This window comes from Macrosteles quadrilineatus, unplaced genomic scaffold, assembly GCF_028750875.1.
Source record: "Macrosteles quadrilineatus isolate MER2022 unplaced genomic scaffold, UCM_ALF_1.0 Scaffold_3__2_contigs__length_128488019, whole genome shotgun sequence".
NCBI classification, from domain to species: domain Eukaryota; kingdom Metazoa; phylum Arthropoda; class Insecta; order Hemiptera; family Cicadellidae; genus Macrosteles; species Macrosteles quadrilineatus.
Window position 1 is genome coordinate 119,713,532 of NW_026542596.1, and position 71,291 is coordinate 119,784,822.

The following is a 71,291-nucleotide window of genomic DNA, read 5'->3' on the forward strand; positions in this document are numbered from 1 at the left end:
TATGGAACAGCAGGCCAAAAATCGATCCCTGAGGAACGTCGTACCTGACGCTCTAGGGTTTGGATGTTGTGCCCTCGTCGGAGACCATCTGATGCCTAGGCTCAAATCCTTCATCAACCAAGTCAGATAACATCTTAAATGCACCAGTGGTGGACGTCTCTTTTCTAAAACCTTACTGCCCATCTGATGTTAAGCTGTTCATCTCCATATAACAGTGTCGGTTGGAATGATATGGCTTCAATGACTTTACCCAGAACAGGCACTATGGAGACCGGCCTGTAACTGGCAAGACCGTCTCGATCACCCTTTTTGTAGACTAATAATTAAATTACCAAACTGATGGCTGTTAGAGCTTGGTGTGTTAATTCTAGAAACTAATAATTACTTACAGTGCAGCCTAAACTGCTCTACCACCTGCTTGATTGTGGCCTAATCAAGAGTTTCAAACCAAAAAACGCTAAATTCAAATAAGAAATATTATTCTTTAAATTTTATAAAGGTGAATTATATATTGTTCCCCCACCAATGACTAATTACTTTTTTGTATTTTTGCAAGGAAACAACAACTAAAGGAGGGTGAAAACACCAAATTGTCATTAGAAAAGAAATTAAAAGATTACGAAAATGTCATGGCAAACAAGAAAGCTGCTCTCGAAAACAGTTTGCAGGAAAGGTATATGTTCTAACTTATTGCTTAGTTGGTATTTCGGTATTTGTTAATTGATTCAGCACAAACTCAAGGGCTAGATATTCATAAATTTAAATAGAAATAATTTTATTTTTGCTGATTTGTTAATTTTGGTTTTCTGATGGCTATTTGAATTACCAATTATCGTATGCTACATAGTTTTTCAGTGCAGAAAACGTTTGTTAAAATAAACTAAGTTAAAAGTTAAAATACTAAGGGTTCAAAGTAAAAATAAGCATACCCATTTTTTTAAGTTATTGCACTGAGGCAAGAAACAATAAACAAGAGTCATGTATCAATATTGATCAATATTGTTATTGAAGGGCATTTCAAAAGAGAAAAATTGGAGTGGTCTGAGGGGTATGGAAAACCTACCAGGGAAGAGGAGGGGTTCAGGGAAAATTTTGAAATATGTATGCGCATTGACCTTATATGCATGGGTCAAAGTAATCCATGAGATGTCTGTGTTTGATAAAAAAATTAGTGCTCAGCTGATGATGACACAGTTGTGTCAAAACATGTTCTGAATTTCACCATACAGTATTTTGAACTATTGACGTAAGTAATATATCTTACAAAAAAGTTTTAACGTTTTTAGAACTCAACTGGAAAAGAAGGTTGCTGACAAAGACAAGAAGATAAAAGAACTGATTGCAGAAATAAATTTATTGCAGCCAAAGAAGACGTTATGCGAAAATAAGGCAAGAAACATAATTTATCCAGCAAAAACAGATTAGCTCAAGTCAATTTTTAAGCTTAAGTTTAAGAGTTTATGAGTACTCTTGGTAGTTTGGTTTCTCACGCCACCCATGCTACTCCAGTGCCCTTAGGTGCAGAGTCCATGGGTTTCAAGGGGCCGAGCTCTCAGAAATGTTTAGGGCAGAGAGGCTCATTTTTATTTAACGGGAATTCCAGCCATGGTCGCTCTATCCCAGGATCCTCTGGGTGGTTATGAGATCACTGACGGATGTACTTGTTGGGTAAATATTGTAGCAATCCAATTGCACCCATTGAAATGATTTTTATTTATAAATATTCTTATGACAAATGACAATACATATTACTACTAGCTGTAACCCGCGGGCTTTGCCCCGTTTAACTTCTTTATTTTCAAGATTACCTCGTTCGCATGGCTCAATCACGTCCTGGTTGAAGTTTGTTCGCTACGCTCACTCCCCTTTAGGTTGGAGCTCGTTCGCTACGCTCACTCACCTTTAGGTTGGAGCTCGTTCGCTGCGCTCACTTGCCTTCAGGTTAGCTCGTTCGCTACGCTAACTCGCCTCCAGGTTGAAGTTCGTTCGCTACGCTCACTCACCTTTTGATTGCAAATTAGCTGTTGTCATAAAAATGTAAAAGAAATAATAGTGCTGCACCCTGTTGGTAATCCTTGTAACTTTAATGCTATTGAACATCATAGAACAGAACCAACTTGTTTAATTGAAACAGCTGTTAAGATTCAATAATTCCATTTCTCATAAGGTTAACATGGGAAACTCCAGAGCCACTGGGGCGGAGCCCGAAAGGATTTTTGAAATAAGAATATGCCTATATGTTAATCGGGAATGTGAGCTATCATCATGCCAAATTTCAGCCCAATCCGACCAGTATTTTTCGCGTTCACTTGTCACAAACATCCAAACTTTCTCATTTATAATATTAAGTAGGATTTGTATTTGAGTTATTAATGCTAAACTAACTATAGACGATTAATTCTGATTTGTCTGCTCATAGAAATTGTCAGATCATAAAAGCAATGTGGAATTAATGAAAAATCTAGTTAGTGGTGCTGATAGAAGAAATGTTCAGATTCAAGAATTTAGGAAAAAAATAAACCGCCTTGAACATATGATCAGGGACAAGTGAGTGCACTAATAAGCCATTAAATAAATTATTTAGTAAATATTTAATTAAATTGTTGCACAATCTTTTTTTATATTATTAATAAACCATTTTTATTGGCCATGCTAAAAACTTTGTATCCAAACCTTTTTAATAACTAAAACCTAACCTTTAAAACATTTTGATAACTAACTGTCATAGAAGATACATCAGCATGGTAAAATGTCTGCAAAACATTGTAACTCTTAAATGTTAAAGGTGTACTTTTTCCTCCACTACTATTGTAGCCGGTTCCCCTTCTACGTGACAAATAGTCTAAGTAGTCGGAAACAATGTGAAAGAAAATTTTCTGTTGGGAGGGGTTCAATTCAGATGTGTTTGCAGAGAAGTGTATTGAAAAATGTGTAAAATAGGTGTACATTTGCAAAATGAGGGCATTTGGCATCCAGTAATGTCAGATCAGGCAAATAGAGAAGAAGGAAATGTAGCTTATCAAGTGACTGTGTGAGAGATCTACTAACTATATCTAACTAAAGGGATGTCTCAAAGACTAACATGGCCAATGGTAAACTCCAATACTCTTAAATACATTGATCTACAATCAACATTTTCCCAACACTTTTACCACATAGGTAGAGAAAAAAACCATTGGTGGATTGATTTCAGACGTCCAGGACAAGTTTTGTACTACATCCTATAGATCATTCACATACAGAGATATAAATGATTGTTTGAATTGTTATTTGCAGCCTTCAATTTCCAACACACGCTATAAAGTCAGTACAAATTTCTATTATTTTTTTACAGATCCAACAGAGAAGAAAAATTACTATCTTATGCTACAAAGTTGACCAAGAAGTGTAATAACAAGTGTTCATCATTTAATAACCAGGTATCAAATAAAATAAAATTATCCTTTATTCCGTTAAAGAACATGTATGGAATCGAGTCAAATAACTTCAACAACTACTAGTACTTACAACCTTAATAGAGGACCTTAATAGAGGAATTAAACATACTCCCTTGTATATTTTTTATTGCTGGTTCAACTGATGGAGTTTTGAATTTATGGTAGGCCTACTTGCGGGTCTAGACCAGAATAACCCAAGCGGCTTCTTTGGTGGGACTTCCCACGATTGCGGCAAAATCGTCAACATCTCCCGGGGCCATGGGACATCATTACCATGATCAAGGCAAATCATAAATTTTAGAAACAGACCCATAAAAATTTTTTACACAAAACGCTCTGGTTCCCTTTTGCTAAGCCATATAGCCTTATGGCAAACCCGGTACTGAATTTAATATTCGTTGAAAGATTTAAAAGTGCTAGTGTCAGTCAATTAAACAACAAACAACACATACATGTTCAAGAATCAAGAATTTATTCACCATTAAATATGCAATACAATAGGTGTTGTCAAAGTATTAACACAAATCAATTGATAATGTCTTGAGTGTCACAGCTCAGGTACTCTTCAGTGGTATAAAATGCCTTAACTTTGAGCCACTTGCTAATAACATTGGTAAATTTCTTAGGTGGCAACATTTTGACAGTGGTTGGCAGTTTATTATAAATTAAAATTTGATGGTAACTATAACTCTTATAATACTTATCAAGTCTAATACTAGGTCTAACAATGTCATCTTTTTGTCTGGTGTTGGGAGAATGATTAGTTCAAAATAGATATGATCTAATCTTCTCAAGTCAATATTTAAATTTCTCCCATTCTTTAAGAGTAGGAACTTGTTCAACAATAATTAATGAATGTACATATTAATTTCAGATCAAAGAGCTACAGAGTTCTGAAAAAACTTTGCGTAACCAAGTGTCCGAATTGGAAAGGGTCTTGGGCCAAAAAACACTAGAGCTGCACCAGCGAGAGAGATTGGTCAAAGAACTGAAAGAACTGATCAGATTGAAAAATGAATGGGAAGTGTCCCTGTGGAAGTGTAGAAAACGGGATGACAATTGTAAACTGTTGTCTGAGGTGGGTATAAGCCAAAGAACTTAAACTTTTGTTTAAGGGTATTAAAAACACTTGTGTTTGTAGTATTTTAAGAGGTGAGTGGTTACGAGTTTGTGTTACTCTGCTGATACATAAGTGTCAAAGATACAATTACAGAACATTGTATCATCAAATGTTATACTTATTGAGGATAATTTAAGTGATACAGTTTGCTAGTATATTATGACAACATTTGGCAAATTTATTTCACACTAAGCTATTTCAGTAGACAAAACCCTTACGGTAATTGAATTCCCTGTAGCAGATAACCTAAGTACTGACCAAACCTAATGTTGTTTCTATTGGGAATAAAACTGACATGTCCAAGGAAATGTTTCAGTAAAAATCCAATCAGGCAAATGAAAACCAGCTTATTCCGTAGGTTTGCTGTGGCAGGAGTATTTTAATATATTCAAATTACTTTAATACAGTAATATGGCAATGGGTTTGGGGTACTGTACTTCATGGTAACATGCAGTACCTCATGGAAATTGTAATCTCTTCTAATGTACTTTTATATGATTAGGAATCAACACCTAGTCTAAAGACGATTGAGGTATTTAATTTACTTGCACTCAAACACATGGAAATAATCAAGCTGGATAGACGGATATCGGGGCTCCAAAATATTCAAAATGAGGATTGGAAAAGTGGAAAAGAAGTCATACAAGCAAACAAAGCAGGTAATACATGACATTGCTATCATTTAGTTTGTTTCCATTTAAATATACCTTATCAGTTTTGTGCTGGGACCATGTGCCTTGATTATTCTTTCAATAGAAACAGTCTCGCTCATGTGCCTAAGAGTCAATTGAATGCAAACCTTTTCTTCTTTTACAAAACTACAGTATTTTTCACTTTTTCAGATTAAATTAAGTGTACACCTGCATGAAGGTGAGGTTTCCTAGCCATTGACTATGACTGTTTATATTCATGAATATTCTTGGCATCAATATTGAAAACACAAATAGTACTGATGTTTTCATAGCGGCCGAGTTCAGAAAAGTAAATTCAGTGCCTAAAAGACTCGCTCAGTTAGTATTCACATTAAAGTATTACTCTTTTGTTCGTGAGTACCGCAGTAGTTTGTCTATAATCCTATACACATTTTGCTAGCTTGTGTAGCAACTTCCAGTCCTTTTCTTATGTTGTCACACTAACTTTAACAACATAGTATATATATTAAAAAAAAATTGTATTTGTACACACGTCTCGTTACTCGTTTATTGTGGTTGGGTCGAGCGAGTAACACGAGGACAGACACTCCATGGAGTTATGTTGGGGGAGGTATTTCTTCTTCTGTTTCATTTCAGTATTTTGCAGGTTTATGTTCAGGCGGATGCTTTGATTATCGTCAAGTTTCCGGTTTGTTGCCGATTCCCAGTTATATCAGTTTCAATGTTGTAGATCAATATGAAAATTTGTATAGCTGGTGTAGTCTATTTTTCGCTTAGGAGCGTGTTCGATACATAAATAATTACTTGCTTGCCTATTTGATAACTTTCTTGTACTTTTGCTACTTTTGGTTTCGTACTTGTTAGCGTTCACAATTCTACAGCCCAAATTGACAGTTCGGAAAACCCACCTTAAGTAAATAAGCTATAATATATCTGATATTTAATAATTTTTAGTATCGGATCGTTAGACCCCCCCTGAGGAAAATGTAATTCAAGATTGTGATAAAATGCAGGTTTTATGTTGTTCTAGAATCTTAGTTTTTGTAACTGTCACAGAAAACTAATACATTTTAAAATATAGCTCATCAATGACAAGAATATTAACAGAAATACAATTGATTTAACTTAAAAAACAACAACTATGATACTAATATTTTTTGATGTTTTAGAAAAAAACTAACAGTTGAAGTCTGGTTTAAAAAGATGAACCTGAGAAGACATTTAGGAACATTTAAATTTCGTCAGAAGCCTTAATAACATTGTCAAAACATTCAAAATTTGATCTGTGAATGGTTTTGAAGTTTTCTGACAGTTATAGTTTAAAATTAAAAGAATAGAAAAACTACAAACTTTTTTTACTTTATTTAAGTAGGTAATAACATTGAAGTAATGATAGTACAGTGCACTCTTTATACATAACACTAAACTGTCTGTAAGGTCAATATACAGACTGTCCCAAAAGTCCCGGACCGGTTTAATATTTTCTAAACGACAACAGATAAATCAATAAGATTTGGTACATCAACACCACACCTAAAAATCTACTTTTTTTAGGAAATATCAATTTTCTGTCACATCATGGGGACGTCCCGCATGGAGTCAGAAGGAAATCTTAAATAGAAGCATAGGTTGACATGTACATCAAATTAAAGGTCTTTACTAGCAGAATATAATGCCGCAAATTTGAACTCAAACGGACAACCAAGTCAAGAATGACAGTGGTTCAAAGATTCATTTAATTTGCATTTGGGGGCACAGCCCTAGGAATCGGAAAAAAATTGTTAACGTAAGCATAGGTCGATATGCACATCAAATTAAAGGTCTTCACTAGTAGATTACAATGCCGTAAATTCAAGTTTTAAAGAACGCCTGAGCAAAAAATGGCAGTCGTTCAAAGATTCAAAATGACAGGTTCAAGAAATCTTTGAACGGCTGCCATTTTTTACAAAGGCGTTCTTTTGAGCTTTAATTTACGGCATTGTAATCTACTAGAAAAGGTCTTTAATTTGATGTGCATGTCAACCTATGCTTCTATTTAAGATTTCCTTCTGACTCCTTGCGGGACGTCCCCATTATATGACAGAAAGTTGATACTTCATTAAAAAAGTAGATTTTTAAGTGTGGTGTTAATGTGCAAAATCTTATTGATTTATCTGTTGTCGTTTGGAAAATATTAAACCGGTCCGGGTCTTTTGGGACAGTCTGTATATTGAATGAAGTCATCGTCAAAATTAAAGACAAACAGCCATCACAATGACCTTTAGCCAATCAATTGAAATCACCATTCTCATGCTCCTAGAGTGATATGACGCAAATGATTCCTTTGTGGTGCAAAGAGGTAAACTGCTTTTTGGGGACATTGAACGATTTTATATGACTTTTCACTATCTTGATAATTATTGGGGTGGCGTCGTCCTGTAATCCAGCTACTAGGAGGTCACGAATTGGGGATATTTATAGGCATGCACTGTGGATGCGATATTCCCTGGTGTGGATTAACGTCCGCACGAGTGAGTACTACGACTACCCGCAGTGCTATCCTGATAATTAGACCAATTCGTATATACCAAGGCAAATAAATGTGGTTCGGATTCCACTATAAACTGTAGGTCCCTTAGTTGCCATTTAGCTGTATGGGCTATTAATTAACAGCTGTGTCTAAGGAATGTCGTCCTTAGTCACTAACAAGACTACAAGATCACGCCACTCATCCTACACTCATCTCCATTCATACTTAGCTTAAAATACCAACTGTGTATGGTCGCCATTTCATAAAAAAGTATTTAAAAGTATATTATAATGTTTGAGGTTATATTTATTTATTTGTATCCTAAGCACGGTATTCATGGAAGATGAAAGGGGTTGTATAGTGACGGTGTTTCTTCTCTTATAAGATAATTTTTGAGCGGAGCGAGCGAAGCTCTTATACGTCGATTCTTATGCATTTCGTAATACGCAAACTCCTCCTAGACGGCTGAATCAATCGTTTTCAAATTTTGCATGATAATAAAGACAATATCGGTGAGTGCCAACATCTATATGGCGTTAAAAAAGTCTCTCAGGAATCCGCCCCACTGGGTCTCAAAGTTTCAATGTAATCCTTATGGAAGCAGTATTTGACACATAAACAAAGACATATGATCAGCTGTTGACTTTTGAATGCAGTAGATAAAGAAATAGCTGATAGCATTATTCCACAGATATTAGAACAGAAACGGTATGGATCATAAATATAATTAAATGACGACACTAGCGTGGGGTCCGTGACGTATGAAGTGGCGAAGGAAGTAGTAAAGGTGGGCAGTCTGGAGTATGGAAACTGTTTATGACGATTAGATTAACGTATCTGCATTCCTAAAATTCTATGGGAAGGGAGGAAAACAGGTCCACGATGTAGGAAGTGGTGAAGGAAGTAGTAAAGGCGAGCAGTCTGGAGTGTTAAAACTGTTTATGAGAATTAGATTAAGGTATCTGCAATCCTAAAATGCTAAGGAAAGGGAGGGAAACTGGTCCGTGATGTAGGAAGTGGTGAAGGACGTAGTAAAGGCAAGTTGTTCGGAGTGTGGGATCTGTTTATGACGATTATATTTAGGTATCTACAATCTTAAAATGCTATGGGAAGAGAGGGAAACAGATCCGCGACGTAGGAAGAGGTGAAAGAAGTAGTAAGGTGAGCAGTGTGGCGTGTGGGAACTGGAAACCGTTTGTAGAAGTTTTAATGTATCTGCAATGCTGAAATGATATGAGAAGGGATGGAAGCATGCCCACGACATAGGGAATGGTGAAAGAAGTAGTAAAGGCTAGCAGTACGGAGTGTGGGAATGTTTGTGGCAATTAGATTAACGTATCTAAAATACTAAAATGCAATGGAAAGTGATGTATACAGGTCCACGACGTAGGAAGTGGCTTAGGAAGTAGTAAAGTCAATGAATACACAAACTATAGTTTGTGTATTCATTGGTAAAGTGTGAGCATCAGCATAGTGTGAGATCCGTCTGTGGCAGTTAGATTAATGTATCCTCAATACTAAAATGCTATGAGAAGGGAAGGAAACAGGCCCCACGACGTAGGATGTGGTGAAGGAAGTAGTAAAGGCTGGCAGTGCAGAGTGGGGGAACCGTTTGGGCAGTTAGATAAATGTATCTGTAATACTTAAATGCTATGAGAAAGGAAGGAAACAGGCCTACGACGTAGTAAATGGTGAAAGAAGTAGTAAGGCTAGCAGTGCAGAGTGTGGTAACTGTCTTTGGCAATTACATTAATGTATCTCTGCAATCCTGCTATGGGAAGAGAGGGAAACAGGTCCACGACGTAGGGTGTGGTGAAGGAAGTAGTAAAGATGAGCAGTGTTGAGTTTGGGAATGGAGTAATGTATCTGCAATGCTAAAATGCTACGGGAAGAGATTGTAGACTGTATGTTAAAACTAGCTGTACCCGCGGGCTTTTCCCCGTTTAACTTCATATGTGAGCTCGTTCGCATGGCTCAATCACGTCCTGGTTGAAGTTCGTTCGCTACGCTCACTCACCTTTAGGTTGGAGCTCGTTCGCTGCGCTCACACGTCCTGGTTGAAGTTCGTTCGCTACGCTCACTCACCTTTACGGTTGGAGCTCGTTCGCTGCGCTCACTTGCCTTCAGGTTAGCTCGTTCGCTACGCTAACTCAACTCCGAGTTGAAGTTCGTTCGCTACGCTCACTCACCTTTTGGTTGCAAATTAGCTGTTGTCATAAATTAAAAAAATAATAGTGCTGCACTCTGTTGGTAATCCTTGTAACTTTAATGCTATTGAATAACACAGAATAGAACCAACTTGTTTAATTGAAACAGCTGTTATGATTCATTAATTCCATTTAAATATGAGTACTCATTAGGTTAACATGGGAAACTCCAGAGCCACTGGGGCGGAGCCCGAGAGTCCGATCAGAATAAAAACCACTTAGTTTTCCTATTTAATGCCTAAAGAATCAGTGTACCAAATTTCAGCCTCCTAGGTAAGTGGGAAGTGGGAGAATTAGTGATGAGTGAGTGAGTGAGTCAGTCAGTCAGTGAGGGCTTAGACTGTATGTTAAAATGATTACGAAGCACGAATCGATAAATATTTTATATACATGCAATCGTTTACAACCGAAATTTACAACTGAGTTGACAACAGCTGATTTTTACTCCATAGAGGCTAAAAACTATTTTTACTCCCTAAATATTAAAAATGCTACTTTAGACCCGCAACGCATGCATTAAAAACTACTGTTTTTATTGCAGTACATGACAAAAACAATTCTTTTATATAATACGTGAAGGCGATTTCTACGAAACACTACTCCTCCGTTAATAATGGATGGATTTTTAAAAACGAGGTGTCAAAATTAAGTATTTGTTGTGTAGTCACCCCCTTTCACCAATTCCTGTAATAAAAGTTCTAGGGATTTGCCCCATAGACCATCAAAATCCCAATGTATTTCTTTTGAAATAACAATTTTGTTTACTTAAACAGACGAATAATTTGTATTAATTACAGCTGTTCTTAGTAAACACATGATACACACAAGAGCGTCGTTTTCAGAGTGAGTTCGTTTTCAGTTTCGATAACTGGAGTGGAGTGAGCGTTCGTTTTCAGAGCGAGTTCGTTTCCAGTTTCGGTAACTGGAGTGAAGTGATTGATTACATTATCTTTCAGTTGACTCTTTTTAAGTCATCGTAAATTGTGACTGTTATTCTTTTTGAAAAAAAAAACAACTCCTGTAATACCGTACTTTGCAATTGCTCGAATTCGGGCAACAGGTGCACTAGTATAATATGAACCCTTGATGACTCCGCTCAATCTTGTGGATGCCTCTGCGAACGCCACCTAGTTTATATGCTCAAACCCCAACCATAACAATGCTTATACATAACAACAACAATGCGTATGACTTAAAACAGTTTTTGTTGAACACTATGATGTTGCTTCTGAACTAAAATAATATTGAAAAGTGAAGTTAAAAGACTGATATTAATTGTGCTATTACAAATTATCCTGTTCAGTTTGTGTGGATACAGATTTTTTTGTTTTTAATTGTACATCTTCTTGTCCAAAAACGTCAAGCTTTCTCACCATTACAAATTGAGATGGGGACACCACCTAGTTAGGAGAAGAGTGTGATGAAGTTAGATGCCTTGTGTAGCTTTTGTTATTGTCTAAAATCAGCTGTGTCATTAGCCAGGACCATTTTATTTCAAGACAAACATTCAAAGGACAGCTGGGTCCAGTTTTGAACCATCAAGAGCTACAGATCGATCTCAGGATCGAACCGGCGCAGTGGAGTGAGTGGAGCAGGCACTCCAGGGCGGCAAGCACTAGGTGGCAGGGGAGGGGGCGGGGCGCCAGTCTAGGATTTATTTTTTTACTATGTTGGCAAGCATGGTTGGAGCAGAAGGAAGGTGAAGGGGAGGGAGGAGGTATGGCCCGAGAGGATTTGGCGCACTGTCTTCCAGTTGTAACAAGGAAGACACGGGCGTTGGGGGACTCCGTTGAAACTTTTAACTATTGCCACAACGATCACTGAGTGCTGCGATCTATCAACATAATTACTATGAGATCGCTGATCAGTCAAATAAGTGAATATTGTAGTGATTTGTGAGGTTATGTTAATAAAGCCGCGCACGCCGGTATTCGAGTTGTTAATTTATTAATATACCAGCACTTATTATGTCTAGATTGCATAAAAACACTAGTTTACAGTTATTATTTTTCAAATAAGTAAACATCACCCTGTCAAGCTCGGACACCGCCCCCCCCACCCTATCTCGGCTTGGGCCATCCCTGCTCCAGGGTGCTCCAAACCTGGCTACGCCACTGAACAGGTGACTATGAATTCTAGGCGAGCGCTATAACAACTCGGCTACCAAGTTACTATCTCTCAAAGTTTAGGTCGTCATAATGGTTGGACACAAAGAGTCTTAAATAATAAAAGCCAAAACCCAAGGAGTACATTTGAAAAAACAAAAAAAAAAACTTGGGGAAGTACTAATTAGCAAGTGATGCGGTTTTGCTTGAATGATGTAGATTATAACTCATTGAAATAGGCTACCTAATCATTAATGAGAAAATTAGTAAAAAATGTATTTAATTTATTTAAATATAAATATACCTATCCATTTAAAAGTTTGACATTGACTAGCTTATTGTTATTTTCATGAGTTCTGTATAAGGCAGTTGCGCAAGGACGTTTCATAGTACGTATCTCTTTGTCCGAGACATTTAGGGCAGCCCACTTTGTGAATCACTCCGTAGTCCATACAGTCCACGCGACCATCACGGTTGCAGTCCTAGAACAGGTCAAAGTTGTAAAATCAGTAGAAGAACTAGCTAATTTTATCCGTTTATCGTGGCACCAAAATAACTCGAAAAGTAAAAATATAGTAGAAATGAAAGATTGAATCATGTATGCTTAAATGTAAATTACAGTATGTGTTAACACTGTATTGTGTTGTTACAAAAAATTATAAAACTAATGTGTCATTTCCAACCCACATAGCTTGTTTCATCACTAGGGCATAAAGTGACTCTTATGTTCTTTAAAACCCTTTTCTAGGAAGAAAAAATGTAGTACATTTTAGTTTTATGGTTAATGGATGTAGAGAAAAAAAAACTACATTTAAAATTACTTCATTAATCTTATGGAGAATAAGTTAACTGTTGCAGTTCATTAGTTTATAGATATAGTTAATCAAAATTGGGTAATTTATTTTTTTGTTCTAATTTATTAACATTTTACACAAAAATAGACTTTATTGCCTTCCCTGTAGCACTAAACCAAAGTAGCCTAATATTTAAGTTGGGAATAAATCTAACCTGTTTAAGGAAATATTTTAGTGGAAATCCGATAAGATAAATGGAAATTTTCTCATTCTGCAGGTTTGCTGTGGCATTGGTGTTTATATGTTATAGTATATACAAACCTGGTTTCTACACTTGCTCATGTATCCTTTCACGGTTGAAGCTGCACACTCAGGGTCCCTAGCACAGCTTTCAAATGCTAAACACAAATTGAATGGTTTTCAGTAAAAGATATAATTTACAAGCAAGAATTCTCAGCTAGGAAACTAATACATTTTAAATAAGTAAATTCCTGGTATAAATAATTAGATTTTTTATCATGATTTTGGTAATTGTACTAATTGTAGCTCTTTATATTTAGTTCAGTGCAATTCAAAATTGAAAATTTTTCGGAGTGAAATTAATATTTAAATCAATTCATGAGTACAATTTAGCATTTACAGATACTTTGAAGAGTGTAAAGTGATTTATATTAAACTTAAAAACTATTAACCTTTTTTAGGTCAATAAAAAATGAACTCACAACACCCATGCCATTTGCAGATACGTATCTGCATTTACTTTTAAAGATTAAAATTTCAATATTATACACAGCAATATATTTTTTTTTTCAATTTATCATTCTTTTAGACTGATTGAAGATATGAAGTTAAACATTTTTTAAAGCAGCAGACAAACCATTAGGCTTTGTAGTTAAATCGTATGAGTTTGTAAGTTTTTAAATTTGTAATTTTTTATGATAAATTAATGAATATATCAAAAAGATAGTTGGCTGTCAAGTTATACTGGTGTACACTACCTTGCGGTTGATGTGGGTTTACGCCATTCAATACAGGCATGCCTGCGTCTATCCAGTAGAGTTTGGTGATACGAAACATCCCACAGTCTCCTTCCTCACAACCCCTGGTGAGGTTACATCCAGACATTATCTCACAGATACACCCCAAACAGAGGTCTGATAAACTCTCACTTATTGGCGGATCTAAAACCAACAGTGGAACATGTGAGTGTCTATTGATCACTAGTTCAATCATAATCAATTACTGCACTTAAGTGATTCTGAGTCACGGGTTTTCAGCGCCTGAACAATTTAAAACAGTTATTTGTTTCTACAAAAAATTATAAGCAATAGTAGAATAACTTACTCTAGTCGGAAGTTGGATTGTTATGATGATAGATGTTTTGAGCTTATATGGCTGTTGGATGGGACAAACTTGGATGGTTAGGAGGTTGAATGTTCCGAACTTGGGATGGTTAGGACGTTGAAGGTTCCGAATTTGGATGGTTAGACGTTAGGACGATAGATGGTCTGAAATTGGATATTCAGGATTCAAAATTGGATATTGGATATTCTACTAATGTTTAGAACATTAGATTGTCAGCACTTGGATGGTTAGGATGTTAGATGGTCCGAAGTTGGATGTTTAGGACATTAGATGTTCTAAACTTGGATAGATAATTAGGATGTCAGATGGTTTACAACAGACCACTGTGTAATATGTTGCATACTTATTATATTCTTGTGCCTTGTAGTTTTTTTTTTTTATGGTAATGAAGTGTTAGATGTGTGGTCCCTCACCGTAAGGTGTTCTCGAGCACCAGTTCAGAGGAAAATAACAAGTTCTAGAGGATAAAAGGAGTACATACAGGTACAGAAGAGTGCAGCAGAACAGACACAGACAGACTGTTTGTCCAGCAAATCCGTCATTACTGAGTGCATAGGAGTTTCAAAGTGAGTCATTGCCAAGACGCTGGGCGCTGGGCAATCTTTCCAGTTTTCCTACTCCTGACCCAACTTCTGACCCGAGGAACAATTATGGCATTCCCCTCAAGTCCCTCGCCACATAGTAAAATGATAATAGTTTCAAATGTAAAAAAACGTTGCCAATGTTGTTAAAATATTTCCATCTTCAAGCAAACTACAACGATAATTAAATTATCTTTCATTAAGATAACATAGGATACAATCTACTGTATTAAGCACTTGAGGTATCTCAGTAACCGAATGTCATTTTGTTGTCGGAATTTTTAAATAAGATTATTTCTTTACATTTTTTTTGTCCCAGATATACGAGAGCTTGGTATGCTTATTGATGACGCCAGAATCAATAGCAAAAAGCAAAAAACTACATATTTTTTGTAACAACTGAAAAATAAGTAGTTTTTTGGTGTAAAGGTAACTAAACTAAGTACTCTTTGCAATTCAAAACTCTTGATGATTAAAATTTTGAATTATCAAGTGTTTACTGTATTAGGTTTAACAGTTTAAATACTTTATTTTGTTTGTCACCTCAATTTCTTTCTTTTGGACACTTGAATCACCAAAGTCCTCTTTTCCTTATCACTTGCCTTGGCTTTCCTGATGGGCTGCTGGGTCAGTGAACTTGGTTAAATGTTGTTTACTGTCATTTTGAGTTTACAAGAATTCCACAAACTAAAAACCTAACAAATTTTCTACTAAGGAATTTATCATAAAATGCTAGTTTTTTTGTTAGACCGTACAGCATTATTATATATCATCAATTTGATAACAATTTGTTAATACCACAACCATCAACAGGAAAAATGATTTGTGATTATTACAACTGTGATTATTGTATGGTAAACAGTAAACACCAATTTGACCTTATGGCTAACTTTTTCATCAACGATAATCTGATAACCCCATAAAATTGTCTTATCTTGTGAGGAAAGGTCAATGAAAAATTATAGATTGTATTTTTTTATTCAATATTGAAAATGCATAAGTTTTCCTTTAAAATAGTAATCATATTTATCCCGCATGAATGCATATCAGTATTTAATCTAGTACAGGGTTAGGCAAAATTATGGATACGCCCGGTTAACTTTTCATTGGTTATGTCAGGAAAAGTAACGTTTATATTGCACATCTTTATATTGTATAATAGTGCACTATTTAGTTAGTATGATCCAAAATGGGGTATTTTTGGCGCAGCTTAAACATCTTGAATGTAAAACCCCATCGATTAACACCTCATGTTAAAGGCCTTTATTTTCATACTTAAAAGAGATAATATTAATGAAAACCAGAAATTTCTATCGCACCCCTGTACAATATGACGGCCTCTTGAAAATACATAGAAAATTATTATGAAGATTAATAATGTTATATTGTGCTTGCGGTTATTATGGCTAAGGCAAGGCTATGTTGTAATGTTACATTAAATAAAAAAAATAGTTGTGCTACGTAATGAATATTTTAGTCGTAATTAAATAGAGTGAATTAACCGTTACAAGGTAACTACATGAAAAACATGCAAATTCCAAAGCTCACAATCCTAAGCAAATACCACAATAGTGTTGGATTTACATGGACACAACAATTCCGGACAACACAGGACAGTCACAAACACTAAACTTGCCTTCAGTTGGTTTGTTTGTGGTTGGAATGTCCTGTGTAGGCCCACATGGAGAGCAACTTGTACTTCTGTGGCAATCGTTTGTCCACGAAATTGAAACCTTAATTAACTTACCTGTAAGAGAAGTGGATAAAACAATAAACAAGTTGAATAACCCAAGCAATTTCAAGTGTATAGGAGCGTATATAGTGTATATAGGAGTGATTTTGACTTAGTGGTCATCTTAGAACATGATTTACGTGACTTCTGACTTTTCATCCTCTTAGAACATGATTTACATAACTTTTCATCCTCATGATTTACATAACTTTTCATCCTCTTAGAAAATGATTTACGTGACTTGTTATCCTCTTAGAACACGATTTGCGTGACTTGTCATCCTCTTAGAACATGATTTAAACATGACTTGTCATCCTCTTAGAACATGATTTACGTGACTTGTCATCCTCTTGGAACATGATTTACGTGACTTGTCATCCTCTTGGAACATGATTTACGGGACTTGTCATCCTCTTAGAACATGATTTACGTGACTTGTGACTCGTTGAATTTGATTTATGTGACATAACAAGGTGAAAATTGAAATTTCCAAAATCCTGTGCAAAACGTATTCTCAGATTTTTTCCTCCGACATCAAAAGTTTTTAAGGCTGGCTTTATTTGCTGCAATGTATGCCTTAAATATCTATAATATTAAAACGAAACAGTGTTTTTTTATTTCACGATTCTGAATCAACCACTCGACGAATTTTCATGATTTTTGTGTTGAAAGAAAGATAATTTTGAGAACTAGGGAATGTCGAAGCCATAATTTTAGTTTAAGGTCCCAGTTTTTTAGAAATTAAGTTTGAATTTTTAAAAAGTCTAGCAGCCGACGCCATGGATAAAACATACTTCCTTAGTAAATTTCTCATCCTTATGGAACAGCTGAAGACAATTTTATTGTTAGTTCATGTACGGTTTATGTAGAGGTCGTGTTTTGTTTACAATTTGTTTCCCGTTATTACAGCCATTTAAAACCACGTTTAACCAAATAATACGAGGCATGTTTTTGAAGTAAGTACCGTTTCTAAACTTCTCCGTTCCAGCGCTGCTATTGGCATTTTGGACATTTGCGCTGTATATGTGCATCTATTGGCAAGCCCTAGCCGGAAATTTGACAACAATCGGCCGTGTTTACACCCGGTATCGAGCATTCAAAATGGTGCCGCCAATTTGAGACTGCCGCCGACTGTGAAGTGCGCGCTGTAATTAGATTTTTATGTTCTAAAGTTGTGAAAGCCATTGAAATTTGTCAATAGCTTAGGGAGGTGTATGGCGAGAACATTTATGAGTGACGGAATGGTACAAAAGTGGGTAAGGGCATCTAAAGACGGCCCCACCAACGTTCATGATGAGCAACGCACTGGGTACTGGGGACAGTGACGCTGCCCAGTGCGTTGCTCATGATGGACGTTGGTGGGGCCGTCTTTAGATGCCCTTCTGTGTTCGCTGGCCCATACCCACTTAAGTACCATTCCGTCACTCATAAATGTTCTCGCCATACACCTCACTAATCTGTCGATAAATTGCAATTGCTTTCACACCTTTAGCTCTTAAAACTCTAATTACAGCGCGCACTTCACAGTCGGCGGCAGTCTCAATTGGTGACACCATTTTGAATGCTCGATACCGGATGTAAACACGGCCGGTTTTTGTCGAATTTCTGGCTAGGGCTTGCCAATAGATGCACATATACAGCGAAAGTGTCCAAAAGGCCAATCGCAGCACTGCAACGGAGAAATTTAAAAACGGTACTTACTTAAAAAACATGCCTCGTACGATCTAATCATAAACAATAACTTGTCCCCTAGTTATATAACCAAGCAGTAAAGCACAAATAAATAAATTAACCCTAAAATAACGGAAACAAAGTTTCATCGACACTAGCGCCTTTGTGTCACTTACATGAACTTGACACGAAAAACGTGCTTCAAAATTTACAATGGGATGAGAAGTCTCTTTGTGTTGGTTAGTCTATGCCGACGCTAAGATTCTAAACTAGCTTTTGGCATAAAATAATTTGCTTAACATAACAGCTGGTAATATTCAGCTTTTGTGTCACAAATTCAGCATTTGGATAATAATTACATGCATAGGGTTGACTTATTTATACTATGTGTAATGCTATGCTTATTGATACGTCCATTTTATGGGTAAGAGGATGGCAGACTATTTAAATATTCATGGTAAAATATAGATGTTCTATTTATTTTTTAGAGCAATCTTTAAAATTTTAAGTTTGTTTTAGTGCAATATAATTTGTTTTAACTAACAGCTGGTTGAATATAAAAGTTGTCTTTCAAACTAACAGGTTAGTTTATTATTCTGGGATGTTGGCATTGAATATAGAAAATAAGTAAGATTCAAGATTCTATAACCACTGATGTATACAAATCGAGGCTCTGCCCCCCGAGTATTCAAAGGAAAAATTATGCAAATTATTTTTCTGTTCGACTTTTTGAGGAAAGAATAGGAAAATAACATTGTGTACATGTTTTAATTCATCTTGGCAGCTTTTTGTTTACAGGAAATGGTTAACTGCTTGAACTTTGCTTGGAATAGAAATGGAAATATTAATATAATTTCAGTTTTAGTTGACTTTTCAATCCCGTACGTAGGACGGGCCAACAGCTCGTTTGGTTTTAAATAAATAATATTTTACCAGATTTATAATATTGGTATATCTGTTTGATAAAATTGAAAAAGCTTATATAGAAAATAGGTGTAGCGGCGTCTCCACCAAACCAACACCAAACAATGTTTGGCAGCTATCACAAATGTCTGTCGAACACTGTTCGGTGTTGGTTTGGTGTTGTTTTGATGAGAAATTGTTGTTGGCTGTAAAAGTTCGCTCCTGCAAGAAAATCTCGTTTCTGGATGTACTAATCCTATGGAGTGATGAAAAACTAGAGTTTAATATTTACAGAAAACCAACCCATAACAATAGGTTTATCACTCAAGATTCTCTTCACCCTCCAGAACAAAAAAGGTCAGCTTTTTTGCAAGCACTACCCATACCAAACAATATAAAGACATCAAGAAAACGTTTAAGAAAAATGCTGAATTTATGGTTTAATTTAAGGCAAAAACAAAAAGTTAAAAAATATTCTTGGAAATAATAAAAGTAAATTAGAAAATAAGACACAATATGGCATTTATCAAATCCAGTGTGACAGTTGTGAGATGAAGTATGTTGGACAAACAAAAAGAACACACAACAGACTTGAAAAATCTGCAAATAGCAAAACATTGTTTAGAAACAGGCCTCACAATTTCAATCGAAAATACTAAATTACAAAAAAAAAAACCCATGAACTAAATTGCTGGGAATCATTATTTATAAATAAAATGGACAGTTTAGTAAATAATGATAATGGTCCAATTCAAAATGTAACATTACTAAATTACAAATTTACAAAGTTATAAGTTAAATTTACTTTATATTTCATTTTTATGCACATAAATTGTTTTGGTAACTTTACCTAAATCTACTTAACAGAATATCTTTTTTTTATTTTTAACTTCCCATATATTAAATTTTTAAAATTTATTATTGTAAATATAAACATAACCTTCAGTTTTGTGATGTTTCTGATGATGCCAGCATAGCTGGCAAAAGGCCTCATAAAATTAAAAATTCATTAAATATTGGTGATGTTTTTATTTTAAATTGGAAACCTAATTAGTTATAAACTAATTAGTCATAATTACCACAGGTATTTAATTACTTACTTATAAACTGGCTCTGAGACAAACATGCGACACAGGAAAGTAGAAAGAAGAGTTTGTAAACAGAAGACATCTCTAGGCTGCGACCTTAGACACACAACAACAGTATACAGTGTGATGGCACCAACACCAACACTGGCACTGGCACTGGCACCGGTGCCGGAACTGGTTCAGTTTCATCGGCCAATGACGTCATCAGGAATACCAACAGTCAAGGTCATGATTGTTGCATCCAACCAAATTTAACAAAGGGCACTTTTCCCTATAGGAAAATTCATTATTAAAATTGATTTAGTTTTTTTATTGAAAGAGAAATAATGTTGAGAAAAAATTTTTGATAAGGGTTTTGTGAAAATTCAGAATTTAAAGGTTGGTGTGGGTTATTTGCAGTTATTTAGTTGCTGAAACTAACAATTTAAATTTACTCACACAGAATCAATCTGAACTTATTTTTAAGAATAACTTTTTCAATTAGAGTTAAGTTAATTGAAAAAGATTTCAATTTATCGAGGAAAATTAGTCTGATTTGAGAATATTTATGAATTTTAAGGTTGGCAGGTTATTGGTAGTGGTAGTTGTTATGCTATATTATTGCTCTTCTGTGCTATATTGTTGAACTTGGTTTAATTTTTTTTTAGTTAGTATATCTAATTATTCTTTTTATTATTTGTTGACTATAGTGTGGTTCCGCCCCAATAGGTATGAGGGATTTTTCTGTGCTGTTAGAATTTATTTTACTGTTGATGATTTATGAGACAAAAAATGTTAGATATTAACAATTTTTATGTAATCAATACGCATTTTATTTTCTAAGTCGCTTCAGTAATCATTGTTCCTAAGGCTCAAACTTATTTTAATTCATGAGTTTTCCTCAAATTCTATCCAGCCCTTATGGTTTATACATAAGTGAAAACACCTCTGTACACCTAAGAGTACTTTATGGGTTTAATTTCAAGTACACAAAACATCCAGTTCAATTTCATGACTACATTTATTGTAATTAGTACACCCAACTGAATGGCTCACAACTCTAGAATGTCCACCACAATGTCTGTGTTGTCGCCAGTTTTCTCAATACTAATCTCGCTACGGTATTCCGTGACGTGTTTTTCCTCTTTGGCCACACTTTTCCCCTCCAGTTCGGCTCTCTTTTTAGCCGCAAAGTCTTGCAGTTGCATTTTCTCGTTGAGTCTGCGCATTTCCTTGACGTATTGTCCCTCCTCGTCAGTCACCATACACTTCAGCAGCCCCTTCCTCCTCATTCTGTTCCATAAGTTCAAGTTTCCCTTGTTTTGGCATCCGAAGGGTCCGAGAGTATGAATGGCTGCATAATCTACACAGTCCACTTTCCCATCTCCATTGCAGTCCTGGGAAATAATATCAGTGTTACAATGATGGATGATCAATGGTAATTATTTAAATCTAATTGTGTGTATCTTATTCATGACCACATGACCACATTTGGCCTTAGGCTTGTGAGAAAGGTGCGGTCACACAGGGCACAGTGCCTTGGGGTCCCTGTTCTTGGTGTAGAATACAATGTTGTAAAAATTCTGTAAATGTTATTTCAATTATGAAAAATAAAATAATGGGGTATAAATGCTAATATAATACATAACTTATAATACAGGGTGATTCTAAACTATTGTTACACTTTTGAAACTATATAAATGAGAAACTATTCAACCCATCATCACGGGGTGAGAATCAATTGAAAGAGGAGATTCTAAAGTTTTGTTTGACACCACATTGGTAAACATAGTTGCAATGTTAGCATCTACAGACATTTTTAGATTTTAACTAGGGTTTAAATTAGTTACACAGTTTAAAATCTAGGAAAATCGCAACTTAAAAAAGTATGTCCACAATAAGGTGATTTAATAAAAGAAATTGGACAAGTTTATGCCTAAAAAATAGAAATGCTCTATGTGCCCCGCTCTGGCTGCACAGAACACTTATTCGATGATTGAAGTCATCCCAAACTCTAAAAAACTTATTAGTTTTTGAAGGTTCCTCACAGCTTACAATAATGACGGACAGCAATAACTGAGTGGTAAATTATAGAACTAATTGACCCCTAGTTGTATTACTTAAAATGTTTGACAACGTTGAGTATATATTTTGAGAGGTTAAAGTGTATAATTCATTAAAAATCGTAGTTAAAAACTAAAAATGTCTGTACAGGCTAATTTTGCAACTATGTTTACCAAAGTAGTGTCAAACAAAACTTTAGAATCTCCTCTTTCAATTGATTCTCACCCCGTGATGATAGGCTGTATTTGTTTTCATTTATAGAGTTTCAAAAGTGTAACAATTATATATAATCACCCTCTATACCAAAAATTACTTAATGCCATTTCGCTACCTAGTCTTCTTAAGTCCACGGCTCCACTAGCCGTTATTTGTTGCGTGACAAAGTGTGGTTGGTAGCTATCAAACAAATTTAGCTCCAATAGCAACAGTCTGCAGCGCGATTCATACTACAATGCGCTGCAGAACAAAACCTCACACGGAAACGGAACCTGTCTTATTTTTATGGTACACTTTGCTGCCACCAGGTTGTTCCACTAGCTGGAGAGGGCAGTACCGCGTCAAGTCTCAGTCAAGAGCCAACCAGCATATAGGCGCAAGGCACATTGACGCTATATGTTGAAAGTAAAGGCGAAGACAATTTCAAAATTTTTTAGACAGAAAGTTTTGAGACATTCGATACGGTAATAATAAAAAAAAACTTCTCTGAATTCTTTTAGCGAATTTTCCATAAAGGGAATAAGCTATTACCGTAGGTCTCATGGTAAGACCTAGACCCGGGACCGATTTACTTTTTCGTTTTGAGGTCCCCAGAGACCAAAAACACCATCCGTTCAAATTCATATATATATATATATATATGTGTCCGTTAGCGCGATAACTTGAGCAAAAATGATCCGATTTTGATGAAATTTGGTACAAACGTGTAAACCTACGTTTATTCGAACGAGTTCGCGAACCAGCATAATCGGACCATGGGAACAGTGGTTTATGGGGGTTTTATGGGGTAAAAATGGGGTTTTCCCATTTTTTACCCTAAAAACAAAACATTTTGCAATTTCTTTCACTACTATTTTGTAGAGCTTAAAAAAAGAAATAATTTAGTATATTGAAGCGCTCTTGTATGCCTAACAGTCACGGAGAAAATAAAAAAAAAGTGTAATTTAAAATTCCCATGTTATATTCTTATGGAGAAAATTAAAACTGTTGTAGTTTACTTGTTTATGGATATATATTGATAAAATTTGGCAAATTTATTTATTTCATCCTATACTATTGACATATGGTCAAAAAACACTTTTTACCTTCCCCGTAGCAGCAAACCTAAGCACTTGTTAAATCTAATGTTATTTAAATTGGGAATAAATATGTCTTATTTATGGAAATATTTTAGTAAAAATGTAATCAGACAAGTTGAAATTCGCTTAGTCTGCAGGTTTGCTGCGGCGGGGGTATTTTAGTTTGGTATGTACCAAATGGAACATCTCTTCAGAGTGTCTGATGCTTATTATTGGATGGATCCACCATTTTATCTTATATAATCACAGTACTTTTTTGTTGTCCTAAGACGCTAGGCACAAGCCCGAAATTGTTTTTCACATTACTTCAGGCTAGACCTAGGGATTGCGGAATTACCACTAGATAAAATCCATTGGTGACTTGGCAGGATTTGAACCCGGGACCTCAGGGACTGAAATCCCGCACTCAAACCACTAGACCAGCTCGCTCCCCCACTCTGAGTACACTACAAATATTAATCTGCAGAATTATAGATCCAGGGTTATGTCTACCTCCACACTTAATCTGCTAGTGAAGCTACGGCGCATGCGATGACGCTGCAGATGTTGATTCATACTCTGTTGCTTGTGTTAATGTAGAGCCACCCAAACGTCTATCCAAAATATACGGAAACCAGTGGAGCCACAGCCTTATTGTAAACTCAGTTAAGCGGCTGTCGAACTGGGGAACAATACGTGGCTCAGGACATGGACCATGGACCCAACCCTTGGCTCAGCATAGGTTGTCCAGAATTGTAGTAGCTGAGTACCAGCAGTTTTGCGCTCCCTTCAAACATTGCCTTAGCCACATACAGCAATTTTTGTACCTCTGCCGCATAAATCGCTTGTTTCGTATTATTTTTTGAACATTTTTTCATATCCCAATAAGCAATTCTATTGTGTTGTTTTTTTATTTGTAATTCCCAAGTTTTAGGGTATAGTTTGTACAGTTGTTTGCACTAAATACTGATTGTTATAACTTAGAAAAAATATGCATGTGAACTGTTGCTTCAAAAAATTACTAATTTAAACTAACAAAGCTAATTTGAGGAATGAACAAAGACACACAATCACTGCACTCAACCCAACAATCATCTGTTCGGGCTTTAAGTGATTTACCAAACAGGGCAAATAAAATATTCTTAAGATAGCTATACTCACATGAGGGTATTTTTGAAAATATTTTTTCATAGTTTCTGTTGCACACATCAAATCAAGGGAGCATGTTCTCCAATCATTCTCCATAGCAGCATCTCCTTTAAAATTAAACAAATTGGATGGATAAATCTTTTGTTTAGTTCCTTTTGTAAAAGTTAACTTTTACAGTTGAACCTCGTTTGTACGAACCTCGATAAAACAAATTCCTCCATAAGACGAATTTGTTTGTGACATGGGCTAGGACTGATTAACCTCTATACAACGAATATTCTTAGCACAAAACCTCTACAAGACGAACGTGACCTCTATAAGACGAATTTATCATAATCTTAACCTCCATAGTACGTAGTTTTCAAAACAAACAGAAGCTTGTCTCAACATGAAACCCCCACCCATCCCTCCTCCTTCCTCAGTCATTGTTTGGAGAAACCTTGGAGCGAGGAGAAACCTCTATAAGAAGAATAACAGCAGCATTAAACCTCGATAAAACGACCCTCTTTATTAAGAATACCTCCATAGTACGAATTTTTCCCGTACCCCTTGAAATTTGTCTTATAGAGGTTCAACTCTACTTCAAATATCATATGGATGTACAAATATTAAAAATACATCTAACTTCTTTCTTAGTTTGATAATATTTAAATCCCGAAATGACCAAATAAGTGTCTGTGTAATCATAATTTGCCAAGAATATATTTATTTTAAAACCAAACAACTAATTGTTTTCGGTTTAAGATGTGTAGCGGCCAAACGGAAATGTAGCTCTTTCAATGTATGTCTTGGTATGGCACAGTTATACTCTGCCATGGGGGTATATTTTTTTCATTGCTGCATACAGAAAGTTACTATTTTTTATAACAGCTGATATCAAAGAAAGTAATTGGTTACCAAGCTCTAATTTAGCTTTTGAGCTACAGCATCTAATACTACCTAAATCCAAATTCACGTTGTTTGCATCTGCCCAAAACGGAAAACTTATGTGGAATGGGCCACAATCTCCTCTTGAGAATCCGTCATCAGATGAAAAAAAGATATGTCTGGGCAAAACACATTCTCTGGTCATATCACAGTCAGTGGCAAAGTAACACAGGCAGTCCAAGCATTTCATCGATATGTCAATAACTTCTCCTTTGCCTAGAATTAAAAAAATGAGAAAAGTTAACTCTACCTTTGAAAGACGGGCCATCTGGGCGTTTGTAGTCTAAAGCATCTTCCCAAAACTCATAGGAAATTCCAAACGGATTGAAATTTGGTAAGCTGCAGCCAATGAAGCGGCAAAGACAGTCCAAGCAATGTGTGGAAAGGTGCCATTTACCATTTATTAGCCCTGGAGTGCAATTGTGAATCAGAAAACCGCTTGGAAAGTGATTATTTTAATTTCCACTATACCTAAAGCTAGTTAAGGTGTCAAGTGGATGGTGTATTGGAGGGATGAGGGAAATGCTTCCAACAACACTGAGAGTTTCAACACTCACTCGGTAGTGTAATTCAATTGATCCAAAGAAATTAATATTTAGGATGACCATGCAAGAATAAATCGACAGTATTGGGGAGAGGTTCTTGCACGAATGGTCATCCCGCTCCCTATTGTAATTAGCACAGATATTTTAATTTTAAATTAATGTGCTGTATAAAAAAAAAATGAATTACAAACAATTTTTAACCAGCTTTGTGTTTTAGTGTTTTATATCTGTGTTACAAACCTTATCATCGTTAAAAAAAAAAAAAAAAAAACAATCATTAGATAAATGATAAGGTAAGGATGATAATAATAGTTCTAGAGGAGGCAGCAAGAAACTATTTACCAGGAACTAGGAATACCCATCCTATCTGTCAATGACAGCACAGACTATAGGGTAGTTGTACCCACATAATATCCAATATTTGATCCACATACGATCAAAGTTATTGAATGTTATAGGCCCTAATTGATATGCTAACCACTGGACATTTTATCCTTGCAGAGTACTGAGACTTCTTAGCCTAAGTTACTCTCATATTGACCTCAACTATTCAAAATGTTCTTTTTGTAATTTGTTGTAATAAATTCTTGATTCTTGATTCAAAATGTTACACTCAAATGTTATACGTTTTATTAATGTTACATGAGTTGTAACAATTATATCCTTAATTACAGAAATGAAATAAGTTTACTTCTCCTTGAAACAAAATCTACCTTATAGGCTTGTATGGTTTTCACACAATATTTTGGTAAGTCCATGAAGCTATACAATTTTAACTAGCTCTAATACCAAGTTGGTATTTAAAACCCATTAATTCATATAAGTAGTATCATTTAATCATTCAAACAAAAACTATAAATAAATAAAACAAACTCACCAGTGTCATCAGTCCCACTTATTTTATGTTTCAAGGTTTTACTTTCTTCGCTGCTTTCATAATTTTCTTCATCTTCTGAATTTGTTTCTTCTTCAACTTTATTTTCAGAAGCAATTTCTGAAAAACAAACATAATCTAGATGAGTGTTTTACCTTTGACTTTGGATATTACACTGGACTAGACACTAGATATTACACTAGACTTTTCATCATATTAAAATCTGAACTGGAATTTATGTCTCTTTAGTGTTAACAATTTTTATCTCTGGTTCTAGGTTAGATTTCATGATCTGCCCTGTACTGTATTATATACCAAAAGGACGAGCTATTATTTATAATTAGATCATTTTATTTGGTAAACAGTTTTAAATTAGCTTAAATGACGAGAAAAAATATTAATGACAGCCAACTTGACTGGCTACACATTATCACATATCTTTTGAACACAAATGTACAGGTGTTAAAATGTAAGCCATTGGTGTTAACAGATTATTGGTCCTAATTTTTTGCGAAGGTATTGAATAAATTACAAATTTGTCTTACCATTGTTAAGATCCTCATCTTGTTGGATATTTTCAACCTTAGATGTTGGTGATGAAAAATCAGCACTATCTTCATTCGGGATTTTTGTTGCAGAATCCATTGTAGGACTCAATTCACTTATTCCTTCAACATTTGAATCAACAGAATTGTCCTTACTCAAGGTTTCTGTAGCAGAATCCTTTGCAGGACTCAATGTTCTTGCCTCTTTAACATCTGGATCAACAGTGTCTTCCTTTTTCAAGGTTTCTGTCGTAGAATCCTTTGTTGGACTCAATTCAATTGTTCCTTTAACATTTGAATCTACAGTGTCATCATTGGTTTGTGTAGCAGCATCCTTTGTAGGACTCAATTCACTTGTTCCTTTAACATTTGAATCACCTACATCGTTCTTATTCAAGGTTTGTGTAGCAGAATCCTTTGTAGGACTCAATTCACTTGTTCCTTTAACATTTGAATCACCTACATCGTTCTTATTCAAGGTTTGTGTAGCAGAATCCTTTGTAGGACTCAATGTTCTTGCATTAACATCTGAATCAACAGTGCCATCCTCATTTAAGGTTTGTGTGGTAGCATCCTTTGTAGGACTCAATTCACTTGTTCCTTTACCAATCGAATCACTTACATCGTTCTTATTCAAGGTTTGTGTAGCAGAATCCTTTTTAGGACTCAATTCATTTGTTTCATATGAATCAACAGTGTCATCCTTTTTTAAGGTTTCTGTAGGAGAATCCTTTGTAGGACTCAATTCACTTGTTCCTTTAACAATCGAATCACCTACATCGTTCTTATTCAAGGTTTGTGTAGCAGAATCCTTTTTAGGACTCAATTCATTTGTTTCATATGAATCGACAGTGTCATCCTTTTTTAAGGTTTCTGTAGGAGAATCCTTTATAGGACTCAAATTACTTTTCCCATCTTTAACAATTGAATTGACAGTGTTGTCCTCATTCAAGGTTTTTGTAGTAGAATCCTTTTCAGGAATCAAATTGCTTTTCTCTTTGGCGTCTGAATCAAGAGTGCTGACCTTATTCATGATTTCTGGAGTAGAACTCTTTGCAGGACTCGATTCATTGTTCTCTTTATTTTCTGAATCAATAATTAACATTTAATTAATAAAGCAATAGTAAAAATTTTAAAATGCAACTAAAAACTGCTTTAAAATTGATGTGAATCTTTGTCATTAACATAAGACAATACTGTCCTTCAAAATAGCTGTTCTTTAATTAAATTTCTCATCCCGCTATGGTTTGCAAACCGTACAAACCCTAGTCTTGTTACTGTGTTTAATATAAATCTTTTTGTTAGATAGCACCATCAATTGATAGCCAATGACAAAATGACATAGGTTAGAAACTATTCTTATTTATTATGGTGTTATCCCTAGTGGAAGTGATCAATATATATCAATACAAAAATTGTATATTGATACGTATTGATACGTATGTGTATTTGGGCCAATACACATCAATACACATCAATACATATCAATACAAGTAAATATAGGATCCGAGTCATTAGCTTAATTGAAAATAATTTGTAGCTTGTTAAAAAACAATTTTAATTTGTTTCAACACATTGAATCACATCTACTATGCACTAAAAATAAAATAAAAATGAAAAAGTAAAAAAATAATTGTCAAAAAGCTCTAGGTGTTCCCGAGATTTGAACCTGGGACTCCAGCATGGTAGCCGGATGTCTAAGCCATTACGCCACGGACGCTTCATGTCTGACTAAGTAATGATAGCCACTTTGAATGCGAGAAGCTGTGTTAGGCCTCATAATTAAACTTTGAAAAGATTTTTCAATGGCATTTGTGTCATTTCAATCATGTACCTATATGCTTTAACATGTTTCAAAACTGTTTTATTACCAGTTCAAACTGTTTTCTTGCTACTTGGGTGATGTGAATAGTGTCAATACAATTGATTTTTATTGATTTCTAGAAATAAGGAATTCAACTCAATAATGAATTTGTGAGTAATTTTTATCCCTAATAACCCATTAGGAAAGAAATTGTTAAAAGTTGTCGAAAGTTGTATTACAATTGTTGTATAACAATTTTAAAACATTTTGATTTAAACTTCATATTACAACAATGTTGATATAAGATTGAAACAATTTTAAAAATGCTTAACAATAAGTTTTTTGCAGTTGAAAAAAATAAGTTTCAATACAAGCTGTAACTGTTTTACAACAATTTTAAAATTGTTTTACAATCAGTTTTTTGAAGTTTAAGAAAATTAGTTTTAATACAAGTTGTAAACTGTTTTATAACAATTTTAAAATTATTTAGCAATCAGTTTTTGGCAGTTTAAAAAATAAGATTTAATACAAGTTGTAACTGTTTTACAACAATTTTAAAATGATATATTTTTAAATTATATTGAGTTTTAGGTACCTCAGCTAACGTCTATGACCTAAAACTAAAGTTTTTCCTTTTTTCAAAAAATAACATTTTTATTACTGTTTATTTAACCACTTTACATTGATATTTTGTATAATCCATAATGCTCATTTGTGATACATTTGAGAGATATTTTGAATTTTATTTACCCGTATTGATGTCTATTGATTTATATTTACATCTAACATATTTAAAAAATATTCTCTATTGATATCAATGAACGATTTGTTTGCTCTAATGATCTATATTGATATATTTTATGTTTATAGATGTCTAGTGATATGTATTGACTAAGTTTTCAGTGATGTCTATTTGTTTGTATTTACTTGTAATGATATCCATGAACATCTATTGATATCACTAAGCATCTAGTGATATCAATAGATTTTTTCTATTGATTTCTATTGATGTCTTCCACTAGGGATGTATTGGCTAACTTCACAAACTCTTTAAAAATATGATGTTTGTGGCAGCCATAATATTATGTAATGTTCAGGAATCAGGAACCAACTCATAATTTTTTTATCAACACTACAAAAAGTTACCACTCTTTGAAAAATAATAGCTGAAAAGTAGTACACGTTTATGAAATCAAACTAAGGATTTTAATATCATACAATGTGCATTGTAGTTTTATTACATTTTATTGAATAAAATTAAGTATGTAGTTTAAGAAAATAGAGTAACTTGATAGAGAGAACATTTTTTTTATGTAGACCAGCAGCATTTTATAAGGCAATTAGAGGGTGAATTGTTAAACCCCTTTAATCTTTGAAGATAAGCTTGGGATTGAATATGTCATCCTCACAACCCAGTTGAAGAAGCTAATAAATGAGTTTTGTATAGTTATGCATGCAAGCTGGTAACATTTCATTTAATTTTGGACACACATATTAAAATATTTGTTTTATTTACTGTTGGGTGAACTGCTCAGACACAATTTTTATTCTAACTTTATAAGTTCTTGTCATGATAACGTCTGGTCATGGACATATGAAATTACTTGTCAAATATTTGGTTACATTACTCAATAACATTTTGATCACACATAACGATAGATATTTATTATGACTAATTCTTCTGTTGGCGTGATATGAATTATACAGTTTTAACTTTCTTACCAACGTGTTCGCTTCCAATTGGTTGTTTTGTATCCAAAGTAATTGTGAAAGTTGAGGACTTGCCGTTTTCGCCCAAATTTTCTGGACCATTTGAAGGATCAGAGGGAAAACTCACCATCTCTTCCTGCTTCGTTTCTGCCACTATTATACAATGTTTCTTAATCATCTACTACAATATTTGTACTTAATGTGTGATGTGTTGCAATATGTAAAAAATACATAACGTTTTTAAAGGAGAAAATAAGATACATATGTTTGTTATAATTTAGGTGTTCACATAATATGGCTGCTGATATATTAAATTATAAGTCAATTAAGTATTTACTATATATTATTACTATATATTTAATTATAGTAAATAAAGCACAGCTACGACTACCCTAAAATAATGATAATATTAAAATGATAATAATTATATGAAAAAATATATAATAATAATTTCAGGGTGCTCGGTTGTGCTCTATTTACTTCTATAATTTAATATTTTTGCTAGTTAAAGTAAAATCTCATTTTAATTTTGGTGCTAACATTTAAATTTTAAATTAAGTATTGTTTTGATATAGTTTGAATGGATTATGCTACTTAGTAATTCACAGTATATAGATCTAAAATGATTTTTTTTCGAATATACTAAGTCTTCCTAATTACCCTAATTAGGTCTTTGATGATTCATCTAAATGTAAGTAGAGTAACTATAAATTTAAATGTTTATTTTCCTACTTTTACCATTACATATAAAACCTACTAATCTATGCATGGTATCCTTATAATCATTAACAAAATATCAACAACCATATTAACTGTATAACTGTAACTATTATATTAACTAAATCTTGCTGACCGTACTTACCAACTAAAGCAACAACCAGAAGCAAAATAGTTGTTGACTTCAACATGTTGGAAATTGTGTTGAGCCTTTGTCAGTCTGTGGAAGTATAAAATTGTAAAATTAATTTTTATTACTTAACAGTTTTTATACGTTCAATAATAAATAACCTAAGCATCGTTTTGACAGTATACACTCATAATTTAGTAAATGTGCAATTTAATATCATGTAGTCATAACATTTTATAACATTATACTTAAGAACTAGGATGGTTTAACAATATTTTCAGGTCGTGGTAATCTGAGTATAGTTATTTGTGCAACTAGTGAGCAAAGTGAGCAATTGCCTCACTCGAGAGAAATCCTTACTCACGAGTCGTAGGCGAGTGAGTAATGGTTTCTCGAGTGAGGCGATTGCACTTTGCACTCGAGTTGCACATTATATTTTTCCTACAGTTACCATAAAACAAATAAATTGGTAAAGAAACGTGCCTTCACATTGCAAATCTGGAGTGAGACAAAGTAATTAGAGTGAGACAATGTTAACATTGTCTCGCTGATGAGCGAATTGGCCACTTTCATGCAGTGAGAGAACATGTACGTTGTTAGGTAACTGTAGGAAAAAGTTATTAAAAGATAATATCAATGTTGCTGTCCCAATTTTTCATCAATGAGGAATTTCAGGTTGTAAAACCATATCAAATCATTATTTAAACATTTTAAATAAGTTTTTGTTATTCAATAAAAGAACACTCAGATGGTGGAATTATCATCCAGACTCACTCAAAAGCTTGATACTGTCATCAAAGTGCTAAACAAAAAAATAAAACTATTTTACCGTGTACTCTTTAATATAATCTGTTTAAAAAACTTATACTCACATAAGTAGGAGATATATTGATCAGCTTAATAAAATTTCAAGTCAAGTTAAGAGTCAAAGTAGAGTTTCTCACAGGTACAAACATTCACTAATACTAATATTAATGTACAAGTAATGTAAACCGAGCAATCACATCTGTTCACCACCTGTGCATGTAGATCAATTAACACATTTCTGTAGGTTATACTCATCATGTAGAAAAATATCACTCCAAACTCAAAAACTTTCCTAAAATCATCTTTAAAAACTATTACTAGTGTCATAAGTTTACTCACAATATTAAAAATTTAGAAACAAAAGATTGTAAAGCCTAAAAATATTGAATTACTAATTGCCTTTTTAGTGTTTTAACTTATTTTAAGTAAATTTTACAGGAAGGAAATTTAGGCAATTTTAGATTGGTTTTAGCACTAATACGAATAGGTTACCACTGATTGAGAACCACTGATTGAGATATTGTTCGGTACAAGTTTAAAAGGAATTGATAATGTAACTCTTGTTTACGCTTAAATTACACATTTGTACAAATATTTCTGGAGATGCACAGTTACAAAATTACACAGTACACTCATAAAAAGAGTGGGGGATGATTTCAATAGTAGAATTTAAATATATATTTAAAAAATAAACTATTAAAATATTTGATTCTTCATACTGTGACTCAAATTATGAAAAATTGTTTAATTAATCATGTTTCACCATAAGTTACTCACGTATTGACATCCTTCAACCTAGTGAACCTCGATTGTAAACTACGTGTTTACGTAAAACAAATAAAATTAAACACAGAAAACCAAGGAATAACCAAACTCCTTCAATACTTTCCAGGCATTTTACTGCGAACAAAAGTCAAGCTATTGCATCAACTCTTTACAGGCGTTGCACAATAATATCTTGCAGATTAAATTTTAACACAAACGAAAATATTATCACGTTTAATATAATATTAGGAGTTTTGTTTCTCTAAAACTTTTCAAAATAATTGACCTCTTTGAAAAAAAGATGGTTCTATATTTTTGTAAATGCCAGAAAACATAATTATGCCAATGCTAGTCAGTAATTAGTAATTTCCTTACGGCTTTTAAAATGCTAGAAACCATCTTGCCGTTAATAAATAGTTTATGTATAGTCAAGCCTACGTATATAAGACTAGTTAAATAATGTTATAGTTCCATTTTAAAGTCTTATCTTCTTAAAATTATTTGAACAGCTTTGTAAAAGAACACCACGAAGAGAAACCCCTCTCGCTTGTATAGTTTGCGTTCTGAATATTATCCAAACATACAAGTAAACAAAATTAAAGCGGGTTTTACCATCCTTTTCGATTTATAATATTCCACTTTATAAGTCATATCACTTGGATATTCATACGGGATATACAACTTCCTGAGCTGCATTTTTTTACGTCAGTGACATTTCACGAGAGGTCAACGAGAGAAATAAATGTTTAATGGTGGTGCCGGGAATTGAACTCGCCCCTCCCGCACCGAAGTCCGAGACTCTAGGCTAACAACAGAAGTACACACCACTTCCATCTTGTTTTATTGGTTACCTTTCAAGTCATCAGGTATCCGTCTACCATCTCTCGGTGTCCGGGAGAGTGCACCATGTTAATAATATGCAGGGTAAGCAGGAAAATTCGAACGTCTCTTGACTGCGCATAAAAACTTGCACCGTGTTTAAGACTGACCCCCGACCCTTGCAAATGCAGTGATTTCTCCCCGACTTGGAGTTTAAGTTGATATTAAACTCCGTGGAATGTACTTTTGGTATTTAAAATGCAGTCTAAGATAAATGTGTAGATATTCACTCTCCATTTGCATTATATTTTGTAACTCATTCCTGCATCACATGTTTTATACATACTTAAAACTTGTGCTTTTGGGTTTCAATTCCATGTTTCACGATGTTTTATTTTGTTTATTAGAGATCTTGGGGGAGTTTGTTTTGGCATTACAGTGTTATTCGAAACAATTAACCTATAATGCAACTTTTATAAAAACTATGTTGGTTGAAGATGAAAATAGGGGTTTAAATGTGATACAACCTTAACAACAATCAGTGTATTTAATCACTAGGGTCTGAAATGACTCTTTTGGACACGAGCTATTGGCCATTGACTCTTTTAACAATCGAGGTAGGTACATAGGGGTAAAAATACAACTTAATTAACTCAATTAAAACACTATAATATCGTGCATTGTTTACCTTTTGAATTTACTAAGAAATAAAGATTGTGTGTGTTGCTGTTGTGTACGAACAACTGTTACTGTTATAGAAAGCAACAAGTATCACTCTGCCAACACAATTGAAATTCGCAAAATTTATCTAAATATCAATAACGGATAATATTGGTGTTATTGTAGTGAAAATACAGTGTGACATGACAGTAAACCCCAAACATTTTGATAATGCAATATTTCTATCGAATGGGACTATTTTTCTTCAACAAATTTGCGGATGAATAAAAAATATACAGTTGATGTCCTTAAATCCAGCTAATTATTTTTAGCCTTTTTAACACCTTCTTCTGTATCCATACAACTTTATACTTTTATACTTTTCGATGAAATGGCGAGTATATCTGTACTTATAATTTGAGCGGGTTAAAACATCCTGTATACTGTATAAATTAAAATCTAAAGAATTAGATTTAAATTGATCTTCATATAATCAAGTTGGTTCATATAAACCAGTCTTCAAGATGATTGAATTCCATCATGCATTAGCTACATTATTTCCATTTTTCCGAAACTCACTAACTACGAGACGTTAACTGATGTGTCAGTGGGGATGAAACCTTCAACCTCAGAAAAAAATATACGAACTCCAACCTCATCTCCAGTTCTAAAACAAGCTCAACTGAAAACCACACAGAGATTGCTTTGAACCGAGGAAAATGAGTAATCCTCTGCATAAAAACTGAATCTAATCTCCTAGTGATCTTTTGCCCTCAACATTTTGACCCTGTTCTTCTCAATCAGCTTTGTTCGCCGGTCAGATTATTATAATGTGTGTCTTGGGGAAGTAAGCCAAAGGTCAAGATTGACCTTACAACCCGGTGACCACTTTCTCATGGGTTTGAGACCATCTTCGTCGGTTATTTGGACACATCATGTTTGAGAAGGAGTTGTAAAACCAGGCTAATTTAAATGTTCGACCAGTCATCGAGAAAATTGCCTAGTTATGGCCCTTATCAACAAGTTTGTATAAAAGCATTAACACATTTCCACGTGAGCCAATTATGTTAATTTTTTTCAGTAAATCTGGAATAAAAAATTAATTATGTTTTTGTGAAATGCGTTTATGGTTTAAAACATTTTTTATCTTGGTTTATGGTTTTAAATGCCATGTTGAGTATATTAAACAAATTATTTTATTATAAAACACGAGTTGTAGTTATATATCTGTGTTATGTATCTTTACTACTTTTTAAACTTGTATGGAAATTCGCAAAGGGAACCAAAACATCTTTTGATAAGCAAATAAAAGAAATTCATGCAGATAAAAATCTGTGTCTAGTTGCAGAACAAAACAAAACATATAGATATAAAACATCTTTTTAAAATACCACGTTTTTAAACAAACTAAGAAGTAGAAAATAATTTATAAATATGTGGAGAGAATAAATACTTGTAAGATTTAACACGAAAAACGTTGGGCGCTTTCAATAGCTAATTTACGATTATCTTAACCTTTTGAATTGTTATTATCTATTGCATGCGCCCCACGTTTTTCGTGTTACAAGTATTTATTCTCTCCACATATTTATAAATTATTTTCTACTTTTTAGTGCGTTTAAAAATGTATTTAAAAAATTATATTTATATTTTTTTGAATTTTTAGTCTTTAATGTGTAAATATGTTTTATATGGCAAGTTAATACAAACCTAACCCCTTTTAAATGTAATCAGATCTTGTTGCTAATATTCTTATAATCATTAAATGATATTGACACTTAATTGACACGTCTAAGGATGACACTTTAGGATCTCTCGGGAGCAGAACCTATACCTCTTAACCTCCGCTTTTTTAACAAACTGTCAAATTAAAGTATTTACGGCTGACTCCAATTGATATATTATTTACATTCTTCCAAAATGTAAACATTTAAACTTTGGAAGCCCATGGGACGTAGCCCAAGGGAAATATGATAATTAAATGATTTAATGTTGCATTGTCATCCATTTGTGAGCTATGTTTCAGGTTTCAAGTATCTAGCTCATCGGGAAGTTAGTTTAAAATCGATTGAAACATTTGAGCTAATAAAAGGGATGAAACCAATGTTATTAACCTGACTTAATCCTAATATTTCGTATGCGTCTTTTAAGGTCAGTAATATTTAAATTATTTTTCAATAATTTAGGGGAAAACGATACAACCTTTATAAACTCAAAGAATCAGTAAAATCAACTACGTTGAGGCAATGTGTATGTTTTTCTAAACAAATTTTACAAAAGTAAATCCACACAGTCAACATAAGATTAGCAAACGAACATTGAGGAAATACGGTTAGTTATTCTAAATTAACGTTGATTCCTAAAAGAAAACAAAATTAAACTCTAAGAACAAAGCTGACTTTTTGTAACGATTGTGTTTCAAATAAGTGAATATGTAGTAACCATAGTGCAGAGAGATTATGGTGAGCTCCGTCACAAATGGAGGGAGAGTGAATTAGTCTCACAAAACAACGACACTCGTGGATGTTTATGTTTGTTTTATTTAACAAAAAGGACATTATGTTAATGCTAGAGTCAGCTTTCTAATCACTTTCCCAGAGCAGACATTGGCTTGGAGCTGCAAAGGTCAAAGTCACGTGGTGAATGCGGTATCGTTATGATACTTAGTCATTGGAAGTGACTGAATAAGTTTTTATAGGACATTTTTAAATATTTATTTCCCTGCTAAACGAACGTTTGCTTGCAATTTCCTTAGTATTTGTGGGGGATTAGACATTGGTAGGAGAGGACCAAGTAAACTAAACAGTATTTGATCAGAACTATTTTCTTAATGACCAGTAATATTCTGTCTTTGCTGAATAGTTGCAACTGAATAGTTTTAACTTTTATTTTGAAGTTTGCTAGTGTACTGGCATAGCCACCTGGTGGCTGTGGTACTGGTCACGGCTTGATACAGGTCTTTTGTTTAGTATACGTACTTTTTCCTTGTTATTTTTTAAAACCAGCATGGCTACTTGGTGACCCTTATTTCCAGTGTTATTTTTTAAATCTGCAAATGAGTTTTGTAGGGAAATACGAGTTTTCCTGAGGTGGCTTTCGCCATTACTTCAGATCTAAAATTACCTAATTTCAAAATTTAGACTAAATCCTTCAGCTGGATTTCGAGATAAATTTAACACACAAACTGGCAATCAGACACAGTTCGTTCGAGATTTGTTTATTATCATCTTCTTTAATGATTCTCATTTAAATGGTGCATAAAATAAGGATATAGGTAGTAATGTAGTCTGAAATATTTTACTCGTTTTCCCTTAAATAATCTTGAGTTGTTTATAAAGTAAAAGAAGAATGAGCTAACCAATGAACCATCATGAACCAGTGATAGTTAACCATAAACGAACATTATTCAAATCAACTAAAGTCAAAGGTATTTCATATTCGTACGAAAGGAAAGTTTGCACTTATCATGTTAAAGGATCAACCAACCATAACCGTAACGCAAACGAGTAGTGTTCCTTGGCAAGCGAGAGGAAGACTTGACAACTAGTTGACAAAGTTGACAGGCCTCACAAGCAACTGACATTTACTTGATATACGGCTTTATCGTCTTATGAAAAAGTTGTCCTTCTTGCGGAAACATTTCCATGTCAATGAGATGGCTTTTGAAGACGACTCTCCGTTTCTGTCCGAGCGTGGTTGTAAAATGACTTTTGAGATGGTTTTGTGATGATACTTGTATCATATATGGCACAATTTTACGTTTTATAATGTAAAAAATAGCTGCTTCAACAAACTTTTGCTGAGGCATAAATTTGAAATACTTGTTGCATAAGAAATAACCCGGCTGAACCAAAATGAAATTGCAGAAAAGAGAGAGAAATAAATCATTGTTAGAATTTTTTTCTAGTGTAGATAAGTTTTTACTGAGGAATCGTAAGAAAGGGTGAATTTTTGATTTAACATCAAACTATTTTCTTTCGTACTAATAAGTTGATTCGCTGGAGGTCTGTATAGAAATATATTTGCCGGTTCCAAAATTCTGAGAAATTTCTAAGCAAAGATGGTTTTCTAAGCAAGTATCACTCTGTGTGTATGTATGTGTTATTGCAAATATAAATTATTCATAATGATATGTCCTTAGTTTCTAGAAATTTGAAGTTTCTGACTCTAAACAGTTTTGGAATTTGTGTGTGCTATTATTATTATATCACAATCGTTTTTATTTTCATATCCAGTGTTAAAAATTGTATCTAAAAAAATTTAGTTTGCATCAAAATCCAGGGTTTTTACCCCTGAAGTTTGGTATTTAGGTACTAATCCTAGGTATCTCTAGGGGTTTTTTTTTTAATTTTTTTAGAAATTTTGATTTTTAATGGGGATTTCCCATAAAAACCCATAAAAACCGGAAAAATCAGATTTTCTCAAAAATCACCCAAACGATTTTGATAAAAATTGAGTATGTTATAGTCCTTTAGATTCTGAACAAAATGGTACAAATCCCATTTCCGTAAAAATTACGGTTCAAAAGTTATTTTAACTTACGTTATTTTCCCAAAAAATATCCCATAAAATTACAAAAATCGGATTTAAAAAAATCCGGATTTGATTAAAATTAACGTGTTATGGTCCTAATAATTCTAAATAAAATAATGCAACTCCCATTACTGTAACAATTACGGTTCAAAAGTTATTGCAACTTTTGTGATTTTTTCCTACAAAATTATCATAGTTACTCCCCCCGCTTACCCATGATTAAGGTTGTTGACAAGCTTATGGGAGAAAGTATGTGTCACATTGCTGATACCGTTTATTTAAACTATGTAGAAAGTCGTAGGACTGATTTTGAAAACAATGTAAAAAATAGTCAAGCAGTTCACACTCAAGTGCGAGATATGCTGTATCCATAATACTTTTCACGCTTTACATTACAAAACTGTCATTTTTCAAACGCCAACTCTCAGATACATGGAGTTCTACCATAACAGTAATATAAAACATAACATTGCAATGTTGTAACTTTCCCTCGTCTTGTCCATTCCATTTCACTTTCCTCTTCGCCGTATCATGCGATACACTCTACAATGGTCCACGCCCTTCAACGAGTGTTTAGCCACCGAAATTCACCTACTTAATTTTAGGATACCGAAATTTCGGTGTAAATAAGCGAGTAGATAACCATAAGGTTCGGCCATTGCTTTCTACCTCGAGGCGACGACAATGTTGGATATCGGTGTAAACGAGGTTGAAAAACCGATCAACCCGTTACAGGATACGTGTACCTCTGACATAAAACACAAGTAAAACAGCAATGAATTGATTGTACTTTAGTTTGGTCACAGAAATTTCCTCAATTGTATTAAATAGTAGGCCCGTATGATTTTAAATTTCATTGACATTTTGTCGAAGCAGGTTTTTAGCTTCATTGGGGTGAAAAAAAAACAATTTCAGAAAAAAAACTATCTTATGTCTAAGAAACTAATTATTTTGGAGTTTGGCCCTCGCTTTGCCGTCCAGAGGTTGTCGGTTCAATCCAGAGTCAATTAGATATTTACATGATTCATTGTCCCTGGATAGTTGCAGTACTAATAAGATCTTCACGATGGTGTGACAATGATCGGAGTTTTGTCATAGGAAGTAGTTTGCATAATGCAATCAATGATAGGTATTTGTTTTTGTAGAGTTAACATAAATTTGTTTACTTTGGTTTGTGAGAAATGTTTTTTTAATTTATCATATTGACTTTTTGTTGTAAATTTTTTAATGTGAATTAGTTAAATATAGGATAAGTTTTAGAGTGGGCCAAGTGGTTACTAAATTAGCCTGGACAAATAAATAATATTTAATTTCATTTTTGCATTTTGAAGCTACCAACTTTGCATTAATCATTCATTGGGTTTCTGAGTTATGGTCCTGTCCGAAAAATCAAGTGGATCTACGTCAATAAGCTACGTTAAGCATCGTATATTACATGAATTAGCAATTATTATTCAATGATTCAAAATACTTCAATTAAAATGAGAACCTGTGTACTGTTGGCTAAATGCTAAATATGTAAATAGATGCTGTACAATAATTCTACCATTTATTACTACTGTATACTATTACTGCATCGCATCGACACATCCAATCGGAAGTGCATGTTCGAAATCTGATCACAAAGGCAGAAAGTAATAGTAAGTTTGAACAAATATTGTTACACAAGCAATACACACCGAGATAATATTTTATTGTATTCACACAACTAGTTACCTCAACGAAGATAGCAAAACGAACCAAAGAGGATCCATACTCTGATCAGAAGCTATTTCCTGTGTTGTATCAACATAGACAGTTTATACGGACAGAAAGTGTAGAAAATTCACGTGACATTGACATGGGTCTTCCCGCTTTTCCCGCGCTGGAGGGAACACGTCAGCCGTCAGCTGATCCACGGAGTACCAAACTCCTAATGATGCTCGGGGATCATGAGATTTTAATGTGGCTCTCTGCTGACTCCGACAAAACAGCAGTGAAAGCAAAGTTGACTGCGATCTGGAGATGTAAGAAATACGAATTATTTAGTTTTTCAATTTACATTTGTTTAGGCGAAGTTTTTACACTTTTTAATAATTTAGTTTGAAATTGAGATAACATGTGGAACAGTCTTAAAATTGAGTTACTTCAAAATTTAAACAATGAGAAAAGTGAGGGCTTAGTACTACAACCCCTCCAATCTATAAAACAGGATGGAATAACACAAGGAAAATTGTTTTAGTAAATATTCCATTTGCCAATGATTCCATTTTGTAGATGGATTTTTTTTGTAAACAAATACAACTTTTATTGGAGTGTTTCAATATATCAAAATGTTAATGAACAACGGGGGTTTACATACTATAAAATTGAATAGTAACCCTTTAGACAGCACTGCACAGTTTTAGACGGTTTAATTAAATTCAAATTGAATAAATAAATATAAGGGCAATACCTTTTCAATTTATATGACAAACTCCATTGAATGCCTGATGTAAAACGACCCTCGCACGAAAGAAAACATTACCAAACAAATTACTCGAATAGTTTCTAAATCCATCAAACATATCCAAAGGCAGTCTCTTTGGTCAATGGACAATAAGTTGCATTGTTAACAACAAAGTGAAATTGCAGCTGCATTGAGCGATTATAGAGAAACTTCAATACAAAGTCACCTTAGGTGCAAGGGTCTTCTCATTTGCCCTTTGACCTCATCTTGACCCCTAGAAGATATATAAAGGTCACCATATAGACAGAGAGAGAACATCGAGTAGAGACGAACAAGTTAATTCAGAATTTCGCTCTGACCTAAAATGATCCACAGAATTCTGTGGTGCACATAGTTCAGACGCAGACAAAAAAGAAACAGGAATGATGGACTTCAAATATAGTTTGGATTGGTGGTAGTTGGTAAATTATAAGTTGGGTATGATCTGTCTGACTGTAAATGTGTAATGTTTCTGTCCAAGCCATCTTCTATCAAATAGACGGTAAGCCAAGACATTTAGCAATTGTTTAATAATCCAATTGCGTGTAATATGTGCAGTGCTATGTTTACACGTTTGTTGTTACTGTTATTACAATGGCATTAGGCCAACCGGTGTGACTTTGGATGACGAAAACAATGCCGGGATCTAGAATTTGACTCATAATTCATTGGTACGGCCCATATACATTCATACTCTACATAGACAAAACTGAAACTGAATTCCAGAGCCTAAATCATTGACAAAGTTCTAAACCTGAAATCTGTAAAATTACCTCTGTAGAATGTCATTAAATGTACCCAAAACGTCCTAGCTCTGTCATAACATTGACTTTACCGAGTATAGTTTACTCTGAATTGAATCCAATTATTCAAGGTAAATTACGCTCCACTGCAGCTAGTGAATGTACACGTAATAACCACATCAAAGTTACTACTTCCTATACCTCATCAGTGGTAACATCACTTGAGCGATGTTATACCTCGTCAATTAGAGTCAGTACTACTTAGAGTAGAAAGGATGGGCGGGAATTGTGGGAAGTTTACCCGCGTTTTGAAAAGGAGTTCCGAAGGTCAACTCCATAAGGGGACATGAAAGTCGGTAGCACAATTGAACGCTTGAGTTTATCATTGATGGTTTCACCGGGGCAATATATTACCCTGGGTCGCATCGGTACAGCCTCCAGCTACTTTCTAGCCAATCGAATTATGCGACACCTGACTTGGGCAAACAGCGTAAGCAACTTACCCTGAACTTTTGAAATTGGTTTTTGTTTAATTTACCATAATGAGGGTCTGCACTTAATGAGTTTATGATTGAGTTTCACTATGGATAACCGCTATGGACGTTATATTGGATCGTAACCTAGCTGGATTGAATTTTTAATTGTTAAATTCCATTAAAGGACGAGGTATGGTTTAGTTTAGTTTGTAATTGTGCAGCAAATATGGACTTTTAAATTGGTAGTTAATTATTTTCACTGCGTTGTAATTTTACTTTATACTGTTGATTTTATGTGTTGTACAGTTTTAATAGTATATGTTGTAGTACGTGGTTTCGTCGTAAACGTTGAAGTATGGCCCTCAACAAACGTAAAATTTGATTTAAGGCATGATCAGTCACGTGATCTCCCAAATATTCCTGAATTTCAATGATTAAACACACGTTTGTAAATCGTAGTTTTTCGTAAGGATTCCTATTTGAGCCCCCAGCTCTTTAGAGTTTAGGGTATAGAGAACAGTCCAGCATAAGGAAGTCTTTTTAGATTTGTATGTACTTCTAAAATGTTTGAAATGTCTAAATTATTGTTTGGGTTATTATTTAAAGCTTCAAGCTAGTGGGTAAACTAAAAGGTGATTATATTCTGTTTTACGGAACCTGTCTACTTGGGACAGCTGAGGAGTGTTACTGAGTGAGGTTTTATGGTCCGGGCCTGTCAAATAGATCGAGAGTCAGCAGACATGTTTTATCATACAGACTATACCACTATCTCCTCTTAGTGTCCTATTGCAACCAATCAATTCATTTATTCATTCCCAAACTAAAAACCTCTAAAGTTTTCTCTCAACAAAACCTAGACAAACAAAAGAAGACGACTTTAAACCCCCGATTAACATCCAAGGTCGAAGTGAAAGTGCAAATAAATACTGAGCAAAGGTTAATTCACTTTCTTTTGTCACAAAAACTGCGTAGATGGAAATCCTAATCTCTCTCAATAGAATCACAGATCACGTTTGACGGTGTTTTGAGGCGATAATTTGGATTTCGGATTGTTTGGGAGGGGGGGGGGGGGTTACCCGGTCGTGAGTGTTATGGGGTCACCTCCTCCATCCGAAATTTGAAAACACATACCACCGACCCCTCTGACCCCAGGTAATGGTCAGTGTTCACGGATTAAATTATCTTGCATCGCCACTTTCCTAATCACGAACGAGGCCTTCCCTGCATAATTTGTAAATTAACGGCGCGTTTATTAATGACACCACCTGCTCTTAAAACATTAATGCAGTGGTAAAGAGAAAGGTGCTTATTTGTATTTACTAATACTTTAGCACACCGGTGACGTTCAATTTGACTGATAAACAATTGTTTAAGTGCGAATAGATTAATCCAAGTAAAGATTCAAGCGTAGTTAGAATCAATCTTTAGAAGTTCGTAACCAATCTTTACTCTTAAAAGGTTTCAAAAGATCCTATATCACAACTACTACTGTACGTGATTATTCTAGTTAATTATAAATCCACATACTATACAAACTGGATTATGCGATTTCTAGAAATTATCAGTAATTATTAAAGTAATTACAAGTAATGTCTCCAGTTCGATTAGTAATGCATAGATTCGCAGCATTTACAAAATATTCATTATAACTTCCAACTTTTATTTTTTATTTTATTTGGGTGTTTGGTCGCAAATTTTCATGTCTGATTTTTTGTTATTGTTTAATTGTACTAAAAATTAGAGGTACAAATATATAAGAAAAATTGTTTTATTTTGAATATTAAGCGAGATATGGAGCTTGAAAGTAGTAAATTTTTAATCTTTGGTACCAGTTTACAGGGAGAATGGGTAATGCGATTCTCACCAAAATTTGCATTCAGGTGTGGAAAAATAAGATAATAATCACTAGCTATTTAAAATAAAAAAATTAAAAAAAAAATTATTTTTTATTTTTTATAAATTTTTAAAAAAATTAAAAAAAATTTTTAAAAAAATTTAAAAATAGCTCTTTGTTTTTGGGAAAAATGTATCTGTATGTTGTAATAAAAAAAAATGTGATATGTTAACTCGTTTGGGCTGTGAATTCGTACCTTTGATGCCTTGCGCTGTCGGAGCACTACTCGTTGAGAGTTTGTACACTAACACCGGGGCTTTAGAATACTTTAACATCACGTAATTATTAACATCCTTTAACATTGAAAGAATACGTTTATCGTTGTATTCTAAAGCCCCGGTGTTAGTGTACACACTCTCAACGAGTAGTGCTCCGACAGCGCAAGGCATCAAAGGTACGAATTCACAGCCCAAACGAGTTAACATATCACATTTTTTTTTATTACAACATACAGATACATTTTTCCCAAAAACAAAGAGCTATTTTTAAATTTTTTTAAATTTTTTTAAAATTTTTTAAAAAATTTATAAAAAATAAAAAATAAATTTTTTTTTAAATTTTTTAATTTTAAATAGCTAGTGATTATTATCTTATTTTTCCACACCTGAATGCAAATTTTGGTGAGAATCGCATTACCCATTCTCCCTGTGAACTGGTACCAAAGATTAAAAATTTACTACTTTCAAGCTCCATATCTCGCTTAATATTCAAAGTAAATAATTTTTTCTTATATATTTGTATCTCTAATTTTTAGTACAATTGAACAATAACAAAAAATAAGACATCAAATTTTTGACCAAACACCCTTAAGTAAAAGTTGTCTTATGCATGCATGTACTTTCCTACAAAATTTGATTAATTTGATTACTTACTTACCTTTTATCCAATAATATCCTTGGAATGTAAGTTGGAGCAAAAACAAGTTATAGGGTAAACCCAGCCAACTAAATAATAGTGTTTTTTTTTGCAAAGCTAAGTCCAGCTATTCGTTGATCTGTTCTGCAGCATTACTGTAATAGGTAATAACGGTGAAGTTTCTTTGAAAAATGATACAACCCCGATTATAAACTATAAAACTATAAAACCCCGATTAGAAACTTCTCGATAAAAAAACCTCATTTAATACACTAAAGCATAACGAATCCAAGACCGAATTGTAATCTTAATACGAAACTTTTCATCTAAGACGAATCTATCTTCTATATAGGCTACATAATAAAATAATGGGTTTCTCTGTAACATACCTTTTTCACCAGACCTACTTAATACATTTTTACGATTGAAGTGTTATTTATAATCTAGCGCAGGGACGAATGGCAACTAAAAAGGTACATAAGGTCTTCGCCCACTAGCCTTTAATTTATTTCTAGTGGGTGTTTTTAAAGGTCCAGTACTGTCGAATAACTTTATAACGGTTTTGAATTTTACTTTTAATTTAACAGCCGATTCTTTGAATTTGTATTTTTAACCATAGTCAGATTAAAGCATAAACAAGAGTCGAAACAGTTGATGAAAATGGATTTTAAATAGCTTACTTTTATTGATAATTGTAAAAGTAAATAAAGCACCCTGACGATGCCGTATTAACGGTGAAACATGTAGGTTTTTTTAACCTCACATAAGCAACATTTGGATTACTTGACGTGGTAATTATACAAAAATATTATAGTGATAATCGTAACCTTAATGATGTATGTAAATAGCCATTTATGTAGTAGATCTAGGTTTGACAAATTTCATTTATAGTAAATTAGTTAGTACCTAGGCATATAGTTTTATTCAACCGATATACAAACATAATCCACAGAATGCGTAAGTTATTCATATATTTTTTTGCCTCAGAATCGAGTATTAAACCATATTTAAATGCACTATTTGCACACGGGCCCCCTACTTATTGTTTTACATGACAAACAGTTTCATATTTTTTCCGAAGGTTGATTCAAGATCAACATAGATGAAGTGAGGTTTATTTGCAAGGCGGATGCACACACCAATCGCAACATCTGTTGAAGGTGAACATACGACTGTGTTGTATTCAAATGTTGGACTATCAGGAGAGGCTCACGAACTCTGTGATTTAGACCCAATTGTGAGGTTATTCGTACAAACGCGGCACGAACTTACTTCAGGGGAGAGGGTACCAAGGTTAAGGCTGAGGTTACTCAGATTCTCACGTGAATATCTTTCCTCTACGAACTGTCAGTTTAAATATGTTGCTCTAGCAAATATGTCTATCGTGGCGAATAAACTTTGATTTCCACGATACTAACGTATTTTCCGTAGATTTTAAAAGATTTGTAAAAATACGTCCATGGGGGAGTGTTGGAGTTAAGGTTACACTACAAATTTTACGTTACTAATCCTATCTTTCCTGTTGCAAAAGCTTGATGATTATAAAATTATGTATTGTGAAGAAATTTAAGGTCAAAGATACTCCGTTCACATGATGCTATCTTTTTTAGAAGAAAATCCCGATTTTAGAAGTTTATAAAAAAGTATGACTAAGGTATAATTCGAACTAATAGATCTCTAACTTGAAAAATGTTCATGTTTTTTTTGGTTAAAAATGAATTTAACGATAAAGTTAGTTACAAATAATATACATGTTTGAAAAAATTAATATCACACAAACATTTTAAATAATTGATTGTATATTTTAATTCAACTTCATTATTAAGGGTAAATACTGTAATAATTAAAATGTTATCTCTGTCTTAAATAATTAAGTAGATTTTACATTTACCATCTCCCACCATTCTGACAAATTAATCCCTAAGATAAGAAATCAATATCAAAATATGAAAGGATCGACATTTTTGAAAGTGAAACAGCTGTGTAATATCATTTTGACCAGGACAAATATAGTTAGTGATAAGATGATGCAGTGATCAGTTTTGGGCAGGTCTAAGACGTATTTATCTTCTGACCTTTGACTTCTGTCCAGTTTGTAAAATTAGCCCCGCTTCCAGACACGGATCTCATATTAGAGAGTCATCGTATATTTGAGGAGAAACGTGATTTGTAATTTGTCAATTAATAGTTATCGCATCAATTATTAGGTTGCTGATTATTGGTGATTGGCAATTAGGTACTCTAAACGTTAAATGAAAACAGCACAGATTGAGTATTTTAAAGTTTGCCTACCTTACGGTGAGAAAACAGTTTCTTTGTTCTCATGGTTAATACATTTGTTTGCTTATAGTTTTAAGCACTCTTTGACGGTCCTTATAAACGGACTTCAACGGGTTCAATATAAACAATTTCCCAAATAGCAAAAAGTGATTGTTCAATGTTTTAATCGTGGGCAAATTTAAGAAAAGAAAACTTAAGTGAATTATTTTAACCTGAGAATTGTTCGTATTCTAATTTAAGATTGATGTCAAGCTAATGCAAGACGTTACACCATTTAGGGGAAAAACTATTTGCGATAAGTATCAATTTTGCTCTATTATCACACAAGAAGTTGTATATGCTATACCACAGTGCTTACAAATTACAGCTTATTGAAACAACAAAAATATATAATATTTTGGTTAAAAATTTTGATTTGTAACGTAAAAAACTGGACAACAGAAAACACACACACACACGCACACGCACACACGCACACAAACATAGTAAGGAAAATAAACGATTGTTAGAAAAAAACATATCGGAGAATTAAGGTAAATCTTTTAATTATTCAATTCTACTAATAAAGAAAATTCCTACGATTCACCTATTTATATTATGTCAACACGTACAGCCCTACATAAAAATATCGTATGCATATGTTAAAGAGGAATAATGTGAGAGAGAAAATAGTTTCTCCAAAAATAGTAATCATAAATGGCGCCGAAATCCCCCTAGTTTCCTAGATAACAGGTGCCCTTGACAGGTGGCTGGCCCACCTATTCCAACGTTCCACAATAGTTAGTTCCAAGTCCTATTCCAAGTCAGGTTAGTTCCGTTCATCTGCTCCGACCAGTTCTGTCCACCTTTGACCCCAGAAACCCACGAACCCACAGCACAATTTGTAGTAATTTTCAGAAACATATATGCCATTAGAAACTTTGACTTCTTCTGCAATTTGTATATATAAATATTTTATTTTAACTGAAAAATATTCGTATTTTAAAACTGATTAAAGAAACTAAGCTACATTGTTAATCAAACGTATCGCAATAAATATTTTTTATCTCTGTGGATCAATTACAATTCTAATCGCCTGTCATCATACAGGTGACACCCGCCTATACACATTATAGGACACAGCTATACACATAAAGGGCACAGCTATAGGTTCAGTGAGTTATGTTTCCTCGTCTGTGCTAATTGTTTCTTGTGCAAAATTTCCTCTTTACAAAATATTTTACCCAATAATATCTATTTACAGACTATTTAGCAAGTTCTTTTACTCAAATAGTGCATAAAATTATCCAAATCACTCGAAAACTTTCAGCACATTTAAACTTGATCAGATATGAAACAGACATCGAACCATGCTCCAAACCTAGAATGGTTAGGTTATTCAAAGTATCCAAAAGCGTAAGATTTAGTAACGTAAATTTAATAGACTAATATACAACAAAGAGATAATAGACAAAATACAAAACAATGCAAATATCTGAAGTGACGAACTAGTAAATGATAGAACGATGAACATTTTGTGAGTGTTAAAAGAAGTAACTTATTACCTTCTTCATCTCTCTGTACTTTTAATTTACGTGTTATATGATTACGATTATCATATTAGATTTCAATGAAAATTTTGTTCCGATTTCAAATTGATAATCTTTAAACGATTAAAATATCACATTAGATACTATTTTAACAATAGCTTATTTCTAAATAGTGCATTAGACGAATATACACAACCTTTTCTAGCGAATCATTTTGGTGAAATACCAGACAAATCATAAAATCTCGATACATGCACGTATTTCAACACATTTAATTTCCAAATTTCACACCTATCAGAATCTTCTAGATACATAATCAACTCGCAAAGCTGGAGTTAAAATCTGAAGTTATTTATTTAGTAATTATTTATAACGAAACGTAATCAGGGGGACAGGCCAAACTTGGCGGGCTCGTTTGTGGGGCCGTGACAAACCGCTTCCGACTGGGGAAACCTTATTCAAATTTGGTTTTCAAATTGCTGACCAGTCACATGGAGCCATTCTTTCTTTGACCCCATAAAATTATTGGGGAAAGCACAAAAACGTGACGGTCCCAAAACAGCTCATCCCAATCCTCCTTTGCAGTCTTACTTGCAAAGTCTCCTCTTGCAGGTTTACTTTGAGATTGGTAGAATACAATAAGATTTATAATTTTGACACTGACCTATTAAATATTTTAACATCTTTGGAGTGTGTACCTTTTAATGGAATGTGTTTTTTTTGGAGGTGTACCTTTTAATTACCTGAAACTATTAGTTGTAAAATACATTTCTGTAACATAGTAAACATTGATAAATATGAGTAAAAATTAATGTAGGTGATGACGTTTTATATTTTCTGTATTTTACAAAAAGACTACTTTATTTTGTAGTTTACCAGTTGGTTTTGGTGTTTTTGGAAAGATACATTTTGATTACTTATCACGATATTAATCAGAAAAAAACCAGCATTTTTGTAACCACTCAAAATCTTACAAGAAAACTAGTTTCTAGAATAAGATTAAATTCTATCAAATTTTCAACTGTATTCTTTGTAGGAAATAAAAGTCAACATTCTCTTTACATAAAATAATATTATTTATCGAAACAAACAATCAAGTGATTTACACGTGTTATTGTCCACCATTCAAAAATGTCCGCTGAGAATCAAATTTGAAACAAAACCTGGACATCACCTTTTGATATGTCCATCTGCAGAAAAAAATCTCGGTCTTCAATCCATCAACACAGAAGATAACGAGTTGCTTCTTTTGGAGTATGCTTTGATAAACTACAGTAGTTTAGCACTAATATAGCTAAATTATGTGCAACTCTTGAAATTTCAAATATAGTTCACGTCCCGAAACAGTGATGTGACTTTGGGGCTGAGTTATATATATGACCTTCACTAGCCTTACCAAGTGAGTTTGCCCAACTCCACAACTCATGAAACACCTCTACCTTCGAATACCCTTCTGTATTTAATTGTTTTAAGTACACTGATTACTTTGCAAACATTTTAATCACAGCTGGTGGGTAACTGGTACCGTACATTTTACATTATACTGCTTCAGATGGCTTGCAAGCGTGCGAGAGCATTACCTCGCATCTTGATCATTCCGACAACATAAACCAAACTCTTTATCGCGACCTCTGCAGCTCGTAACGACTGTACAATGCATATATATACGGCACAGGTGTGGCTGGTACAGTTAGATACTGTTCAGCTAAGACCTTCTTGTGTATCCAGGCCAACTATGTACACGAGAAAATGTTTCTTTAGGTAAATGACGCTTTTAAGTTGTTGGAAAAGTTTGTAGAGATAGTTGGGTACTTTCGTGTTATGCAGACCACACCTAATAATTAACCTAACATAATGGTGGTTAGGTTAGGTTAGAGAAGATGTTGAGAAGATTTAGTTATTTAAAGTATTTAAAATCTTATTTGAAAAACGATCTATCTATATGGTCGGTATAATATGTAAGTAGGTAATGATAGTTGAGTTGGGGAATTTCAATGCTTAAATTAGGGGACCTTTCCATAATACGACTACAACTGTATAATTTGTATATACAAATACGCAAATGAAGCTACAGGTTATGTCTAAGATATAACCTAACTCAAACTGATCCAACCTAACTTTAAACAGGATTTATTGACAATCATAATTAGTTTAACAAGGTAAATTTTTTAAAATTCTAGACCTTTACCAACCTAAACTGTAAAATTGGACCAATCATCTTAAGTGCTTGTGTAAACAGATATATTATAATTTATCCTACCTTGAAAAAATCTACTTCCCTAAATGTTTTTGAACGATAAGAGATTCCCACAGCCCACGGAATTTAATACCTTATTCATAAGAATTTTCATTATTATTGAAATCAAATTGGAAAAGGTTCGGATCCTTCAAAACATAAATTAGCTCTTATTTTATAAATTTAAAATTTGACATCAACGTTTTTACACATTAACCCATTGGAGACTGAGTGTTTGAAGCTATCCCATTTGAAGCTAATAAATCCAAGAAAACCCCACTTTGCAGTCATCTATATGGTTCCAGTTAACATAAAAATGTAGAAACGCTGTTGACAACACAAATGCCATAGAACACATAATTGTTTTCATCAAAGAACAAATTTTACAGAAATACAAATTGTTGCATGTCATATCGATGAGAAATGCGTTTCCCCTTTCTCGCGAATCCTGTTGAATACAGCAATGCTCAAACAGGAAAACAATGGTTAGCTAAAGTTCAACAATGCGTTAAATCCACTTCCGGATTTTAGAGTCTGTAACTTCCGAGACATTACCTACGATTACTAATCAGCTGGTTTTGCGAGGGAACGTCTTAAACCGTCTGGAACTCGTAAAACAATCCATTCTCTTCGCAATATTTTGTCGATGAAGTGCTAATAGATTACTAAATTTTGAGTTTTTCAAATCGCTTCTCATAGAGAGTATAGGCACGTTATATTGTATAGGTAGATAATAGATATTAAACCTATAACGTGATTATAATACCTTTTATTGGTTAAAGATACACGAGACCGATTTGCTTTTTAATTTTGATGACACCAGATTTTGATGAAATTCAGTATAAACTTGTAACCCTACGTTTATTCGAATGAGTTAGGTTAGAGATTACCCTAAGCCATCGAGGTTAAGTTAAATATAAGATGCCATATTGCATAATACTGTCCGTCGAAAATACAGTATAACCACAATAACAGTCTTCAACGCTTGTTGTGTCAAAAAACCTTTGGAAATTGCAAATTAATGTAAACAAAAAACACCACTAGAAAACTCAACCTTCAACGACTAAAATATACAGATACTTACTAATTGGCACTGGTTTTTATCCAGAACCACTTCAATTACGTTCAATTGACCATTGCACTTGTCGTGCAAAGTTCGTTGTACTTCGGAGAAAAATTCATCATCATCATCATTAGATTCCTTATTGTTTCATAGAATGTGGCTGGTGGATGTTTGCACGTCTGGGACTGGAGTCTTGACTTCCTCTTGTACCTTGCACTTCTGCTGATGCGGTAAAATAGCCATTGACAAATGGAGGGGCAGATGACCTGTCGAGCGGGATGCTTCCACGAGCGATGACCACTAACCTTTATGATCCATGGATGCGGCGACTAACGGAGTCATCACTGCAAAGCTACGTTTGTTCGTCATAACTATTACTAGTATTAAGTTACAGTACCAGTATTGGGGAGCGGGCTGGTACAGTCAGAGTGTAGGACCTCGGTCCTCGGGGTCCTGGGTTAAAATCCTGCCAATCACCAATGGGTTTTCATCTTAAGTATTAATCGACCCTCTAGCTGGTCTAGAGTAATGCGTAAAACGATTCTCTCCTAGCCTATCGTCATGAGAAGGTGGAACAGAAAAAGTATTACTAATATATATTACCAGTTTTACCAATTGAGTTGGGAATGTAAACTCAACTGTACTGGGAATGTACTGGGCGTAAAGTTATTTTTTGTAACTCCTTAAGTAAGATTTTTTTGTTGTCAAATAACAATTGTTGGAAAAATATGTACAATCCATGCACAAAATGTCTTTTTTGACCTCAATAAAATTGACAGCCTCGTGCTTTAACATTTTTCTCTCGTAAAGTACAGCTTTGCTTACTAGTTGCTCAAATAATAACCTATAATATTCCTATTCATATTTTTAAACACATTCCTTTACAAATAAGAAAATATATCTCATATCTCTTGATTTTATAAATTTAAACATTAATAATAAAATAAATAAATATTAATGTACAACTTGCCGGTGAGTCTATGCAATATAACACGTGAATTAGGGAAATGAAAATCAATAATGGATTATTTAACAAGAAATATTTTAAAAGAATAAAAAAATATTTGGTTTACAGGCTAATTCTAACAAATCTGGCTTAAAGATATATCATGCAGACACAAATTAATTTTACATCAATACATTGTTGTATACCAATCAGACAAATGTGAACTAAAAAAAATTATTTAACAAGAAACAAATTATTTAACACCGTTCCCTTATTGCATAGACTACAAACCTATGAATGAGCTCCCCTACTGTTGCCATATACAGAGTGTCTAAATAAAATGGGTTAACACATGATTTTATATTACTTTACCATTTATGTTCTGAATATTTCGAAACTTTGCAAAAATTATAAATTAGGGTTAACAAATATTCTGTAAACATTCCAGCTTCCTAACATTTAGGAACAAAACGGTGTCACATTAAACATTTTACCAAAGTCAGTTTGTAAGTGATTCATTTTGATACAGCTCGATTTTATTAATTTTTCCATAGCTTACCAATTTGCTTAGTTTAAAAATTACATTCTTGAGTCATTACAAGAATTTGTAATGTGCCAACATTTTACAAAGGCTAAAAAGCTTAAAATGTTCACAAAATATTGTTTAAACCTATTTGGTAAGTTGTTTAAAAAATTTCGGTGCACGGACGTGCGAGTAATATGCAATTAAACGTTTAACCTCTTCGTGGGACACTGTGAACGTTATCAACGCAGACTGGCTGTTATCACTCGGGTGAAAGTGGCGGGAGTCTGAGGAGCCGCGCAGGACGCAGGATCTGTCAGTTGTGGTCCATCCTGCGGCCAGACAGGAGCTACTTTAGTGTGAACAGACTGTACAGTGCGCGAGTGCCGAGTCGTACAACTTGCCGGTGAGTCTATGCAATATCAATTCAGTAATATTGTGTATTTTAAAATTGGTAACTTTTTATCTAAAAAATATCTAAATGTTTTTCGTACTAAGATTTTTTAACATTGTAACCATTGGTAATATAAAATATTAATATAGACTAGCTGTTACCCACGGGCTTCACCCCGTTTGACAAGTATTCAAAAAAATATTGATTGGTTAGTTTAAGCTGAAATAAACAAAACAGAATACAGTAAAACAAACAAATAATCACACCTGATTTTAACAAGGTAATAAATTGAAAGAATAACAAACAAATAAGTACAACTGAGGTATTTTTAACATTAGGTATATGAAAAGTTACCTTTGGAAAGTAATTGCGACCTAAAGGACAATTTGGATAGTTTTGCGAAAGGTTTCTCGTCAGGACGAACATTTTAAGTATATGGTTTATGGGGGTTGGACTTGTAATTTTCTCAAAAGTTCAAGGGTACTTTGGGATTTCTATATGGATATCATTGTGAACCCTTTTGGGAAATAAATAAAAATAAAAATAGAATAATAATGCACTATAGTTTTAAGATAATCAAGTTCTTTTACTAACTGTGAATGTTTTACCAAGCAATGTTTTATATAATAATTTCCATCATATGTTTTGTGTTTTGATATTTTAAATTGCAATCCTAGGGGTGTTGAACGAGGATAAGAATGTAATATTGTTATAGACATTAACCAAAATCCTTCGAGTAAATAGAAATAAATAAATATACCCATATGTTTGTCTTTAACATATCAAATACTCATCGGATCAAAAGTGACGTTCAGTTGATTATAATAATAAAATAATTGACAGCTCGGCCACTTACGAAATATTTTTATATTTCGTTACAAATCCATACATAACAATCTTTATACTTGGTCAAACTAAAAACTTCACTAGTTGTAGTTTTGTTGAGGAAAGATTTTTTTATACATGGCTTGTATACTTCGTTTTAAAAAAATACTGTATTTTGTATATGAACTGTGAAAATAAAAGTGAAGGGTTTGTACGAAATGAAGCCATTATGTCGGTGAATATGAATGAAGTATTAACACGTGTACCCGTAACTTGATGTAAATCAGGTATTTTGTAGAAAACTGATGAATTTTAAACGGATTTTTGGTTTAAATTGCCTGCTAATTTACTTGAAATTTATCTTTAAACATTATAAATGTCTGATTTACCTTTAAACGGGTGTTCATAACACAAAACTGGAAAAGGACCAATTATATGAAAAAAATCCTAAGCCTTGCCACACATACTCAATACTTCTAAATAAGTCTTTTATACTAACTAAAACCGTGGATTCAGAAAAGGAATGTGTGTGGAGTAACCTAAGTTAAAAAATAATATTTACTAAACAAATGTATAAGCCTACATAAAATATTTTTATATTTATATGAAATGCAGCAACCTATTTCTTAGTATTCTAAAATGTTTAGAAACACTTTTGACAAATAAATAAGAAGAAATATATTAGTTTTGTGTCTCTAGTCTAAGCCTGTGAGAAATATCTGTAAGAACCTTATGGGAACCGTTTAAACTTATAGTAAAAAAAAATCGCAAGAGGGTTTAATATATATATATATATATTTAAATATGTATACATAACAACGTGTTTTTTAAAAGTTTCAAAACTTAGATAGGTCACAATCTCATTCACATTACTCATTAAATAGTTTTACACAATAAAAATGCTCGGAACAGTTTTGTTATTTTTCTCCATTTTAGCCTAAGATTTTTATAGACTTGCCTAAAATATTAAATAACCAACAATACACTATATAATACTATGGCAATGTGCTAACAAACTTTATTTCGTACTCTAAATAAAATACTTAATACTTAAGTACAATGCAATGTCAAATATTTTTAAAATTCGATTTATGTTATATTTATAAAGACAACTGTTTAATTTTGTACATTAAAAAAATATATATTCCTTTTACTTTATTTGGCTTTTATGATGCAAACAATCTTACAAGGTATATGAAAAACCTAGGAATGAATTAGCAAATTTTGTTCCTTCTTAAAACAGTTTAAACACACAATATAAATATTGGTCTAAAATACATTTGTAAAAAATCACAAGCGTAAAGACAGACAAACCAAGCTTTTTAAACAAATATTTTATGATTTGTATTTATAATTTTGACGCAAAAAACAATTACACAAAATCTTTCAAGGGAGGTTAGTTTATACCCTGTATAACTAATTAAGTATTTATGCACTAATATAAATTTACATAACATGTAAAATTGTTATCCTAGATATATTTTATGAACTAAGTTTATAAACTTAGCAGATTTTACACATTGTATTAGTCACAAAACTTATCCCACTGGTCAGTCCCCAGCAGCTTCGGTGTTGACAAAGTTTTACTACCAGACAGGAATGTGTCCCAGGCAGGTTCCGGGCTATTTTGAGGTTCAGAAGTCAAAACTGAGTCAGATGTCAGTCAACTGTTGGAACTGTTAAACTTATTAAGTAATAAGTAATTTTTATATGCCTTTATATCTATACTAGTGTACCTGTTGCTTGAATTAGAGAAATTGCGAAGTATTACAGGCGTTATTTTAAAACAAATAACAGTCATAATTTCCGATGACTTTATAAGATTCGACTCAAAGATTGTGGAACTACTCACGATGTACATAACAGTTCGATATAATCAACATTTCCTTTAAATATATTACCATTTTTCAAAAGCTGTTTTTTAGCGTTTTCTACAAATATTTCCCACTTATAGCCGCATTAGGTTGTCCATGATAACGATTATAAATTCTAACAAAAACATTATTTCTATTTTTACTACTTGGTGTCGTGGTGTTCTACGACTTTCCTATGTTTCCATAGTTTGCAAATCGGCTCTTTCAATGATTGCTCAATAAATGCAACACAGTTATAATTTAGTTTTCTTTTTAGTATATCAAATTGTCCAGACTTTCTCGCTTTTTTCCATTGTAATATTTACGCCATCCAAAATTTAAATAGTAAATATTTAATTTCAACCAAATCAGTAAATGTTTGTAGCCACTGGGGCAGAGCCCAAGGGACTTTTTCAAAAATATAAGGCCAGTTTGCAAATCTACACTCTTAGAGAAACATTTTAGTATATAATTTGTGGGGTTTGATCTTAAAACAAAAAAGCTTATTGTTCACAAAGTTTCATGTAGCGTATTAATAATATAGAAGATGATAGATCTGGTGACTGTAGACACCTGCTTTGTAGTAAAAAAAATATAAATAAATTTGAGTTACAAAAACCCTGCGAGATTAATATTTTAAGTATTTATTACCTGTGACCGTGGAAATTTCTCTAAAATCACAAGGCTGATCATGAAACCATTTTGACAAGACAAATTATCTAAACAATCTCTTTTAAAGCCTTTTTGTTTTCGCCAAGACCATCACGATAACCCACACAACTTCTAGTGTAGAACAACAATTAACTAGCCTACAACCTTATTCCGATGGCCACAGAAAATTCCATACACCATTTAGTAAATGTGTAATAGCTCATTCTGACCAAGGACCTTTAATAGAGGTTTTCGTCCTCAATGGAACCACCCTTTGATTATCTACATACATCTTCAAAGTGTAAAACAAATAACAGAACATCAGTAGAAGGTGTTATACACTTGACTGCACATGTTCTGATGTGTCAATTACTTCGGATATATTCAATGGGTCGTTGAGTGGTGATACAAGTGTAGTTCTGGAGTACTGGAGTGTTAGAGTACTGGAGTCTACTGTCTGGAGTCACTGACCGAACAACTCACGCACACTGACACACACACACACACGCACACATGCGGGCACACGCCAAAAGAATCTCTGATCGTTTAGCAATTTGCAATCAATGTTTTCCTGCTTGGTTTATTACTAGATTAATTCAATTTAGCTTAATTCAATATAGGGAATTTTAATAATGAATTTCGTCTAAATTGATTAAGTGGTGATCACGATGTTTGGTTTAATTTATTTGCGGAACATAATTAATAAACTAGTGACTATCGCGTATATCTTCTGGATATGTCTATTGGTTTATCTAGTTTAATTTGTCGTCACACGATTTAATTATACTCGTAGTTTAAGTAAATATTTAGTGTGTTGATCTAGTGTGGATATTCTCGATGGATCTTAGTGTTATAAAAATACTTGAAGGGTTTTTAATGAAAAATTAGACTGAAAGCATAAAAGATAGTCAAATAACACTTAACTTAATAACTCAATACCATAGCTATTAACTATACGTTTTTTTCTCAGTATCCTAGATCATTCCTACTAGACCACAAAATTCCAAGTCCTATGATCAAACCACGTGACTCAAAATATATATGTTTGTATATTTCATCGATTACCAAAACTATGGAGCACACTTACACGAATCGTCAAATTCGCTAAAGATTTTTATCTAAAAACTACAATTATAATTTTCACCTAACTAACGATACCTATACTTATACTTACAGAAGAGTTAACCGATAGCACCAATTTACTTTCAACGTACCAGATTGTGGTTATTAATGTGCGGTATAACAAGTTTGCGGAAAACGCAGGTTGGTTTGAACTTTGACCTCCAGTCAGTTCAACCACGGGTCATGTGGTAAAGATTACAGACATCATCTCCGCTAGGTCTAGGTCTAGGTCTAGGTCTAAGAGCGCGAGTCATGCACGAATCATGTAATCATCGTAGGTTTGCTGCAAACATCTGATAACCAACTGATTCGCTAGGTTATTGCATAGAAATTACCGCTAAGTAAGCTCTTGGTTTGTGTGCGGAAAGCATTTAATTTGTTATTTTTGTAGGCTACCTTCTCATTAAAATCTGATGATCGGAATAGAGAATAATAGAGTAATCTGTCTCAATATAAGTTCTATCTTAGTTTGAGTGAAAAATTAAATGATACTGCTGTCTTTCTTAGGATCAGTGGTAATAATAAAACATTAAATAGATAATTTAACGCGAAATTTAGTAATATTGTACTTATTCACTAGGAAATAAAGTGAAGTTTTTTCGGGCCGAGTTTAATACAACCTCTGGTAATTTACTTTCTTTTAAAATTCTAAACAATAAAAATCCACATATACTTACGGGATTAAATTGTTTGAGTTTGTAAAGAAAACCAAACAACTTAAGAAAAAGACAGTTACTTGAGTGCGTCACTATAAGCAACGGCGCTTGTAGGCAATTCAGGTACACACTACGACTGTTGTACAGTGCAGCAGCTTGTGACATTGAATCATCACGGTATTTGGTATATTGTTCGGGCTACTTTTCGTAATAATAGTTTTTTTTTTTTATAGCTGGGATGTATCATGCAGCACTAAAATATTGAATTATTAACCACAGCTTTAAGAGATTTAATCAGATTATCGGATTAATGGCTATGAGAGAATGTACACGATTTGTTTATTGCTCTCGTAATAACTTGCAGTTTTCGTGATCCAAGACATTTTTTTAAAGATTCGGCAGTGACAATTTGATATTACGCGAGAGTTCTGATAGTGAAAAGTCTAATAATGATAAGAGAAAGGGGTAGAATGAGAAGGGGGCTTTTCGATTACTTAGTTTTTCCTTAATTTCCACTCAACATTTATTTACAGGGTAGCCTAAATCTCTTTTTTTATACTATTAAAGAACAATAACATTTCCCTACTTAACGATTTTCTGTGTCATAAAGCAGCTTTCAGCACAAAACAAAACACGAGTAAAGTGCGAGACTACGTTCCTATGAGGTAACACTTATACCACTTTTCAAATACCTTCAACCACCAATGGATTCTATCAATGTGATAACGCCAAGAACCACTAGGACTAACCTGAAGTAATTTTAACAGTTTCAGAGTAAAGATTAGCGTAAATGTTTATCGTACAGTGTAGCGAAACAATCCTAAAGCATATACCAGCGTACTAAAATCAAATCGCCACACTCAACAGAACACAACACAGGGTCACATACTCCAGTAACGACACTAGCGACACCTCGTTTGACCTTAACTCCCTCATTAACACTGTCGTGGGCAGAGGAAAGTATGAACATTTTAAAATCGCCAACTTTCTCAATCAGATAGCGATGAGGATCCACGCCTTTCCCAGGGTCGGGGTCGCTAGGTGCACGCTGGCACGATCGCATCGAGGTCGCTGCATGTATCGACACATGCTTCCAACTATGGGAAGCATACAGGGTGTGTCAATGTCGCCGTCGCTTTTCTCCCATCACTCGTCGTCGTGTCGTCCTCGGATTTATCGGAAACGACTTTCCAGTTTCTCTGCGTGGGTCGGGGAAAGGTTATAGATGTGCGAATTTGTGTTTGAAACGTGCACAATATGTGTGAACCTGCACAATATCTAGATTTGTGTCCGCTTAAAATAGAATCGTGTGGTTATAAATTTTTGTTATTTGAATATTTTGCAACCAATAAATGCTGAAAATTGGAGCAGATGTATGCTTTCGACAAAAATGTATATGGAGTAGAATATGGTTTCGTAACATCAATAGTGAAATTTTTTTACATAACGATCATGTCTGAAAAGTATAAGCAGCACATAGAATTCAACAATTCATTAGCTTTTGACAAAATTGCTTTCAAAACGTTAGCTTGTTTTGTGACATTAATCCCTTATTTCCAAAACCGTTCGTGGGTGTTTGTTTTAAAACACATAAATAAAATATTCCACTTAACACAGCTAAGATTACGTTCACTGTCATCATCATCATCATCATCATCATCATCATCATCATCATCATCATCATCATCATTATTGACTGATATCTAACCGGGCTTAAAACCAGAAAGTAAAATAAAAACCTAACCTACCAACAAACACTTAATTCATCTAATTTTCTACATTTTTACAACCATTCAACACGAATCATGTTTCAATCCTCCAATTAGGTGTCTAACCAGTTTTTCCAGTGGAAGAAAATTTAATAACTTCATACAGCAATGTTTTGATATGATTTGATATGATTTTAAAGAGGGATAAACAACTATTAAACACAAACACTGCCGACGTATTAGTCGTTCATATGTTACGAGAAATACCACATACATACTTTTTCATGTAATTACGATGTTCATTTCGCATTTTCCGCGGTAAAAAGCGGCAATTTGCGCGCGCCGCTCCGTAACGGAGGGAAAACATTACAACATTTCAACTAAGAATCCTTGCAGACGCAACAGCATTGCGCTAGCCTTGGCAATCATGGCGTTGCCTTCGTCTGCTTTATATTTCAGAAGATTTAAACCCTCAAACTTGAAGTCTGTAATGAAAAGCTGTCTTGTAAACAATGATTTTGTATGTAGAAAAATATATTTTGATATTTTGTTTACAGAATTCGTTAAAATGATTTTACCTTATAAAATGCCACCGGTGTAAAAATATGTTATTGCCGTGTTTTACAACATCAAAAACTTAGCTAGCGACGTTCTGTATTACAAATTGTCTTAGCGCATGCAAGCATTGTAAGGCAATACATTGTAAAATGTTTTGCTATCTTTACCATCAAGGTTTGCTATCTTCACGTCTGTTGTTCAGTTGTAAGATCTGCAAGAGGTCGTCACTTTCAGCAGCTGCGTAAGAGATAACGACTGCCTCTCTGCGGAGTTGAAGGAAGAGGTTAAAAACCACTGAGCTTCCTGTGGTTCATGGTTCAGTTCTTACCCTTACCTTGGCGTGGCGAGGAAGGGGGTACAAAAAATATAAAAGTGAAAGATTGGAAAATTGTGATTGAAACTCATAATATAGCGCCAGAGCACTTAAATAGGCTCGTAAACATGGGCCTTTTAATACATTTAGTTTCCAAATTTTTTTACCTAAAAATTTATTCATGCACTTTAACAGGTAAACAACTTTTGGGTATGCAATTAATATTCCTCTTGGTTTGGCAATTATTTGTTAAATTGTTTCCCAAAGAGCTTCAGAAACCTAGTTAATACAAACACAATAGTCACACATCTGTTACCAACAGTTAATTCAGTTTCAGGCAATGCATTCATGTATCATTAATTATAGTTATTAAACGTAGTAAACAAGAGAAACCGCGAGACCGGGTGTCAATTAATGGTTGTTAGATGTCCGAGGGACGAGACGACCGCTGCGGGCGTGGCTACTGTAGGCGAACTAGTGTAGAGGGAGTATGGTGTGGATTTGCAACGACTGCACACAGGTTTCTATGGAATTGTAACTACTACAGACAGATTTATGTAGATTTGCAGCTTCTGCAGACAGATTTCTGTAGTTATTTCACTTGTATACAGATTTCTGTAGATTTTTAACTACTGCAGACGAATTTATGTATATTTGCATCCGCTGCAAACAGATGTCTGTCGGTTTACAACTTCTGCACACAGATTTCTGTAGGATTACAACTACTGCATACAGATTTCTGTAGATTTACAACTACTGCACACAAACTTCTGTAGGATTACAACTACTGCACCCATATTTCTGTAGATTTACAACTACTGCACACAGATTTCTGTATACTTACAACTACTGCAGATAGACTTCTGCAGACGAACTACAGCAACAGACTGCTGTTTACTTCACAAACTATTATAATTGTAACGTTCACAAACTAAGTACTGCGGATCCTATTCGGAGAAACGTCTACCGACTGTTATTATATCCTAGAAGTTATTATAACACCATACTTTCAGGGAATGAGGAACACATGATATATAGAAGGAGTAATCACCTCTTACAAATTGGATGGATCGATTTCTATCCAAACTTTCTTTCTGGAACGAATTTATAACAAAATTGATTGCGTGTCTGTTGTTTAATTATGACCAACTGTAGCTGTCTGTTGGATGGATTATTTTTAGACAGAAGGCTTGTTAATTAGGCTTGTATTGTTATTTAAAGCTTAGTAACGAGCTTTATTATTTGTAGTGCATTTATACCACGCATCGTATTTGTTAATATTTTGATTGGTATTTAAAATCTTACAAAGTATCTAAGGAATAATCGGTGTTGTCTAAGTAAAATAAACAACACATCTGAAAATCATTTTTTTCCTCTTGGTGTGTAAATTACTTAAAAAAAAACATTAAAACATTCATTGACAGCACAAAAAACACGAACACGTTTTTGATCTAACAAGCACTACAAGACATTCATAAAACATTGCCTGCGAAGTCACTGTTCCCATACAGAACACGATGCCCACCTGGAAAAGAATGTGAAATAATTGAAGTCAGAAGCGATTTATCAAGTGGCAACGGTACTTTGTTGACAGACAATAAACCGATTGCATTGAATGGACAAAGCCGCGGGGGTCAGAGCAAAGAAACCAGTTGAGCAGCTTCCGTGGGATTGTCACAGTGAAATGCACCGAAGATAAGGGCAAGCTTGATAAGGAGAGGGCACAGTATCGTCCATTGTGGATGTAGAAAGGGTTGTAAAGTGATTGAACTTGAAGATCGCGTGGGCCAGCTTTCTCTCAATGGCAGATGGTGTTGACTAGATAGTACGGGTAGTTCAGTACGGTTGGATTATTCTCTCTTCAGCATTTATGGTATCAATTACCAATTATTGAGATGGGGACGCCATCTAGGTGCGTATTTTAACCCAAATATGAGTGAAGACTGGAAGAATTGGTTGAGTGTATAATCTTTGACTATTAATTCAACTTCAGGATCCAATAGTCAATGGTAGAATGGAAGGTGAGACAATCTGTGTAGCTCATCGATCTCTATTAAATAGATATCGATGGTGTAGCTTTGTTATTGACTAAGATCAGCTGTTTAATTAGCCATGATCATTTATTTAAAGCCCAGTGATTAGGGACATCTGGGTCCAACTTTCGGACCATCAAAAAACTACTAACCTTTCTCATGACGGATCTGGCAACTTTTTGATTTTATGTGAGCAATATAAGCCATTAACATTGTTGAAGAATATTGTAGGTAAATACCTAATGGAAGACTGTTAGAGGTAAAATGTTAGAAAACACTTCTATGATACAATGTTAGACTTGCTTCTTAGCTATACTATTAAATTAAAGAAATTAAATTGGGTCCATTACCTATTTCGCATGGAATCAAACCAACAACCCTTATATTTGACATAAATTGAATTATAACCTAAAATTAAACATTCTTAAAACCCTGCTATGGGTTTTTTACATAGATTATTATTATTCTAAGCGTTGGTCTGTGACTCTTACAAGTTTTAAAACAGTTTTCGATTGCATCCGTGATAGCTGCAACAAACAATCTCTGCACTCTTACTCTTCTACACCTTCTGAAATCCTGATTGTCTGAAACTCTGGCCAATTGGTGATCAAGCGACCCCGGGCGGCCCAATGGACCCGGCGACACCCGTGACGACCCAAGTGCCGTTTACGGGATATGAATACAGGGGAAAGCCCGGGCATAACACAAGGTCGGAACCACCAAATGGAGCAGAACAGAGTCACTTTCTGTGGCGAACACTCAAGACTCCCTGGATCATCGAAAGTTGAGATTATTCTATTGTCGTATATTGTTGGTGCGTACGACAAGTTGATTGGAGCTTTTCCTTATAACATAATCTGCATTTTTGTTTTTTAATATATTTCCCTTTGAGGCGCTATTCCTAATCACACTATCTCGAAAATTCGAATTAAAGTTCGGAAATAGTTTTTGTTATTCTTATACATTAGTACGAACTGACATGAAATCGAGAATATAATCCGCAGTCATGCCAAAATGAGAACATCTCCCCGCGGTCGTAGACACGTTGTCAACGTATTCATAGTGATCTCCGAAATCCGCGATAATAATTTATTGGAGCAATCCGCTTACAGTGCTCCCACTAATTTGAACGGGAGCCAGTCCCAGCTAGTTACGAATAGGTATTCTACTTATTTGAATTTCTTGTTTAAAGATTTTGTATTAAAAACATATTAGATATAAAAATACTTGAACATAATTCGAAAAAACACTATTCATAGCATTTTGAAACATCTTACAATATACATTATGAAGTGATTCGTTATCAGAAATAAAAGTAAATTTGAACATATCAATGGACAAAAAAGTGAAATATAAATTTTCACTTATGAAATCGTGCTGATTTCACAGAACATTATGTTATTATTTTTTTACAATACAACGTGTAACATCAATATTATTTTATTCGCAGAACTATAACACAGTACAATGACGGTTCCCGTTTCATACCCTTTACATTAACCTCTAATATGCCACTTCATAGTTGTAAAAACTTTGAAAATCGCACCGTTTAGCAACACTTTAGCCAGAATCACGCCGATCTACAAGCTCGCCATTCTTCCACCCTTCGACGGCATTCCTCGCCGACAAATTACTGTGGGAATCCTTCGTAGTTTATATAATGACCATCGGTAGCGCACACTTGCACACATTGCAAACTCACTACTGTTTATAACGGACTTGGTGCAATCAAGGTTTGTGGCTATGTCGTGACGTTTCGTCGCATTACAACGGTCCTCCTCAGGGTTGTGATAATTGTGTTCGTTACCAGAGATCGTTACTATATTTATGATGGATCGACAACGCCAAAATCCGCGAGTCACGTTGAAGTCAGTGAATAAGATGTATTTGTGATGTTCTATACCGTTTGTGATGTCCGTCAGTGTCATCAGTGCTTCAAATCAAGTACTTGGTCGTCAATGACACATAGGAATTGAAATGAGATTTCAAAACTCTTGGTTGTGCGTGGTTTCAAATTTGTAGTGCGAGCTTGGGATTAAAACTTAATTAACATGTCAAAATTTTATTCTCTTTACCATTAATACTATATACTCGTAGACAAAACTTGGATAAAACTGTGCTAACTTCGTGCGATTAAATGTCATTAAATAGTTGAGACTTTTTACTAAATTATTAAAATGTTAACACCACTTTGCTCAAATATACAGACTTAATTATGGTTGATAATTGATAAAATTCACTAAGTAGTTGTGAAGTATCTGTGTGTGCTGAAAAATATGAATTAGTAATGATATATGTGTTTAAACTATTCATTGTACTGGATCAATATTTAAAGGTTATTTTGGGAAACTTTAAGTACAAAATACAACATTTATACAACATTTTTAGACAATGCCCTTTGAAGTGTCTGAAAGATAATTTTTGTATTTTGTATTTTGAAAACTTATTTATTTTGGATAATGTACATAAACTTACTCGTGGTTAAAAAAGTAGTTATAAGCATATATGATCAATCTTAATTTGTTAGAAGCTGCAAAAAAGGGGGTACTTTTAGGCACCGTCAATAGTGTTGTAATTCTTTTATCATTACCATACGTACTTTTTATTTTATTTATCCCAACGGTTTCTCTATTATAAATACAATAATTTTAGTCCAAAACTAGATTTACAAGATGACAGAGGCCGAAAATTCTAAATAAGTAATTCATGCCATTTCAAACTATGAACTATAACTAATATTTAAGCAGCAAATAATAATTTAATGTCAGTGATAACACAAATCTTGCAATAATAATACATAATAAAGCTGACAATAAATACTGAATGAGACCTAAGAACTACAATAAGTAACAGAAAAAATACTGTGCCCAGTAATACTGTAGTGGTAAAAAGTTACAAGTAGCCTAGTACAATGGTAACTTTACTACAAGTAATAACAACAACAATAAATAAAGACCAATAACAATAGACTATGGTATCAATGACAACAAATTATCGTAATATATTATATTAGGACACATAGTGTTGATTGAACATAATATTTATACTAAAAATTAACAAATAATATGATAATAATATAATTTAAATTATATAACATTATAATTATATATATATATAATAAAATATAATTATAAATTAATATAAATTATATATAATAATTATATTATTATTTAAATAATATAATTTGAATTTTATTAACAGTTAGCACTTCTGCAGCTAATTCCTGTAAGGAAACCTAGAGAGACTTAAACGTATGGTAGAAAAGATGTCGTGTAAGTGGCATTTGTTAATAAACTGTTGAAAATCATTCAAAAACCTCTTTCCCCTACACATACGAGAGTAAGTAAATAGGAGTAAAAGATGGGAAATATGAGCACCTACCGTTGGACAATACTAAAATCATTAAGAGTGTAAAAAGCATTACCTAATTATGAGCCTCGTAGATTGTGAAAAATAATTGCTTCGACAAAACAATATGAAATTGCATCTTCATGTAAATTACAAATATATATATTGAGACATTCCAATATCCCACTATCTAAACAGCTGACAGCTAACCAGCTAGTTTTGCAGATATGCTGATTACATGCGACAACATCTGATTCAGTTTCAGTCCCTTGTACCTGTTATCAGATGACATTAAGATGTCATCTAACTGTATCCCATACAAGGTTAGATGACTTGAAACTTTTGCTTCTGGTTTGTCACCGAGCCGAAAACCCGACGTGTTATGATAAAAGATGCGATTCAGCCATTTGATTATCTTAATCATCTGTGATGGTCGGGCCTAACACGCAACGGGATAGAAATTGAATTATGACGTTTACGAAATAAGATAAACTGTTCTGAAACATTATATCTGTTGGGTCAAATATTTTCAAACAGTATGATAATTATCACTTAACGTTGAGCTTGTAGTTTAAGTGGTTAAGTAATCTGAAGTAGTTTCCTAATAACTCTGGGATAATGTTTTTGGTTGTAGCCAGTAAAGATGTTACACGATAATTGTGTGTGTGCGTTATAAACAGCTGTTTAACCGTCAATAGCTAAAAATATGTTTCTATGTTATTTTTCACACTAATGAGTAGACAATGTTTTTTACTTTCTTGATGATTTTAGTATCTGTCCAGAGGTAGGTGCTCATATTTCCCATCTTTTACTCCTATTTACTTACCCTCGTGTGCATGTAGGGTAGAAGAGAATAGATTTAAAGTTTGTTTCGACAATACATAACGGTGTAATTACACCCTCAATGTTGAAAACTTTTCTAAATTTTATCATTTCCCATATATACCCCAAATAAACGATAAATATGCCTACAAAAAGAGCTCCTCAGCCGTTTACACTATAACTCATGTTTTCCCCGGAGAAACTCAAGTTGAACGGAACTCTCTGCACGACGGAGAGACCCTCCACTTTCTCCTATATTTATTGAAGTTTGCGAGCCTTGATCAGATTGCGCGTGTGTGTGTGTATGATCGTTTGTTTGTGACCCGTCGCCAACACACTGACCCTGACCCTAGTATTGCCATATGGGTTCCGAACCCCCGGGCCTCCAGGATGTCTCGACCCTCCTAATTATACATTGACCTCGCCACAACAATATAACATACATTTGATGTACACCATCCTCAATATAATAGCTGTCCGGCTGACCTTTATGCTCTTCCACTGTAGTATTAATCAGTGAAATTAGTGACCTTATGTTTGTGTCCGTTATGGATTGAGTTAGTTGCTTATTGTGTCCAAGGTCATATGGGCTCTTGAAACAAAAGATATACATTTTGTTGATGTCACATTTCCCAATATTTATTTATTGAAACAATTTTAAAGATAATATTTGTTGTAATATTTGTATGACACATTGATTGAAAATAGGCGACTGTCAGATATCTGTGTAAAGAATTCAATTTTCTTCTTCTTCTACTACTACTACTACTACTACTACTACTACTACTACTTCTTCTTCTTCTCATTATTATTATTATCTTATTATTGTTATTCTGAATAACGTGTTTGTACAATTAGTAGGCAATATGTTTGTAAAATTAGTTTAAAGTTTGACTGTCCAGAATTAAATTGGTAAATTACCTGGTAGCTTTAGGGTAGATTTTTAGTTTGTTAATTTTATAATCTTGATCTACAAAATAACCCCTTTTTGTGCAACTATTGAAGCATGTTATTTGGAAATAAACTAATCAAATTAATTCATTACACAGAATGAATTTCATGGCGTTAAACTGTTAAAGCCATTCCTAACTTTTTATTTCTAACTATTAAAGTACTATGCACGAAAAGTGCGTTTATTCCCTAGCAAACACTATCAAATTACCACTAAACCTGGAATTTCAAACAGTTTTATTATATTAATACAACTTATACAATCGATCTCGAAGTGCGTACTCCTCATAAGAAGTAATCCTAATGTTTTCCGAACTATATTAATCATCTTTAGGAGATTAATGGATTAATTTTAACCCTATTACTCTGTATGAGAAGGTATTAAGTTTTATATCCTATAAACAAAGTTATGAAATTCATTACGCTGCAACAATTTTAAGATGTTATCTTAAAAGGATCTAAATCTCTTAGAATCCAGATTGTTCGCACGTGACATCATCTCAAGGTCGTAACTGTCACTCGCCGATGATTTAGTTGGATGCAAATTCCTTTCGCAATAATTACTCTCATGACCATTGACCCAAAATGCGCTCACACGAACCGCCGATAAGCTGATGGTTCTGTTGCCAACCTTCTCAATTTATGTTAACGCATCCCATGAGAAAATTCCAGGAGCGTTTGAACCTAGTTGACTTTCCTCTTATGCTAATGAACTTTGTGAAATCCAATCTCAATAAATTTGAAGATGACCGCTCCAAGTCCAGTTGATGTTACGCTTAAAGAGGTCGCAGTATTCATCGGGTCATCTTAACATCGTAAACCGCGGTTGAGCCGGAGTGTCCACGACTTTACGGCTTGTAAAAGGACCTGAGTAAATAAATTCTTTCCCCAAATGGTACGGGCTTTTGGTGCTTTTGGAAAGTTAATGATCAACGAAACGTTGCCGAAACACCCAGCGTTTAAAAAGCTGACCCGCCTTTATGGTGAGATTGGTTTAATGGTGTTGGTGGAATTCATGCTATTATGCTAAATTAAAAGTAAAATAATTAATGAGGCAAAAATCTATTCAAAATACGATATGTGTTTAGCATTTTTTTTGTTGATCACTACGACTTAGTGTTAAAGAAATATTAACCCTATAGTTGCGATTAATAAGAATATGATAGTTTTAAAGATTCAAATAACTGAGGATCTGTTAAGTAAAGAATTATGTAAAGACTCAATTTTAAATCCCAGTGCGAATAGATATTCTGTCTGAAATCCTGATTTGACAACTTACAAGTTTGTAATGTGAAATATCTTTGAAATCCTTAAACGTGTGCATCCTCTAGTTAGGTCAGTTAATTAAGATATCACAATTAATTCCAACAAGAATATATCACATGTTTACAAAAAGATCTATTTTATGCTCCATCCAAAATAAATTTCGTCTGTAATGTTTAAGATCCATAAAACCTGTAGTAAAACTTTGCACTTTAGTTTTAATACAGCAAGATAATAAGGCCTAAACATTTCACACAGCCCTCACAAACCTCTCCCAAATGAACATTTTAAATGCAACACAATGTCTGGTCATG

At 33.8% G+C, this 71,291-nt stretch overlaps 3 protein-coding genes across 7 annotated transcripts; 1 reads left to right on the forward strand and 2 right to left on the reverse strand.

Moving 5' to 3' along the window:
- Positions 1–584: 584 nt before the first annotated feature.
- On the forward strand, positions 585–15,182 carry LOC128988420 (kinesin-like protein KIF20B). 3 transcript variants are annotated; one of them, XM_054409683.1, is made up of 7 exons: positions 585–673; positions 1,287–1,389; positions 2,420–2,547; positions 3,335–3,419; positions 4,312–4,515; positions 5,060–5,216; positions 15,091–15,182. In XM_054409683.1, the coding sequence occupies exons 1-7, from the start codon at positions 630–632 to the stop codon at positions 15,165–15,167; spliced, it is 798 nt and encodes a 265-aa protein (XP_054265658.1). In that variant the 5' UTR covers positions 585–629; the 3' UTR covers positions 15,168–15,182. The 3 variants fall into 3 exon arrangements, with proteins under 3 accessions (XP_054265658.1, XP_054265659.1, XP_054265660.1); XM_054409684.1 differs by lacking the exon at positions 15,091–15,182 and adding an exon at positions 6,380–6,518; XM_054409685.1 differs by lacking the exon at positions 4,312–4,515.
- LOC128988421 (lysozyme-like) lies at positions 12,291–20,309 on the reverse strand. Of its 2 annotated transcripts, XM_054409688.1 has the most exons (5): positions 20,178–20,309; positions 16,408–16,518; positions 13,824–14,006; positions 13,147–13,223; positions 12,291–12,513 (listed from the first exon to the last, which is right to left on the reverse strand). In XM_054409688.1, exons 1-5 carry the CDS (start codon positions 20,245–20,247, stop codon positions 12,379–12,381), a joined length of 576 nt encoding a protein of 191 aa, XP_054265663.1. In that variant the 5' UTR covers positions 20,248–20,309; the 3' UTR covers positions 12,291–12,378. The 2 variants fall into 2 exon arrangements, with proteins under 2 accessions (XP_054265663.1, XP_054265664.1); XM_054409689.1 differs by lacking the exon at positions 16,408–16,518.
- An 837-nt stretch (positions 20,310–21,146) lies between these two features.
- Positions 21,147–32,889, reverse strand: LOC128990929 (protein IWS1 homolog). 2 transcript variants are annotated; one of them, XM_054413589.1, is made up of 8 exons: positions 32,756–32,889; positions 31,899–31,973; positions 31,049–31,189; positions 27,523–28,608; positions 26,981–27,097; positions 25,571–25,774; positions 24,644–24,738; positions 21,147–21,541 (listed from the first exon to the last, which is right to left on the reverse strand). In XM_054413589.1, exons 2-8 carry the CDS (start codon positions 31,942–31,944, stop codon positions 21,197–21,199), a joined length of 2,034 nt encoding a protein of 677 aa, XP_054269564.1. In that variant the 5' UTR covers positions 31,945–31,973; positions 32,756–32,889; the 3' UTR covers positions 21,147–21,196. The 2 variants fall into 2 exon arrangements, with proteins under 2 accessions (XP_054269564.1, XP_054269565.1); XM_054413590.1 differs by lacking the exon at positions 25,571–25,774 and adding an exon at positions 25,809–25,967.
- Between the last annotated feature and the right edge of the window lie 38,402 nt (positions 32,890–71,291).

Coding starts and splice junctions, on each gene's coding strand:
- LOC128990929 (XM_054413589.1), bottom strand. CDS start 31,944: ATGTTGAAGTCAACAACTATTTTGCTTCTGGTTGTTGCTTTAGTTG. Junction 25,775..26,980: donor AAGTGGGACTGATGACACTG/GTGAGTTTGTTT, acceptor TTTTAATTCTAG/GCAAAGGAGAAGTTATTGAC. Junction 21,542..24,643: donor ATTTTCAAAAATACCCTCAT/GTGAGTATAGCT, acceptor ATTATTTCCCAG/GACTGCAATGGAGATGGGAA.
- LOC128988420 (XM_054409683.1), top strand. CDS start 630: ATGGCAAACAAGAAAGCTGCTCTCGAAAACAGTTTGCAGGAAAG. Junction 3,420..4,311: donor GTTCATCATTTAATAACCAG/GTATCAAATAAA, acceptor TATTAATTTCAG/ATCAAAGAGCTACAGAGTTC. Junction 5,217..15,090: donor CATACAAGCAAACAAAGCAG/GTAATACATGAC, acceptor TTTTTGTCCCAG/ATATACGAGAGCTTGGTATG.
- LOC128988421 (XM_054409688.1), bottom strand. CDS start 20,247: ATGTCTTCTGTTTACAAACTCTTCTTTCTACTTTCCTGTGTCGCATGT. Junction 16,519..20,177: donor GTCTCAGAGCCAGTTTATAA/GTAAGTAATTAA, acceptor CTTCTCTTACAG/GTAAGTTAATTAAGGTTTCA. Junction 12,514..13,146: donor TGAGCAAGTGTAGAAACCAG/GTTTGTATATAC, acceptor GACCTGTTCTAG/GACTGCAACCGTGATGGTCG.